Here is a 72,089-nt window from a genome sequence, read left to right as displayed (position 1 = left end):
CTCGAGCAAAGTCAAAAAGTTAATTCAAAGTGCCAGCCAGTCAAAGATTAGAAAAGTTATTAATAATCGTGGGTTATACCATATTGGGTAAGAAAATAAATCGGCTGTCGTCCCCAAAATTAGGCAATGCTGACCTTAGTCAATTTTATTTAGGTACCCAGGTGCAAAAGCACACCTTTATTCTCCCAGCCATTGGTTTTTCCATCAATACGCTCCAAAACCCAGACGTTCCAGGCAAAGCTCAGCTTTCCCGAAAGAGATCGGCCCAAGCAGCGGCCAGAGAGGAGAGGGGCTTCAGTTTTTATTACCAGCGCAAACGCAACGGTCGCAGACCCGACGCTGCTCCGCGCCGAGGCCGCGGAAAGTCGGAAAACGGCGGAAAACCGCCCGGGAAATACTGCTCATCGTCGTACGAAAAGTTCGGCGGAATCTACGTTTTTTTTTTGAGTGTGAAAATCTAATAATTGCCTGAATAAGAACCACCCAAAAGAAAAAGTCACGCACACACACATGTAACCTGCAAGACCACGCTGCAATTATGTAATCGCTTTGTAACTGACCTACGTTAAAGTACAGTGGCCTCTCGTATGAGCATCTCCGGTTGCTGGTTTTCTATGTAATTTTACCTTTAAATGGTATTATTCTAAAAGTACGCCACTGTACTCTTCCCCCTTATGATTATTTCAAGTTCTTTTTTTCTAAATTTTATAGTTAAATTATATTTTTTCTTAATACTTAAATTTACTTCCTTAAAATGCGCACACGCAAATATAAAGAAATAAAAGCCCATTTGTGAGTGTGTATGCGAGCGGTATAGCAACGCCAGAAAATCAGTGAAGAAAATTCTAATATAAACGTAAATTAATATTTGGTAAAAGAAAATGAAACCAATCAAGTAAAGTTATAGCTTTAGTCATGTTTAAGAAAGAAAAGAAGATCAATTTGGCGAGGTTCTTGTGTCGTGCGGTGAAATATATGTATTATTAACATTTCAGCGAATTTCAGTGACAACGTTCTACGAAGAAAGCGCTTTCCTCGCCGGATGTTCAATGAGTGAGTCACCCTACTTATTTTATATATTTTTATAAATTGCATAAAGAAAATCCCCGACCAGAATTTCCGACCAAATAACAAAAGCCGAAAGGTCAAAATTGAATTAAAATAATGAAAACTTAAAACGAAATTGAAATGAACGAAAATTAAAATAGAAAAGAAAACATGAAGTGAATGAAGTAGAATTTAAAAGAAAAGAACCGCACAGAAAAGAATGAAGTAAGAACTATAGAAATAAACCAGAATGATTTGTGCCGTAATACGAATTCGCCGCAAGTTTCGCGAATTCGCCGCTTAAGCATTGCCAAATGTAACGTCAATGGAATCCACTTAGGTTCCACAACCCTGACCACTGGTTGTATTTACTTTTCTCATACACACGGGTTAATTTCCTTCCTTTTTAATTACATATATTAAATTTATTTTTGCCCCTTTATTTTGTTACTATTTAAATACTATATTGCCATTATGATTATATTATTATATTTTAGATAACTATTATATTTCTATATCTATAAATTTATATTCTGTTAATTCCTTGCGTAAAATAGCGATTGTGGGTGGGAATACGCCCTGTAGAATTATGTCAGCAGTACATTTAAATATTCTATGTTAATAAATGAATTTTATAATGAATTTTGAGTAGACCGCCAATTAGCTAAAGGGGACATGCCGATAACAGGAGATGTGGGGGTAACATAGAGGGTTAATACCCTCATTTAGGGATCACACCCTAGCTATGGGACGGTGTGATCATGGAAGGGTGGGCACTTGTGGTTGCAACAACATCTTGCCACATTCTTGAGATTTTTATTTTTTCCTTTGTAACCATTTTTCATTTCCTAACTTCAATTCTAAGCAAATCTCCCAAAATATTCGTCAGTCCGAATTGCGTTACCGTCGACTTATTCTTGCACGTGATCGATTTAATGATAATATATTTATGTGATTTCTTTTGTGGAGATAATGGGCTGTATATCAACGGACTCGACGACTAGCCGGAACCATCACGTGGTCCGCACGATATACGAATTGTCATCTGCTCCTCCTTTTGGAAAATATAAAGTTTTCTGGGATCTCCCTCTGTACGTTACATGCTACATGGATGGAAGATTAAATACTCCGGAGTAGGGGTATCGGTAGACAATTTTATATACAGAGTAGAGACGCTCACGAAGGAAACGTTAGAAGGAAACTTTGCTGTACTTTGTAAGAATGCAAGCGTGCTTTTTGACGGGAAAGCCAATGAATTCTATTGGCGTTATCACAAAGCACATGGCGAAGTTGTCTGGGATTCATTTTGTTCAGCCTTACGTCTACAGTTTAGACAGAGTAGGGATGACGGAGATATCGAGGAGTTGATTAGGAACACTAAGCAAAAGCAAAATGAAACTTTTGATTGCTTTTATGAGACTATATCAGCATTAGTTGATCAGCTAGATGTTCCATGGACGCCGCATAAACTTGTTCGGGTCCTGAAGAACAACTTACGTCCCGAAATCAGACACGAACTTTTAAATATCGAAATTAAATCTGTTTCGGAGTTAAGAGAGATTTGTCGTCGACGTGAAGACTTTTTGGCCGATATAAAGCGGTATTCGGGATACGCTCGAAGTTCTACTTTTAAGCGAGAAGTCTCTGAGCTGAATCAAGACCAAGAAGGTATGGAAGGAATAGAATCCGAAAATGAGGTAGAAATCGAAGCTTTTTCTTTGTTATGTTGGAATTGCCGCAAGGAAGGGCATAGATATCAGGATTGTGTATCTGAAAGACGAGTCTTTTGTTACGGCTGTGGAGCAGCCAACACATACAAGCCAAATTGTAGTAAGTGTTCAAAAAACTACAAACCCGGCATGTCGAAGTCGCCATTCAGACAGAAGTCTTCGATTGCCGTTCGGAGTCAAGCCACAATGACCGACGAATAGTTGACGCAGCTATAGTTGTGTCACCCACTCTCCCTGACGAACAAAAACTATCTGCTAGTCCTTTGCTTCATAGCAAAATCCAAGAATTAAAAAACTTGGTTATCCCGGACATGGACCATATACCGGAAATGAAACAGCATAAATCCCGTAGTTCAAAGCGTTTACAAGAATTTTGGCAGAATGTTAGGGAATGCAAACTCGGTCTAGAGTATATTAGCTCTCTTCCTGCAGGACCCAAGGATCCTCGACCGTTCTTACCAATTCGACTTCTAAATCGTACAATTTATGGTTTACTAGATTCTGGCGCTGCAATTAGTTGTATTGGAGGAAATTTAGCTTGTGAAGTATTAGATAACCACGATTATAAAGCAATCAAAGCTAATGCCTCCACTGCAGATGGAAAATCTCAACAAATAGTAGGCCGAGTAAAAGTTGATGTAGAATACGGTAACGTTAAAAAGCCATTGATGATTTACATAATACCCTCACTGAAGCAAAATTTGTATTTGGGAATAGATTTCTGGAGACTGTACGATCTGCTTCCAAAGAGCTTAAATATTTCCGAGTTAGAGGCTTCTAATACTAACGGAAAGGTCGAAACCGATCAACATGATTTGTCCGAGGCTGAGAGAGCCAAATTAATGAACGTAATTAATTGTTTTCCCTCTTTTTCTCAAGAAGGTCTCGGCAAGACCAACTTAATTTCGCATTCGATCGATGTGGGTACGGCTAAACCAATAAAACAACGCCATTTCCCCGTCTCACCCGCTGTAGAGAAGGCTATGTATGCCGAGATCGATAGGATGTTGAAATTATATGTGATAGAGGAGTCTGAAAGCGCTTGGTCTTCTCCCATCGTAATGGTAACCAAACCTGGAAAGGTTAGGATTTGTCTGGATTGTCGTAAGGTAAACAGTTTCACAGAAAAGGATGCTTATCCACTTCCCCAAATTAGTGGCATTTTGAGTCGTTTACCAAAAGCCGAGTACATATCTAGTCTTGATCTCAAGGACGCTTACTGGCAGGTGCCTTTAGACGTAGCATCTCGTGACAAAACAGCGTTCACAGTTCCTGGTAGACCGCTTTACCAATTTAAAGTCATGCCGTTCGGGCTGTGTAATGCCACGAGCACAATGTCGCGCTTAATGGACAAGGTCGTCCCAGCACATCTCAGAAATGAGGTGTTCATTTATCTAGACGATTTGTTGGTAATTTCTGCTAGTTTTGAAAGGCATCTCGAAGTGTTAAGGGAGGTAGCTCTTCACATAAGGCGTGCAGGTTTGACGATCAACATTGGCAAAAGTCACTTCTGCATGCTGCGTGTGCGCTATTTAGGTCATATAATAGGAGACGGTGGAATACGCACCGACCCTGAAAAGGTGGCTGCTATCACAAATTTTCCGCTACCCCGAAGTTTGCGCAGCTTGAGAAGTTTTATGGGCTTGTGTGGGTGGTATCGCAAGTTTGTTCCAAACTTTGCTGCACGATCCGCTCCTCTGACTGATCTGATGACCACGAAACGGAAGTTTAGTTTGACGGATGAGGCAATAAAAGCTTTTGAACAGTTAAAGCGTTGTCTTAGTGAGGCTCCGGTCTTGTGTAGCCCCGATTTTTCAAAACCATTTGCAATACACTGTGATGCAAGTAAAACCGGTGTAGGTGCAGTCTTAGTGCAAGTCTCTGAAGAAGGAGACGAGCGTCCTATTGCGTTCATTTCGAAGAAACTGAACAAGGCTCAGCGTAACTATACAGTTACCGAGCAAGAATGTTTAGCAGCGATTGTTGCTCTTAAGAATTTTAGGGCGTATGTAGAAGGGCATAAGTTTAAAATCATAACCGATCATGCGTCATTGAAATGGTTAATGTCCAATCATGACCTAAATTCACGCTTAGCTCGATGGGCTTTAGCGTTGCAAAGGTATAATTTCGACATTGAGCATCGGAAGGGTTCCCTTAACATAGTTCCCGACTCATTGTCTCGCGTCAACGAGGATACAGTAGCCGCTTTAGACCTGCGAGAAGGGTTGCTCGTTGATCTTAACTCTGAACATTTCAAGTCCTCGGATTACGTTGATCTTGTAGAGAAAGTAGAAGCAAATCAAGCCAATTTTCCTGATCTCAAGACCGACAGCGGTTATGTGTATCGAAAAGCCGAGCACTTGACAGGAGAGCAAGTTCACGATGAGTATGCGTGGAAGCTCTGGATACCCAGAGAATTAGTACCCGAAATCCTTTCGCGAGCGCATGATAGTCCTTTGTCGTCCCACGGTGGCATACACAAAACGATCGAGAGAGTGAGACGGTACTATTTCTGGCCTGGCCTTGTATCAGATATAAAGTCTTATATCAATGCCTGTGAGGTGTGTAAAACCACAAAAGCTCCAAATCAGGTATCCTGAAAGTCAGCGGTTTTTCCAACGTCTTTTTATCGACTTCCTTGGACCTTATCCTAGGTCGAGAAGTGGCAACATCGGAATTTTTATAGTTTTAGATCACTTTTCTAAGTATGTGTTTCTAAAGGCAGTTCGAAAGATTGATTCTGGAGTCGTGATAAAATACCTTGAAGGAGAATTGTTCATGGCGTATGGAGCCCCAGAAACGGTGGTATCCGACAATGGCTCGCATTTTCGCTCTCATGCTTTTCAGAAGCTCATGCAGCAGTACGGCGTTACTCACACACTGACTGCAGTGCATTCGCCCCAGGCTAACGCGTCTGAGCGCGTTAATCGGTCTGTAATCTCCGCAATTAGGGCTTACTTGCGCCCTGACCAAAAGGACTGGGACGAGTATCTAAGCAGGATATGTTGCGCTCTAAGATCCTCGGTGCATGCTAGTATAGGGACTTCTCCATACTACATGGTTTTTGGACAACATATGATTACTTCCGGTTCCGCTTACTCGCTGTTAAGGAAATTAAACTTGTTGGATGATCGATCCTTGAAGTTCAATCGGGAAGATTCGTTTGACATTGTTCGTGATAAAGCTAGTAAGCGAATGCAGGAAAAGCACGATGAAAACGAAAAGCGTTATAATCTTCGTTCTCGAATCGTGTCCTTTGCCGAAGGGCAAGAAGTATTCCGTCGTAACTTTAAACAGAGTTGTTTTCAGACTGGCTACAATGCCAAATTCGGTCCTTCTTTTGTAAAAGCTAGAGTTCGGAAAAAGCTAGGAAGCGCTTATTACGAACTAGAAGATTTACAAGGACGGTTGTTAGGCACATATCATGCGAAAGATATCCGACAGTAACGCGTCTTCAGTCGTTAATCAGTCTAGGGTATCAGCAAGGACATACCCTAGCCTGATTCTATCGGGGGGGCTTTGTAGCGGCGACTGAAGCGACGTTTTTTTTTAGTTCAGCCTGAAAGTAGTCTATGGATTTTTCCAGTTTAATCTAAGCTCGGTTTAAACCCTAATTGGCAGCTTCGCTTAATCAGTATTTTGGGTTTTGGAGATGCCAACTGATAGGGACTATCGTAATATCGTAGCATCAGCCGGTCCAGGGTAGCTCTGGAAAGTTTTTGACCTGATAATCAGCTGCGATGCATTTCCGCCGGCAGCCTAGGCCAACATATTCCGGATCCGTTCTATTTCTTTTCAATCGAACCGTCGTGGCGTGCACATGCACAAGAAAATAAAGTTCCGAGTCCCATCCAGAAAATTCTAAACCTAAACTCGGGTACGCGTGCATATCGCTAGTATTGCGATTCGAGAGTGAAAAGTTAAATAAAGAGAGCAGCCAAGCTAAAACGTTTCCCGTAAGTTCCCCGCCGAATTGCTAGTTTTCCGAATCTAATCCCATTCGTGTCTTAGGGATTTAAAGTGGAAAAATACAGGCGGCCCGGCTCCTAACGTGCGTGCCGGCCAGCAGCGAGTTTTCCTTTGGGTAGGATTGGCAAGATTACGGCCGTCAAGACCCGGGAAAAGTTCATCATAACCCCAAAACGTTATCGGGGCCCAATCGAAAGGTTGTGCCCAGTTAACGGGATGTAAAGTCGAGGTCGACAGGCGTATCTAACCAACAAAAGTATACGGATGTCCACTGGAGCACCTCCGTGAAACCAGGCGTCTCTAACTGTCGAAATCACATGTGATGTCTCCGGGAGCACCCCCATAAAACCTGGTGTACCCAACCATCGAATCTACGGATGTCCCCAGGAGCACCCCTCTAAATCCAGGTGTACCTAACCAACTTAATCACATGAGATGTCCACTGGAGCACCCCCATAAAACCCACGTGTATGTAACCTACAAACACACCTGCACTTTATCCCCATGAGGCCAAATATATACATGGGGACGCGTATGTGATCACCAGCAGTGTCGCACACATCAACAGCAGCAGCAGCTTCCACGCATGCGCAGCGAACTTACGGCGGTTTTTCGCGCACCTGGCGGTTTATGCGTTTACACACCTACACAGCCGCAAATCCAACACACGTGCGCGTGATCTTTTGGCAGTCTACACACACATGAGCAGCAGCAGTAGACATGTGTGAATAAATTTTTGCGACGTCTTCGAAGCAGATCTTCATATATTTTTTTTAGTGATATTTATATTTCTCTGATCAACATGTACATAAGCACCCCCATGCAGCCACGGTCTGCTCATACATACGTGGGCGTAGTCCAACACAACCTATAATTTGAACTGAATTTAACCCTCTATTGTTTTTGTGGAGAAAATTACTAAAATTTGCGAACGTTTCTAACCTGCAACTAAAGTCGAAACCATATGGAAACAAAATCATTGGAAAATCTATAAAATATAATGAAGTGTTTAAAATTAATTAGTTTATCATAAATACAACCTAAATTTAATTACCTATTTTCGCGTGTAAGATATCGGGACACATAATGGCTAAAAAGTTTATTTAAAATCGTTTTGCAAAATATCGAGTGGTTTTGAGTATATCTTAACCCTATGGTGCATGACGCCATAATCTTTTACAGCACACCGGAGTCGGGAGATCGATCTTTCGCCGAAGGATAAGTTGCCGTGAGTCATTTAATTGTTTCTTTACTTTATGCATCCTTATATTTTGAAAACAAAACATAAACTTTCCATTAAATGGCCACATAAATAATGCTTGAGTCCCGAATCTAATGATGAAGTTTGCCTTTTGATGAATTTTATAAACTAAACTGTTAATTAATGAATACAATAATGTAAAATGTTAGTGACTATTAAGTACTTGAGCAAACATGAAAAGAATTTATTTGAATTTATATTTGGTTTAAACACTGAAAGAAATTTGAAGTCAAAACATTTGATCGATCTTGAGTAAATTAAAACGAACGAAAGGAATTGGCCTTGTACACTGAAACAAATTGAAATCTAAACTAAAATTTAAAATTTACATACCTTATTTTTAGATTATTATTATTTACAATTATTATTACATACCCATGCCATTGTTTAGACTATATACCTATTACTATATTGCGAACGAAATTATACGCTATTTCTCTTGAATATTAATTATGTTCTATTTCCGTAAATTGGTTATTAAAATGGAGGCCTAAAACCCCAATTAACTGAACTCAGCTGATGTTTTCACGGTCGTAGGGTAGATCAGGGGTCACCAGAGCCATGCTCTTGCGGCAGGTGATCACAGGCAGGGAGGGCAACAAGCGAGCTCAACAACATCCGAGGCTTCGCATTCATTAAGATTTCTCACTTTCCTTTCTTTCTTTTCTTTCATTTATCCTTTTTCTCGATTCCTGGAGTTCTCGTTTTTCCGAATTTATTTATATTTTCTTCCGGTTTAGTTAACTAACTTATGATTTTGTCGCAAGCACGCTCAATTCTTGGTCTGTTAATAATAATGTGTAGATAGTGTCAGGATCTGTATAAAGCAAGAACAACACCCCCAAAGCCGACGAGTTAGTGCCGGACCCTATAGCGTGCCCCGCAAGTACAGATTCCTCGATTCAAACACTTTAGTCGAACGTTACACGCTACAAAACAGGCCCCAACCAGCAAAATTGTCAATTCTACTAAGTAAATAGTCATTTCACAACAGTAAAATACACACAATTAGCGAAGACACAAACCCAAAGCAAAAACAAAATACACGTAACTATTTTAAAAGTTACGTAACTATCTTTGTTGGTCAATTTTACCAAGCAATTTTTTTTGTGTGTAGCTGCGCCAGGGAAGCATCACGTAACGCACTGTACAAAGTACATTCACATTTTGTTCTATTGGATTCCAGGTTTATATTCTTGTTTAGCCATTTATGTGTGTGTTATATTACCTAAATCTCGCGACGAGACCACCTTGTATAGTTTCTCCATGGTCTCGTCGGCTGCCTAATCCATGGTGGAACTATACATTTATATACATTTAACACGAAAGAAAAAGATGCTATTTTCGATTTCTGCCGAGAATTGATGAGAAAACATAAGTCAATAAATATCCCAAAAAACACGGAAGCAGTTTTCCAACCCGAGAAGACTTCAATTTTTTCAAGCTTTATTCAAAATAACACAGATGACCCGGCAGAAAACGATATAGAAACAGAGTTGCAATGATACAAATCGGTTAAAATCTCCCTAGGACATAATTTCAATGTGCTTAAATGGTGGGAATCAAACAAAGAACATTACCCAATATTATACAAAGTCAGCTGCGAGGTATTATGCATTCCTGACAGTAGTGCATCTTCTGAAAGAGCATTTTCTCAGGCTCGTTTGCTGATTTCAGAAAAGAGAAGCCAAATTTCAAAATCCAGCGAAAAAGTAAAATAAATCATGTTTTTAAACTCAAATTTAAAGCAAAACTCATAAACATAAACAAATAAATTTATCGACGAGAATAAAAAAAGTTATTAAACGGTGTTCTTAAGATTTTATGCCATTTTTCGGTAAATTTCCTCTAGGATCGTAGTGCTACGATTTGCGAAGAAAAAAACTTCTTCGATGGACCGGGATTTCTTAAGATCCGCGATAAATTTTTTTATTTATGTATTGCAGGATTACTGTCGAGAATGTTAAGTCATATGATCAAGATATGAGGGTAGTGTGATTTTGAAGAGCTCGCGGTCCATGGAAGACAGTTTTTGGAATTGAATAATAGGGGGATTCCCTAAACTGTTGAATTGCTGAATTTTTGAATTTTGGTCAGCTGTTAATCAGCTGTTCCATACAAAGTCAACTTTCAGAAATTTCAGCAATTCAGCAGCCTCGGGGCTGTTGAAAATTTTGTTGAATTGCTGAAAAGCCAGAGTTGTCACCTATTTTAAAAAGTCTTGGCAACTCTGTAACATTTTAGAATCACCAGTACGCATTATTTATTTTAAAAACAACTTATAAAGCATATTTGTGGTTCTTTTTACCTTGGTAACACTTTTAGACAATAACTAGCAAATAAATCAAATTTTACATGCTTTAAGTTCCGGGAAACTTTTCAACAAATAACAGGAACCATTTTGGGTCGTTCCCTTAATTGCTGAAATTGTTTGTTGAATTTTCAACAGTTTAGGGAATCCCTGTTATTAATATAGCCAAATGTCCGAAACACTAAAAAGAAAATTAGTCCCCGATGAATCGCGGATTCTGAAGAAGTTTTATCAGGGCCAACGATGTTTCCGTAAATTTTTTCTAAATTGATACACTCAGAAAAAAAATCGCCCTTAATTTTAGAAAATCGCCATACTTTGAAAATCGCCTTGAAATTCCGAAAATATTTCTATTTTTCAGAAATATTTTTCTAAATAATAAGAAAAACTTACTCTGATTAGATCAACTCCTCTTGTTATCAACTTTTAGAAAAATTTTCTGTTATTCAGAAATTTTTTTTTTAAACTAAGAAAAAATCGCCTTACATTTTAGGAAATTTGCCCAATCGGTAGCCTAGGGGTCTAATGCGAGCGGATTATTTGTTTTCTACGCTTATATTCGGAAGCGTGTGTTCGATCCCACGTCGAGGCGGACATTTATTGCAATTCTTTTTTTTTTGAGTATTAATATGTATACTTAAATACAAATATGGATTTAGGTAAACTAACACACACATAAGGATAAATAAGAGTATAAACCTTGGACCCAAGAGAACAGAATGAGAATGTACTTTGTACCATAGAGTACGAAACTAACATAATTACTCTATGGTAGAGTATAAACCTTGGACCCAAGAGAACAGAATGAGAATGTACTTTGTACCATAGAGTACGAAACTAACATAATTACTCTATGGTAGAGTGTTTGACTGCGAACTGTGAGGTAAGGGGTTCGATTTTGATTTTTAGAATAATTTTTTCTAAAAGACAAGGCGAGCTGCCTTTGGCTTAAAAAGTATGGCGATTTTTTTTCTGAGTGTATTTCTTAAGATCCGAAAAAATTTCCTCGATGGACCCTACGTTTTTGAATGCCATTTCGTTGCGGTACCGGTGTAAAATATACTACGCAGATTCTTTCGGCCATGTTTTCCTAATTTTTAAAAAAGTTACTGAATGCACTTAAAACAAGAGAGAACGCTATAGTCGGGTTGGTGTCCCGACTATCTAATATTCGAACCTCAGCTAAAGGGAGTGCGAGTGAGATAGATATATAAACAATTTTGATTGATAACTTTTTAATGAATGGTCCGATTTGAAAAATCGGAACAACAAAATTGAATTTATACTTCTCGGAAATCTTTAAAGGTGTGGGCGCCAGACACATTTTAAAATCGTTAGTGGGCGACTGTGGGCGTTAGAAATAAAATAAACTTGCGCTGCGTAGGAAGCCCAAAAATATGTGTGGGAAATCTCAACCTTCTAGCTTTTTTAGTTTCCGATATCTCAGCGTTCATACGGACAGACAGACGGACAGACGTACACATGGTGGAACCAAAGAGAATATAAACACTCAGAGTGGACTCGAACCTCAATCGCATCATTCGCGGGCCACCAACTAACGCGATGCGCCACAGCCCTTTTTTAAATGTTGTGCGCAATGTGCCTTTTAGGACGATTCCTTTTCAAGAATCAACAAATGAGACAAAAATTGAATTTCGACTCTTCTGCAGCGCGGAGTTTTGAGAGCAAGAGAGCAAGTGAAAGAGAGAGAGAGAGAGAAGTCAAGAAACGGCATTCTAAAAATAGACTGAATACGTGTGAGTCGCATTTGACAAAAATGACGCTGCCTCCGTACATTTTCTTGCTCCTCGTTACACATCTTAGTGTTTATAATATCTTTGGTGGAACTATACAAGGTGGTCTCGTCAGCTCAGCTGAGGACGTTAAATATGTTTACCTCTCTGTCTCTCTTAGGCGATAGAATGAGATAGCTAGTTAGAGACTGACACAAATAACGTCCTCAAAAGAGGGCAGCTCTCGCGATGAGACCACCTGTATAGTTCCACCATGATGCCACCTAGGCGAAAAACAAAAATTTCCTTAATTTTTCATATGTTCGATTCAAACATGCATTTTGGGCCCATGGTGAGTTTTATGGGATTTTATATATCTGCACCGCTCTCACTCACTGTTTTGTTTTTGGATGTGTACTCTCACCACTATAGCTGTTGCTTCGCACATGTTGGATGCGGTGAGAAATCAATGTTTGCTTGGAACTTGGCCTTGAATTGGCTCTCAGCAGAGCTTGGGCAGAGGTTCGGGCAGAGCAGTTCCAGAAATCAGTTTTCACTCGTGAATCACCGGGTGAATCACTCGTGACAGGTCATTTGGCACTCGTGACGCACTCGTGATTTTCCATAGAGACTTTTGTTCGAGAGTTCCTACCCCGTACCATAGTGATAGCTTCAATGACATTCTTTCGAAGTCACTCGTGATATCACCAGTGCCTTATACGAATTGGTCATATGAGACGTCACCACCCTGTGACGTCACGAATGATTTCACGAGTGACTTTTTCCAAAATGTCATCAGCAATTTTATTACAAAAAAAAAAATACAAATTATTGTATTTTCTATTCATTGATTTAATTTTATTTATTTCATTGTATTCAGTTCATTTATCGGGTCTTCGGATTGGTGGGTCAACGCTCCTGAAAAAATTTAAAAAACAAGTATTACCATTTGTATTCAATATTCAAATAATTGCTTACTGACCGTTAAGCACCGCATATAGCCCTTTGCGTGCTTTTAAAGATTTTTTGCCGCTGCTTCCGTCCAGATTGTAGTCGATAACCAGACTATCTGAAATAATCAGCTTCAGGCATTTCGATAAATTATTATTTTGGTCACTTTCTGGATCTGTAAATATACATATATATATATTTATTTTTGTTTTGTTTCTAATTGTTACAAAGCATTTCAGCTTGCCACTTTCGGCTAATGCACACAAAACGTTCTAAGTTTTTTTTTGCAAAACACAAATCACTTTCAAAATTGGTGCAAGTTAAAGTTAAGTCTATCACAATATCTTACATTTAAGGTAGCACTTACCTGACTTTAATTTATGTATATATCACTTGCCACAAAATATTTTATTAAACACTCCTTCTCTCAGAAAACCTTGAAAATAATGCGATGCACCAAGTCTTCTTCTTACCCCTTTACCCGATTTCTTTTGTTTCATCTTCGCTGTTGGCGCGTGCCAATGCTCCTACACCCTTTCTTAAGCGGTATATGTATATCCGACTAAATAATTTGTATTTGTTTAGTAAAAACGCAATTTCTTAAAACTGTTAGTGTTATAATATTAAAATAAATATTAATGGACCATTTTTTTTTAACTAAAAAATGAACTTTTAACATCAAGTTAAATAAAAAATTGAATTAGGTAAATGTATTGTTTAAGTAAATTCAAATTTTATGAATAAACAATTTAAATTTATAACAGGAAATTAATTTGTTTGAGTCAAAATCTGCCACGTGGGCCACCCCTGTTCCGAAGGTCCGATTTTCATCGAACTTTTTTACTTTTCCGGTTCACAACGAAAATATAAGAACTTCATTTGAACGGTTTTGCGAAATTTTGCGTTTTACCGGAGTTATAGGGGTCAAAACATGGCATTTTTGACACTTTTTCGAAAAAGTTGCACTCAGTCATTAATTCATAACTTCGGAACGGTAAGAGATATCTTTATAATGTTTTCACTAATCGCTTAAGAATTATTATGGCTTTCCATAAAAAAATGTAAAAAAAACTTAAAATTTATTTTTCTTAAAAATAAATCAACATTTTTTTTTAGTTTTTATTTTTTTTAGTGTTCTTTACCAGCTATAGAGTTTAAAACCATTTGAAAATGAAGTTTGATTCATTACGAAAAAGATCCAAAAAAAAAAAGAGTGGCCCGGACAAAGGTTTTTCGCAATATCGATTTAAAGAAGGGCGCACAGCGGTTTTCCATACAAAACGACCAGAAGTGCCTCATTGACAGCTGTAGTCGGCTGACGCTACGCGCGCAACGGCATGTGTTGACCAGCCAATTTTCACGAGCAAGCAAATAAATATTTTGAAATATAATAATGCTCACAAAATGTAAGGACATACACATGTCGCTGCATCACGAAAATTATTCCAGCCAAATTTTGGTCGCGAGCTGAACATGACGGTAAAGCGCAAAAGAGAATGACGGACCGACCGAAATTGGCCGAGTGCAGGCAGATTATAAGACAGAAAAAGAGAGGGCAATATATGAATACACAGGTCGACAAAATCAAGACCTTTTCTTGGCCCAAGAATAAACGCTACAAAACCTGAAAGAATTTTAGCTGTAGATTACTACCTCATACTTGGAAACTTTCCATCACGTCGAAGTTTTTAGAAATCCGTGGTCAAAGATCCAAATTTTCGATTTTTCGGCACTTTTTACGGCTTAATAGTAAGAAAACCTTTCGTAGCCCAGAGCCACAATTTAGCGGAAGTGGTACCTTGAACCTTTAACTTCAAGAGTGTCCAATCACAAAGCTGGGCGACCTCTATATCTTTAGCTACAATGGATTTTACAGAAGTACTTTTTGTCACTTTTTTTCATCTATAGTAGCCTGATATTTTCCTTGTTGAACTGAGACCCGTACACATACAATACATTAAAACAAGAAAGGAAGCTACCTTCGGCCAGCCGAAGCTTATATACCCTTGCAGATAAAGTAATGCTCACTCGGTGCAGTTCCAGGGATTCCAGATTCAGCGTTTCTATTTAAATTTTTTTTTTAAGTAGTCAAGAATCCAAAACGCCTACTTCCTACAAAGTTACAATGAATTTTCTAATATTTGTTTGAATATTCCTATGGAAGCCTTAAGAAATAGTGGTCCGATCCGGCTCGCTCCGACATATGTACTACCTGCAATAGAAAGAAGACTTTCGGGAAAGTTTCATCGCGATAGCTTTAAAACTGAGAGACTAGTTCGCATAGAAACGGACAGACGGACAGACGGACAGACGGACGGACAGACAGACGGACAGACGGACATGGCTAGATAGACTCGGCTATTGGTGCTGATCAAGAATATATATACTTTATGTGGTCGGAAACGACTCCTTCACTGCGTTGCAAACATCTGACTGAAATTATAATACCCTCTACAAGGGTATAAATATCAGGCTACTATAGATGAAAAAAAGTGACAAAAAGTACTTCAGTAAAATCCATTGTAGCTACAAAAGTAGAGGTCGCCCAACTGTGTGATTGGACAATCTTGAAGTTAAAGGTTCAAAGTACCTTTTCCGCTAAATTTTGGCTCTGGGCTACGAAGGGTTTTCTTACTATTAAGTAGCAAAAAGTGCCTAAAAATCGAAAATTTGGAACTTTGACCACGGATTTCTCAAAACTTCGACGTGATGGAAAGTTTCCAAGTATGAGGTAGTAATCTACAGCTAAAATCCTTTCAGGTTTGGTAGCTTTTATTCTTGGGCTTTTTTTTTGTCGACCAGTGATATCGGCTTCCCTTTCTTGCACGATAGATTTCGTCCGCAGTCTTCTACGCTGCGCCGACTTCTCTGCTGACGTCGGCAGCGGCCGTTCGTTTGGCCTAATGAATTTGTCATGTGTCACCACTCCAGAACTGAAGTTTGTGTTGAGCCTATTTAAGAAAGTTAAAGTGAGATCCTCAAAAATGCAATTTATAGGTAAGCAATTGAAATAATTTGAAATATAAATTTGGTAAGGGTGTGAAAATGTATGGTAAGCAAAGGGCATACTATTTTAATAGATTTAGCTATGAATAATATTGCAGGCCGCAAATACCAGCCTTCTCTAATATTCATTTTTATTTTCGATTGCAGAAATAATTTCAATTTCAGGTATTGTTGATAATTTTGCAGTAAGTAAGTACATTTTAATAATAATATATTAAATACTTAATATAAATATTAATAATTTTATTTTTATCTTTTTTGTTTAGGTAATATTTATAATGTTATTTTATTTTTATTTCTTTTCTTTGTTTAAAAAATATTTATAATGTTAATTTTGTACCCTTGCAGAGGGTATTATAATTTCAGTCAGATGTTTGCAACGCAGTGAAGGAGACATTTCCAACCACATAAAGTATATATACTTTATGTATACTTTATGTATACTTTATAGATATATGATATAGATCAGCATCAATAGCCGAGACCATCTAGCCATGTCCGTCTGTCCGTCTGTCCGTTTCTATGCGAACTAGTCCCTCAGTTTTAAATCTATCGCGATGAAAATTTCCCAAAAGTCTTTTTTCTATTGCAGTACATATGTCGGAACGAGCCGGATCGGACCACTATATCTTATGGCTCCCATAGGAATAATCAAAAAAATAATAGAAAAACTATTGTAACTTTGTAGAAAGTAGGCGTTTTGATTTTTGACAATGTAAAAACAACATTTTTCTCTTTTTTGTTTAGGAAATATAAATAATTTTCTTTTCATCTTTTTTAATTTATTTTCTCTTTCTTTTTAGAAAATAAAATAATAAAATAAATGTGTATGCATTTTATTTAAATAAAGAACATTTTCTGAAAACAAAAAAAGTATTTTCTTATTTTAAGAAAAAAATTCTATGCTCAAGAAAAGTACTCAATTTCTCAATTTGATGGCAATTTTTCTTGATTCTTAAAATTTTTTCTGCTTTTTAGAAATTGTTTTCTAAATTTAAGAAAATTCCTTTCTTATTTACGGTAAATAACCATCGACTGAAATTCATGGCGAATTTCTTGATTTAATGCTGACATCGGCCTGTTAATACCCTTGCTGAGGGTATTATACATAATATATATATGTAAGAATATATATATATTCTTGATCAGCATCACTAGACGAGTCGATCTAGCCATGTCCGTCTGTCTGTCCGTTTCTACGCAAACTAGTCTCTCAGTTTTGAAGCTATCGGCTTAAAACTTTCCCAAAAGTCTTCTTTCTATTGCAGGTAGTATATAAGTCGGAACCGGCCGGATCGGACAACTATATTTTATAGCTCCCAAAAGAAAGATCGGAAAAAAAAACTTTTAAAAATTCTAGCTTTGATGTTTTTTTGAAATATTAACTTTTACTCTTGGAAATGTTATTTTTTAAATATTTATGAATTTCGAATAAAATTTAGAAAAAATCGGGACACTATATCATATATCTGCCATAAATAAGAAATAAGAAAAAAAATATTGCTTCGTTGGTTTATATTGTATTCTCTTCTACTCTAGGATATGACTCTTTTTAAATATTTCCGAATTTCGGTCTTAGTTTTATCAAAATTGAACTACTATATCATATAGCTGCCATAGGAACGATCGGAAAATTAATGAGAAATAATAGAAAATTGAACATTTTGGCGATTTGTTAATTAATAGGAAAGCTAGCTTCCTTTCTTGTTTTTTATACCCTTGCAGAGGGTATTATGATTTCAGTCAGAAGTTTGCAACGCAGTGAAGGAGACGTTTCCGACCCCATAAAGTATATATATTCTTGATCAGCATCACAAGACGAGTCGATCTAGCCATGTCCGTCTGTCCGTCTGTCCGTCTGTCCGCCTGTCCGTCCGTCTGTCCGTCTGTCTGTTTCTACGCAAACTAGTCTCTCAGTTTTTGAGCTATCGGGATGAAACTTTCCCAAAAGTCTTCTTTCTATTGCAGGTAGTATATATGTCGGAACCGACCGGATCGGACAACTATATCTTATAGCTCCCATAGTAAGGATCGGAAAAAAAAAAACTTAAAAAAATTCTAGCTTCGGTGTTTTTTGAAATATTACCTTCTACTTTTGGGGATGTTGTTTTTTAAATATTTCTGAATTTCGAATTAATTATTTAAAAAATCGGACTACTATATCATATAGCTGCCATAGGAACGATCGGAAAATTAATGGAAAAGTAATAGGAAATAAATTCTAGCTTCTTTGGTTTTTATTGTATTATCTTCTACTCTAGGATATGACTCTTTTTAAATATTTCCGAATTTCAATTTTAATTTAATCAAAATCGGACGACTATATCATATAGCTGCCATAGGAACGATCGGAAAATTAATGAGAAATATTAGAAAATTGAACATTTTTGCGATTTGTTAATTAATAGGAATGATCTGCAAGGGTATATAAGCTTCGGCTGGCCGAAGCTAGCTTCCTTTCTTGTTATACCCTTGCAGAGGGTATTATGATTTCAGTCAGAAGTTTGCAACGCAGTGAAGGAGACGTTTCCGACCCCATAAAGTATATATATTCTTGATCAGCATCACTAGACGAATCGATCTAGCCATGTCCGTCTGTCCGTCCGTCTGTCCGTCTGTCCGTCCGTTTCTACGCAAACTAGTCTCTCAGTTTTGAAGCTATCGCGATGAAACTTTCCCAAAAGTCTTCTTTCTATTGCAGGTAGTATATAAGTCGGAACCAACCGGATCGGATAACTATATCTTATAGCTCCCATAGGAAGGAAACGTTAAAAAAATTCTAGCTTCGGTGTTTTTTGAAAAAAAAAACCTTCTACTCTTGGAAATATTATTTTTTAAATATTTCAGAATTTCGAATAAAATATTTTAAAAATCGGACGACTATATCATATAGCTGCCATAGGAACGATCGGAAAATGAATGGGAAAGTTACACAGAAATAAATTTTTGCTTTTTTGGTTTTTATTGTATTTTCTTCTACTTTAGAACATGACTCTTTTTAAATATTTCCGAATTTCAATTTTCATTTTATCAAAATCGGACGACTATATCATATAGCTGCCATAGGAACGATCGAAAAATTAATGGGAAAATAATTGGAAACAAATTATAGCTCCGTTGGTTTTTATTGTATTCTCTTATACTTTTGAATTAAATTTAACAAAAATCGGACGACTATATTATATAGCTGCAATAGCTGCAAAGTCATATTAAAATAATACGAAATTTAAAATTTTTGCGATTTGTAAGTTAATAGGAACGATCTGCAAGGGTATATAAGCTTCGGCTGGCCGAAGCTAGCTTTCTTTCTTGTTTTTAGTGTGGGTTTGTTTGAGATATTGTTATATTCGAGCTTTGATGAAACATTTTTATAATAGCGGCTTCTTGGTGTACCTGGTTGCTTGCTGTTTTTATACCCGTTACTCGTAGAGTAAAAGGGATTGGGATTGATTGGAAAGCTTTTTAAAGCCGCTGAATCAAAAATTAGGGATATTTAATGGTAATAGTCTAGAAGAGGGGCCTGTGCCCCAAAAAAAAAAGCGAAAAAATTACCCTCGATGGCCCGCGATTTCTTAGGAATTTACGTGCAGAAGAAATGCGGCGGAAATGCATGGTTCTCTTGTAATTTCATTTCAAAGTTGCGTGTTTTGCTATAAAAACAAAGTAGCATTTTCTAGGACTTTCAGGTGTTTTGTGACATTTTGCTATAAACAATTAATGGGCTTTTCGTTTGCTGTCAAAATAATAGGCGTTCGAAAAAACTCGACAAAAATGTGAAATTTTTTTTTATAGCAAGCCAGACCCCACAACCGTGAATTAAATATCCTCAATGGACCGTGATTCCTTAAGAGCTTGAGCGAACATGGATGACCAACATATACAATTTTAAAATGAATCTTAAGACTTAACTATCCTCGGTGGACAGTGATTCCTTAAGAACTCGAATGACTATAGATGAACAACATATGCGTGTCTTATAAAATTATTATGAAAGTAAGGTTCAAGAAATCGCGGTTCAAGGAATGCAATTAATGCGCAGCAGCATTAAAATTAAAAAAAGAATTTCTTGCGGCGCATTGCACATTTTTTTAAGTACTTGTATTGCGATTAGAAATGCAATAAATGCGCCGCATGCAAAAATATTAAAAAAACAAGAAAGAAAGCTAGCTTCGGCCAGCCGAAGCTTATATACCCTTGCAGATCGTTCCTATTAACTTACAAATCGCAAAAATTTTAAATTTCGTATTATTTTAATATGACTTTGCAGCTATTGCAGCTATATAATATAGTCGTCCGATTTTTGTTAAATTTAATTCAAAAGTATAAGAGAATACAATAAAAACCAACGGAGCTATAATTTGTTTCCAATTATTTTCCCATTAATTTTTCGATCGTTCCTATGGCAGCTATATGATATAGTCGTCCGATTTTGATAAAATGAAAATTGAAATTCGGAAATATTTAAAAAGAGTCATGTTCTAAAGTAGAAGAAAATACAATAAAAACCAAAAAAGCAAAAATTTATTTCTGTGTAACTTTCCCATTCATTTTCCGATCGTTCCTATGGCAGCTATATGATATAGTCGTCCGATTTTTAAAATATTTTATTCGAAATTCTGAAATATTTAAAAAATAATATTTCCAAGAGTAGAAGGTTTTTTTTTCAAAAAACACCGAAGCTAGAATTTTTTTAACGTTTCCTTCCTATGGGAGCTATAAGATATAGTTATCCGATCCGGTTGGTTCCGACTTATATACTACCTGCAATAGAAAGAAGACTTTTGGGAAAGTTTCATCGCGATAGCTTCAAAACTGAGAGACTAGTTTGCGTAGAAACGGACGGACAGACGGACAGACGAACGGACAGACGGACATGGCTAGATCGATTCGTCTAGTGATGCTGATCAAGAATATATATACTTTATGGGGTCGGAAACGTCTCCTTCACTGCGTTGCAAACTTCTGACTGAAATCATAATACCCTCTGCAAGGGTATAACAAGAAAGGAAGCTAGCTTCGGCCAGCCGAAGCTTATATACCCTTTTTTAAAAATCGCGCGATTTTTATATTCTTGCAGAGGGTATTATGATTTCAGTCAGTATATTCTTGATCAGCATCACAAGACGAGTCGATCTAGCCATGTCCGTCTGTCCGTCCGTCTGTCCGTCTGTCTGTTTCTACGCAAACTAGTCTCTCAGTTTTTGAGCTATCGGGACGAAACTTTCGCAAAAGTCTTCTTTTTATTGCAGGTAGTATATATGTCGGAGCCGACCGGATCGGACAACTATATCTTATAGCTCTCATAGGAAGGATCGGAAAAAAAAACTTTAAAAAATTCTAGCTTCGGTGTTTTTTGAAATATTACCTTCTACTTTTGGGGATGTTATTTTACGTGTTAAATACGTGTTTTTTTTAAAGAAAATTACCTATATAGGTTTAAATTCCTTTTCATAATACATTAAACTAATTTATGCCAAAGTTTTAAAGAATTCAGGCAAGTAGTTTTCTTTTACCGTATTTTCAAAGTGGGAAATTCATCAAATATTGATGTTTTTTTTTCAGGGAACGTAACTGTTATAAGTTTTATTTTAAAAATCACACTTTAACAGTTATTTGCTGATTAGTAAAGTAAAGCTCAAAGAATAACTGTTATTTTTTGAGTTTTATAATAAAAGTTGACAAATAACAGTTATTCGTCGTGATCAAAAATAAAACTCAAACTTGATTTATGGCGATTTTGAGGGTAAAAAAAATTTTAAAAAAATATAGGTATAAAATATGCGCGGTTGCCCTTTTTAACAAATTTTTAGTAAGTTATATAAAGCACGGGTATCATGTTTTTTTTAATTATTTCATTTTTTCAAAAATGTCAAAGGAATAACTGTTATTCATAAAAATCAAAAAATAACAGTTATTTTTTGAGTTTTATTATAAAAATCAAAAAATAAAAATCATTACGGATTTGTAAACTACAATGGCTAATAAAAATTGTGGTGTATTTAAAAAATTTTTAGGACCCTTCTAAGTGCGTGATTTTTTTGTATGAAAAATTTACAATAACAGTTATTTTCGTTCCCTGTTTTTTTTTTATTATTACGTATGCATTTTATTTATTGGATCTTCTCTAAATTGAGACTAACAATAAGTATATAAAATCTTAAATTAAAAAACTATCTAACAGTCATGATGACTGACGCGAGATTAAAGGGCTCTAATAACTATTGCTGAGCTGGAAGGTCATTTCGTTGCAATCGGGTCCGGTATGAGACCCTGGCTAGCCCCCTGGCGAGTTGGTTTGGATGAGAAGTTAGCTTGGTGAGGTAGGACGCTTTTTGTTTTGATATTTCGTCTTTTACGGGCAGAATGCCAAGATCTCTGTGGATGTTGTCGTTCCGAACATACCAAGGTGCCCCAGTGATAGTTCTCAAGATTTTTGATTGTGCTCGCTGGATAATGTCGATGTTGCTGCTGCTCGCGTTCCCCCACAACTGGGAGCCGTATGTCCAGACTGGCTCAAGCGTTGAATTGTAGAGCAGGAGCTTGAAGTCCAGGCAGAGGGGGAGCGAGCATTTAAGAGCCAATGGAGGCCAATGGATTTTAGTTTTAGATGAATTTTCTTAGCTTCGATATGTTTCCTCCATGTAAGTCTCCTGTGTAGGTGAACGCCAAGGTACGTTACATCGTCAGCTTGTGGAAGTGGCGTGTTATTCAGAGTTAGCGGGGGACACGTTTGTCTGTTAAGAGTAAACGTTATGTGTTTACACTTTTGCGCATTTATTTTTATACGCCAGTCTGATAACCACCTCTCCACTACCACGAGGTGATCAGCTAGTAGTGCTGTTGCCTGAATTGGACATTTGGACCGACTTATAATCGCGGTATCGTCTGCGAATGTGGAAGTAGTTAGCCGGACGTTCGTGGGAATATCTGCGGTGTAAAGGAGAAATAGAGTTGGACCAAGGGCGCTACCTTGGGGATCTCCACCCTCTATAGTGTAATCGTCGGATGTTGTAGTGTTGCATGTCACGGCGAATTCTCTGTTGTAAAGGTACGATTCAAGTATCATGTGAGTGCTTTCCGGCAGAATAGTTCTGATTTTGTGCATAAGGCCATTAAGCCAGACTCGATCGAAAGCCTGTGCAACATCAAGGAATACCGCACTGCAGTATTCTCGATATTCGAATGCAGACCGTATTTCCGTTGTTAATCTGTTGACTTGCTCTATTGTTCCATGGCTTTCACGAAAGCCAAATTGATGTGCCGGAATAACGTTGTGCTCTTTCAGATATGGGATTATGCGCGTCAAAAGGCATTTTTCGAGCAGTTTTGACAGACACGAGAGTAAAGTTATCGGTCTGTATGAAGCTGGTATTGTGTGATCTTTTCCTGGCTTTGTGATCATCACTATGGACGGCAGTCCATGAAGTGACGAAGCGCACCAGGAGAGTGTGCGAAGGCGACTACTATATATACACGAAGAAATGAAAATCTACTGTGATGGTCCGATCATAATGAATGATACACCTATCGAAAGGTATTACGAAAACTAACAGGATTGCATACCAAGTAAAAAAGTGAAAATTTCGAAATTTGGAGCTGTTGGGGGCGGTGGGGATAAATGCCCCCTCGCAATGTTTTAGTTGTATTCCTTTTGAAAATACCCGTCGAATGAGGGGTCATTTGTCAAAATCCGACGTTCAAAAGTTATAGCCAAAATAAGATTTTCTTCGTCTTCCCAAAATGAATATTTAATTCTGTTTGTCAGTTTGTCAGTTTGTCCAAAACATGTTTTTTAAGTTTTAAAAATTTGATATGCGTTCATCACATCGATATAAAAAACTTTTGTTCTACCACTTTTGGAAAAACTCGCTAGTTTAGCGAGTTTAGCTATAAATAGCTAAAATTTGGAAAGCCGTAACTTCTATACTACTAAAGCTACAAACTTGTGCTGCATCTCGTTTGAAAGGTATTTTTTAATGCTATAAACGCCTTCTATATGCAATTTGTGTATATGTAATAGTTAAAAAAATATGAACAAAAGACAATTTTTTAAAACTTTTTTTTTGTTTTTTTTTTTAATTTTTTACAAAAACGGCTCTAACGATTTTCTTTAAAACCTTAAACTGTATAGCCCTTGAGATTCCTTAAATTTTGGTATATAACACATTACTGTAAAAAGTCACGTTTAAAAGTTATTTTTATACGAAAATAGCCACTGTTGCCAGCTCGAACAATTAACGCTCCCTGAGTATTGAATTTTGTGGGAGGGTATCCGAACTGTATTTTAGGGTCATAGAATCAGGAAATTTGCACTTAAGAGTTCCATATAGGAATCTTTTGTTCTACGACTTTTGGAAAAAGCCGCTACTTCAGCGGGAAAAAGCTAAAAATAGATAAATTTCGTTAGTTTGTAAGTTCTACACTACTAAAGGTACCGACATGTGCTATACCTCGTTTAAAAGGTATTTTGAAATGCTTAAACGCCTTTTTAACTTAATTTGTTTAAATACAATGGCTTGCAAATTATGATTGACCAATTTTAATTTAAATGTATATATTAGCTCCTATGAGAGCAAATGTAAACAAACAAAAACTTCTGATATCAAATAAAAACACCTCTTAACGAGGTAAAAAACTAGTGACGATCGCACCTTCAACAGACAAAAGTTCTGATATCAACATTTGTGACGAAAAATTATTACACTCGTCATTAAATAGACTTTCTAATATTTTCTCATTCGGCACGCTGCAATAGAAAATGCCTGTGAAGGGAAAAAGGCTGGAATAGTTTGCTAGGGCGGGCCGAATGAGAAAATATTAGAAAGTCTATTTAATGACGAGTGTAATAATTTTTTGTCACAAATGTTGATATCAGAACTTTTGTATGTTGAAGGTGCGATCGTCACTAGTTTTTTACCTCGTTAAGAGGTGTTTTTATTTGATTATGATTACCGATTTTTTCCATTTTTTTGGAAAGTAGCCGTGTTAAGAAATGCTCTTTATTATTATAGTTTTCATTTAAATTAAGTCAAGATGAATTCAAATACTTGTACCCTTTATCATTTAATGTTTAATTTGAAACGATTACTTTGAAACGATTGCTGTGTAATCGATCACATACGATTATAAGCTCACGATAGGCTCGATAGAGTTGCCACTTTTGTACTTTCAGGCGAAACGGTTGGTACGTAGTCTCAGCATAAAAACTAATTTGTGTTCTAATTTAAGCCTTTAAAAACTAGATAATAAAACGCTTCACGCTTCGCCTTAAACGAATAAAGCCATCGTTTCGTACGACGCACGCCGCTCGTCGCACGCACGTACTGCAATTGTCAAGCAGAAAATAATTTGCGTTTTTATTATGTCTTGATCGGCCGCCACAGAAGTCAACATTTTTTATTATTAATCAAGTGCAAGCCCGCCGCACAAAAAACAATATACAAGCCTGCCGCCGGAATGTATATGTTTGGAAAATAATTTGACGCCGTCCTTCTTAAGAAATCTCAGTGCAAGCCCGCCGCACAAAAAAACTTGTACAAGCCTGCCGCTTGTATGTATGTATATGTGTAAGAGAAAAAATTTGACGCCATTTTTCTTAATAAGTACACACGACGCCGTTCTAAGAACTTGAAAAAGCCACGCCGAAATATACAGTTGAGAACCGTCAACAATTTTAATAAGGTGCATTATCATTGATTGCTCCAACGCCGCCTACACCCCACATGTGTATAATTATACTGTGAATGCCTTCACACATAAAGTCCAAACTGGAATGCCAAGAGAAAGCCAGCGTCGCAATAAAGGAAAGCCACCAGCCCGTCTAGGATTTGAAGACAAGATGTCAGGATCAGAGGATGAAACAGATGAAACCATAATCGAGCTCAACAAGATGGACGAACTTCAAGAGAAGCTGCGAGAGCTGGAGCTCAAATTTCAAGAATCGCAAAATCAAAATAGCGATCTTCGTTCATCACTGCGCCGCCTAACTAGCCAACATGAACATGAGGAACAGAAGAAAGCACAAGCACTGATTAGTAGTGAGCCACTTCAGACAAATATGGGTAAGTTAATGCCAAACTTCACTGCGACATATACTTTTCAGACGTGCACTTGCCATGCCAGCGGCAATTGCCAGTTTACAGCTCTCAATCCAGTCGTCCATATGTACCAATATCATTTCCGCCAGCCTCCTATAACAGTACCTATCAGGTCACCGCACCGCCGCCCACATCTGCTCACTCGCTCCCGATCTTCTCAACGCCTTCAACCTCATCGCAGGCCCAGCAGCCAGGCCAGCCGCATCTATATCAGCCGTATTCACGCAAGCTACAGGATCTTCCGACGTTCGATGGAACGCCAGAGCAGTGGCCAATGTTTCATGTAGCCTATAGGGAAACTACAAACGCCCACAGTTATACCAATTTGGAGAATTTGTCTCGCCTTCAAAAGTCACTGCATGGTCCAGCTAAGAATTTGGTAGCATCATTACTTATATATTCAAACAATGTCGAAACAATTATGCAAACATTAAATAACCACTACGGACGACCCGAAGTGCTAATACGAAGTCAGCTCGATAAAGTTAGAGCATTTCCGCCAGTTAAATATAACAAAATTACTGATATTATCGACCTCAGTGTCATGAGGAAGAGTGGGCCAAGTATATCATGGAAAGAGGAATTGTATATCCGTCAGTCAAACAATTTGCAGGATGGCTTCAAAACATTGCAAGCTATGTATCAATAGCAATGGGCAGTACATCGACGATGACGACCGAAAAAACACAGGAAAAGAAAAGTCAACCTAAACACATTTTCACAGTTGACAATAAACAGGAGCGTTCCCGCAAATGCCCAATTTGTAATCACGACCACAAGGTCTATCAATGCGACAATTTCAAGAAGAAGACCTTACCTGAAAAATGGGAAATCGTTAAGAAACAACGACTTTGCTTTGTGTGTCTTTGCCCGGGGCTCTCTATGCAAACTTGCTCATTCCGTAGAGAATGCAAAATCGATTCATGTCAAAGATATCACAATCGTCTTCTTCACGATTCAAAGAACCAATCCGCTAAGATTGAGAATATTCCAGACGAAACAAAGACCGACATAGTTTCTACAACAATAATGGATAATGAACCACCGAACACGACCCTTTTTAAGTTCGTGCCTATAACCGTTACAGGTCCTAAATCACAATGCACAATAATTGCTTTTATCGACGAGGGTTCAACTATATCTCTTATCGAAGAGGAAACAGCCGAATTGCTGGGTCTTAAAGGATCGAAAAGCCATATGACATTAAAGTGGATAGGTAACAAATCCACAACAGAAATGTCTCAACAAATAAACCTGGAATTACAAGGAAACCCTACAGGATCTCTATCTTTTTGCCATATGAAAAATGTAAGAACAGTTAAAAGGTTAATGTTACCATGCCAAGATCTAAATTTGCCAAAATTTTGTAAATATTTTCCATGCCTAAAAGATTTGCCTATTGAAAATTATACTAATGCTACGCCGAAACTATTAATAGGAATGCCCCATATCAATCTAGTCAGACCTTTGGAAATAATTAATCTAAATGAAAACTTCTCAGCTCATAGAACCAAATTAGGATGGATATTGTTCGGGTCGAACGAAAACAGACACAGCGGTGTAGTATGCCATGTAGAAGAATGTAAAAATTCAATGGACGACATTCAAAACATAATACATAACTTCATAAACATTGACCAGTTTGGGGTTAGACTAACATTACCGCTTAAATCAGATATTGACCAAAGAAGTGAAAAGATCTTGAAGGAGACGACAAACAAAACCGAAATGGAGACTGGGCTTTTATGGAAAACCGATATTATTAAAATGCCAGACAGTTACGACACGGCGCTACGTCGACTGAAAATAGCGGAAAGTAAAATGTCCAAGGATGAATGAAAAGGATATGCGCGTAAATTAAGTAAGGTAGAAAAAATGGTATTTGCCGCATTTCGCCGTCAATAATTTAAATAAAAATAAACTCAGACTAGTATTCGACGCCGCCGCCCAAATTAATGGAGTGTCACTGAACTCATGCCTATCAGCCAATCCCGTTGCCGTCTATACTGTTCAAGTTTCGTCAACGTAAAATAGGAATTTGTGCGGATATTAAAGAAATGTTTTACCGTGTATTCATCAGAAAGGAAGACCAAGATTATCAACGGTTTCTATGGAGAGATTGCGATACGACACGTTACGAGAGAACCAGACGTCTATGTGATGAATGTGATGATATTCGGTTCAGCCAGTTCACCCTGTTCAGCTCAATATGTAAAAAATCTTAATGCCGAGTTCTTTAAAAACGAGAGTCCCAGAGCAGTAAAAGCCATTGTTGATCATCATTACGTCGATGATTATGTAGACAGATTTGACACAATCGATGAAGCACATAACGTAATTAACAAGGTCGTACAAATTCATCTGAACGGAAATTTTGAACTTCGTGGATTCGTGTCAAACTCAAAGAAGCTTCTGGCAAGGATGAACAACTCACCAGAGATCATGACGTCGCCAACAACATTAAATCACTCTGAGCCGAACACTGAAAAAATACTTGGACTTCATTGGGATCATGGATCAGACCAGTTCTGTTTCATAGTAAAGTTTAAAGGAGTGCCGAACAACGTAGCTGAAGCAAAAATCACCTCCAACAAAGAGACAAGTTCTGTCCATGATAATGTCCATATGTGACCCCTTTGGATTTATAGCACCTTTTGTAATGAAAGCCAAAATCATAATTCAAGAATTATGGCGCCTAAATACAATGTGGGATGAGGTTATTCCCGAGAGCCTTCACAACGTATGGATTACTTGGTACGACCAACTGCAAAAGGTAAAAGACGTAAGGATTCACAGATGCTATCATAATAATATCACCAAACCTGATCTCGACTTGCAACTTCATATTTTCGTAGACGCAAGCGAGGAAGCCTTTGCCGCCGTCGCTTACTGGAGAGTAGGGGAGAGTGGGGGAATTTCGTCAGCATTTTTTCAAAGCTATTTTTTGTCCATCTTGAGACACGTTATCATATTTCTATTTTTATTGTTGAATGCGGTTAGCACCAAGCTTTAAAATGTGACATTCCCCTATTTTTTTAATTAGCTTGGTGATTTATAAAAAAATAAAATGTAAAACCAATATACTGGGGCAATCTCACCACATAGGGGGGTAAAATCACCACACAACTGGGGAAATTTCGTCACCTGAAAAATGTAGGGAGTTTAACGCCTGAAAATATGCTACACTGATCAAGCGTACCATTTTTGTTGACGTCCTATATTTGTTGCTGCTGTTGGTAGTCTGTTCGTTAGCCAGCTCGTCAAATATAAAAATATGTATTTAAAATAGGTGCGAATTTACCCTTAGCGTAGGGTGGCGAAATTTCCCCAGACCGTACTTTTTTAGAAATAATTATTTTTCTTGCGAAATTAGGCGCGAAGTTAAAAATCACTGACGCAGAAATGCACATTATAGCACTGTGTATTATATAAAAAATCGTGTATCTTATTCCTTTTGAATTGTGGCATACAGAAAAAATTTCGTCGAGAACTAAATGTAGCTTTTGAACTGTTAAAACACATTTAATATTATAGCTTAATTATCTTGGCCTTCTGTGCAAAACAAATGCATTGGTTGTGTCTGGCCGTCTTGAAGGACTAAAACAAAAAAATTATATATTTTTACGACTTATGGATTCCGAGATATTGCAGGTGACGAAATTGCCCCTGTGACGAAATTCCCCCACTCTCCCCTACTGTATCAGGAACAAGTGGCAATAGTGTTTGTGATGGGTAAGGCTAACTGTAGTCCTATAAAAACATTATCAATACCACGCCTCGAACTACAAGCTGCAGTCCTGGGAGTTCGACTTAAAAACGCCATAATAAATAACCATGAAGTCAGCCCAAAACATGTTTATCTGTGGTCGGATTCAAAAACTGTAATAAGCTGGATACAATCAGATAGCCGTCGCTATAAGCAATATGTCGCCCACAGAGTAACAGAAATTTTGGAAAGCTCAAAGATCGACCAATGGAAATGGATTCCCGGAACGAAAAATCCCGCAGACGCCGCCACACGCTTGTCCTCAAAGGCAGATCCAAGCGTCTGGATTGATGGACCTCCATTTTTATATCTCGACAGCTCCGAGTGGCCGTCACCACCTGATGATATAAAATCTCACAACCATGACAACGAATTACGTCCAAAATTTGTATTTACTATTGCGAGTCTATTCTTGGGTTCGCCGTGCCATCGAGCTGTTCAAAAATAAATCCTTTAAAAGGTATACAGTACTAACAGCTGAAGAAATTTGTAGTTATGAAAAACTATTATGTAAATCAGTCCAACTCGCTTGTTTCCACCAAGAAGTAACTCAGTTAAAGAATGGTCAACCCATAACCAATTCCAGTCCCATATGGAACCTTTCGCCCAAACTGGGTGACGACGGTGTACTGCGTTGGTCCTATGACAAAACGTCCAATTATATTACCCAAAACCCATAAACTGACTTTACTGATCGCCCAGCATCATCATGAACTGTGTAAACACCAAAATGTGGATACCATGATCTGTTCCATTAGACAAACATTTTGGATACCATCTATTTGCCGTTTAGCTAAAACTATTAAGACCAACTGTCAGTTATGCAAAAACTTATCCGCAATGCCAAAGCCACCCTTATTGGGACAGTTGCCTATGGACAGAGTTGCAGCCTTTGTCAGACCCTTTACGTATACAGGGCTCGATTATCTTGGGCCCCTATTGGTAGCTATTGGCAGGCGACGTGAAAAAAGGTGGGTAGCGTTATTCACCTGTATGACTACAAGAGCTATACACCTCGAATTGTCTAAGGATTTGTCATCGGATGTTGCCATTATGTGTCTCAAGAACTTTTGTTGCCGAAGAGGAGTACCAAAGAGAATTAGAAGTGATCAAGGAACGAACTTCGTCGGTGTCGGAAAAGAGCAATGGATTGAGGTGGTGGATGCGGTTGCAATGGAGAGTGGTCGCTGTGGTATTGAGTGGGTATTTAACACGCCAGGCAATCCTGCTGCTGGTGGGGCATGGGAGCGTTTGGTGCGTAGTGTGAAACGAATTTTGGCATTAACCCTCAAAGAAAAGGTACCTCAGGTTGAAACTCTTCAAGGTCTGTTAAATGAAGCTGAAAACCTTATTAATTCTCGTCCTTTAACACACCTACCGATCGATTCATACGAAGACGATCCGCTTACTCCAAATCATTTTTTACTTGGCTGCCCAAACCAAGTACAAACACCGGTAGTTGACGAAAACGTCTGCCTGAAGAAGCAATGGCATATCCGGCAGCAGTTAATGCACACCTTCTGGAAACGATGGATCCAGGAGTACTTGCCGACCCTAACCCGACGCACTAAGTGGTTCAACCGTGTGGAGCCAATACAAATTGGAGATGTGGTCCTGATTTGCGACGAGACCGATAGCCGTGGTGTATGGAGGAAGGGAAGAATCATTGAAATTCAATCAGCAAAGGACGGACAAGTGCGATCAGCAACGGTAAAAACTGCAACTGCAGTACTTCGAAGACCAGCGTCCAAATTGGCCGTCCTCGACGTCATTGGTGAATCTCAGCAGGCTCCTATTCACGGGGGCCGGAATGTTAAGAAATGCTCTTTATTATTATAATTTTCATTTAAATTAAGTCAAGATAAATTCAAATACTTGTACCCTTTATCATTTAATGTTTAATTTGAAACGATTACTTTGAAACGATTACTGTGTAATCGATCACATACGATTATAAGCTCACGATAGGCTCGATAGAGTTGCCACTTTTGTACTTTCAGCCGAAACGATTGGTACGTAGTCTCAGCATAAAAACTAATTTGTGTTCTAATTTAAGCCTTTAAAAACCAGATAATAAAACGCTTCACGCTTCGCCTTAAACGAATAAAGCCATCGTTTCGTACGACGCACGCCGCTCGTCGCACGCACGTACTGCAATTGTCAAGCAGAAAATAATTTGCGTTTTTATTATGTCTTGATCGGCCGCCACAGAAGTCAACAAGCCAAGTCGTGTAATCCCGTTAAAGAGTTTACAAATGACCTCAACTGCACAGTATGGGAGTTCAATTAGCATTTTCGCAGTTATTAGATCACCGCCTGGGGCCTTTTTTGATTTCAATTGCTCGCTGATGACTTTTGCAACTTCGTTTGGTTGAAACTGAATTGGGTCCGTCTCAGTTTCGATTCGAATTGGCGGCGGCGGTAGTGCGAATGAATTTGTTGCAGGGTTTGGCTGAAAGACATTTAAGGTGTAAAGCAAGCTCTGAGAGTCTCTTATGGGGATTACTGTTTCGGACGGCGCACTTAGATTTGGGTGGGCCTTCCACAAGGGATGCTTGGTGCTGGTGGGTGAATGTTTCTCAATGTACTGGCGTTGTGCTTCTACTTCTTCGCGCCTTAGGGCCCTGGTAAGTCTGCGACCAGCTTCCTTAAGACTTTGTTTCGAGGATGGCGATCTGCTGGTTTGCCAAGCACGCCTCAAACGTCTTTTCTCCAAAACAAGCTGTTCGATTTCCAAGTTAGTTTTGTGTTGGTGTGTGCGCCCATCCCTCCCTTGCGGTGTAGAGACTTTGGCTGCTGCGACGAGTACAGACTCCAGTGCATCGGCATAGCAGTCGATGTCCTCCTTGATGTTGAGCTGTGGAGTCAGTTCAATGTGGGAACTTACGTACTTTTTGAACTTCAGCCAGTTGGTTCGATGCGACGTCAGCCTCCAAGGGTGCTCGATTAATTCCGGGCTTTCAAGAAGAGTTATTAGCACTGGTGAGTGGTCCGATGATAGATCCAAAAGCGATTTTGCAGATATTAGATTGCGAGAAATATTTTTTGTCACAGCAAAATCAATTAAGTCAGGTAGTTTTCTAGGATCTGTAGGCAAGTATGTAGGGCTGCCTGGCGAAACGTAGTCCAGTTTGTTGCATGTCTTGATGAGTGCGTTATATAGTTGCCTTCCTTTGGGGGTCACAAGGCGGGATCCCCAGTGTGTGTGCTTGGGGTTGTAATCTCCTGCTGCTATGAATCGCTCTCCAAGTGAATTGTAGAAGTCCATGAATTGGTCTTCGGAGACTGTAAAACGGGTCGATGTAACTTGCAAATAACTTTTTGCAAACCTTTGGTGAAAGTGCTGTTTGATGCGGTCTCTTATTAAGATGCCGGTTCCGCCATGTGCTTTACCATCTGGATGATCTGTGCTGTAGAACGTGTATCCCCGTATTTGAAAATATATTTGCTGGTGAGATGCGTTTCTGCCAGCAACATAACGTCGATGTGGTTTTCGTTCAGAAACTGACTTATTTCAGGTATATGCCGTGAAACACCGTTGGCGTTCCACAAAGTTATTCGAAGACTAGGCATAGTTTATTTGGACTGCTGAGCTGCGAGTATTTTTAACAAAATGTTTTGGGTTTGCACAAGGGTTTGCATGGTGGTTTTCATGAAGGACATAAATTCCATCATATTATGTTGCAAAGTGATCATCATAGTTTCCATGTCACTTTGGGGATGTCCCATGGCCTGCGGGATGTTATCCATTTTCGGTTCTATGTGAGCTGTGCCTGATTTTAGAGCACTGGCGTAAGAAATGCCGTTGGTGGTAATTGAAGGGCCAAATGAAGACCTGGCTGCTTTTGCAAAGAAAACTTCCGGTGTCGTTTGTGATCTCATGTAATTGTTCTGTGTGTTCTGGTAGCGTGCCGTTGTCGTTCGTTGCATCCGTTTTTTCATCTCCTTGTAGACTGGACAGCCTCCGTAGTTTGCTGTGTGGTTTCCTTGGCAGTTTACACCCTTTTTAGTAAGAGTCTTCCTTGTTGGCAGGGCAGGGCTCGGAGTCGTGGATGGATTACTTTCAATAAATAAAAAATATAATATAGGTCGTTTGTTTTGTTGTTTCCTAAAAAAAAATGTATTTGTTGATTTTTACGGTTTTCTTTTAGCAAATTAGTGCGTTGCTTTTCAAGCGCCTTTGAGTGCCATCCCCAAATCAGTTCATTCCTTCAAAATTTGTTGATCAATTTACTAAAAGAGTATACCGCCGACTGAATGCGGTTTTATCCAAAAAAAAATCAATAACTATTAAAAAAAATTTAGACTCGTCCTGCGTGAGGTCGAACCGCGGTTTCCGCGGCTTCTAACAGCTAGGCCACCATACTAGAATACTAAAAAATTACACAACATTCCTGAAAAATAGGTATTTATTTTCTAGAATCAAAGGCGATTTTACTATTAAATCAAGAAAAAAGGTCGGAAAATATCGCCATTAATCCAAGAAAATATCGCCATTTATCCAAAAAAAATTCTACGACTCTTCTTCTTATTCATTTAAAAAAAAAAGAGAGAACGCTATAGTCGAGTTGGTGTCCCGACTATCTAATAACCGTCACTCAGCTAAAGGGAGTGCGAACGCTGTACTCGGTTTGGTGTCTTGGCTATCTAGTAATCGTAACTCAGCTAAAGGGAGTGCGAGGGAGATAGATATATAAATAATTTTGATTACGTATAACTTTTCAATGAATGTTCCGATTTGAAAAATGTCTTCTACATTTCGATAGGTATAAATAAATAAATGCAACAAAATTGCATTTATACTTCTCGGAAATCTTTAAAAGTGTGGGCGCCAGACAAGTTTTAAAATCGTTAGTGGGCGATTGTGGGCATAAGAGGGGGCGTGGCGCTCGGCTGAAATAAACTTGCGCTGCCTAGGAAGCCTAAGAATATGTGTGAAAAATCTCAACCTTCTAGCTTTTGTAGTTTCCGAGATCTCAGCGTTCATACGGACAGACAGACGTAAAGACAGACAGACGTAAAGACAGACAGACGGACATGGCTATATCGACTCGGCTAGTGACCCTGATCAAGAATATATATACTTTACAGGGTCGGAAACGCTTCCTTCTCCCTGTTACATACTTTTGCACGAATTCAATATATCCTTTTACTCTACGAGTAACGGGTATAAATATAAGGTTTAGTTGCCTTTAGTCAAATTATAACGTAGACCTCAAGAAAATAAGATGTGTGCAAGGTTTGTACGTCGCCTTGCGCAATGGGTCTGTCGTGCAGCGGTAGGACGTTAGACTCTAAACCGAGAGGTCGTGGGTTTGATTCTCGCAGTGACCAAAAGTAAGTTGTTTTTTCTCCTCATACTTATTTCTCTAATTTTTTTACAAACATGATTTTTCAGTTTTAACGCCTTGCTGTATAGGTTGGACCACCTTAACGCAGCTCCCATACAACGGTGTCCTCCGCCGGTGTTGTTTAATTAAAGCAGCCCCAGTTCCCAAATTCAGTTAAGCATGCACAACCACGTTTTTTTTTAAATTTGTCTAATCTAAAAAAAAAGAAAATTCGTCCTTACTTATAGAAAAATACACCTTAAATTTAGGACAAATCACCCTAAAAACAGGAAAATATTTCTCAATTCAAGAAAAATCACCCTAAAAACAGGAAAATATTTCTCAATTCAAGAAAAATCACCCTAAATTAAACCAAATTTCAATGGGGATTTTTATACCCTTGCAGAGGGTATTATGATTTTAGTCAGAAGTTTGCAACGCAGTGAAGGAGACGTTTCCGACCCCATAAGGTATATATATTCTTTATTAGCATCACTAGACGAGTCGATCTTGCCATGTCCGTCTGTCCGTCTGTTTCTACGCAAACTAGTCTCTCAGTTTTGAAGCTATCGGCTCGAAACTTTCCCAAAAGTCTTCTTTCTATTGCAGGTAGTATATTAGTCGGATCCGGCCGGATCGGACATCGATATCTTATAGCTCCCATAGGAAAGATAAAAAAAAAAGTTAAAAAAATGCTAGCTTCGGTATTTTTTGAAATATTAACTTCTACTCTTGTGAATGTTATTTTTTAAATATTTATGAATTTCGAATAAAATTTAGAACAAATCGGGACACTATATCATATAGCTGCCATAGGAACGGTCGGAAAATTAAATGCAAATTAATAGGAAAAAGATTATTGCTTCGTTGGTTTTTATTGTATTATCTTCTACTCTGGGATATGACTCTTTTTAAATATTTCCGAATTTCGATTTTAATTTTATCAAAATTGAACTACTATATCATATGGATGCCTCACGAACGAACGGAAAGTTAATGAGAAATAATAGAAAATGTAACAATTGTAATTAATGGGAATGATCTGCATGGGTATATAAGCTTCGGGTGTCCGAAGCTATCTTCCTTTCTTGTTTAGAACAATGTTTCTAAATCCACTGGTGAAAAGTCAGTTTTTTAGGGCGATTTAGGGTAAAAATTTCTATGAGTGCATCTGTAAGCCATCACTGCTTTAAATCTAGAGTTTATCCCAATAAGTCATAGTATTTTCCCATAGTGTACAGCATATTAAATCGGTTTTTTATGTAACCTGATGTGATAAGCATAACATTCTTTATTGTATTTCTTTTGGTGTTCCTATTTGATAATGTTATATATTTAAATATTGATGAAACAAAGAACTCGATCGCTTATACACACGTCATATGGTTTTCCGTTTGGAACCCACATGAATATATGTCGAAGAAGTCCTTATTCTGCTTAAGACCCAGATAAAAGACGTGCTCGGCCAGATCCTTGCCAAACTCGCAAAAGTTTTGGGCATAGAGTGTAAAGAAGATGCGTTTATTGTCAAGATGGTATTTCTGAAGGATACCGTTCTCCTGATCGTAGACCCCATTGTTTTGTGGTGGTGTGTTGGTCCAAGCGCTGTAGTCTATCCAAGCGGCTCGGAAGCTCTTAAGGTATATTACGGCCAGCATTCTGGCTTCATCCAGCACGTTGACGAATTGCGGCAGCCTTAGACACTCTACTTCTTCGCGGAATCGCGTAAAATCGCGCTGACGTTCCCGGCTGTTGAAAAGCATCATATACAAGTGCACGGCAAACGTAGAGTAGTAGTAGGACATGGGCTTGTTCCGGCTCTGAAAGAGGTACATGCTCCAATCCAGCATTGTGCGCTGGACACCTAGCTCGTAAGTCGAATTCTGCTTTCGATACAGCTCAAGGTTTCGAATGTTGTGCTCGTAGCTCTCCCGGTAGATACGCAAGTCTCGGTACTCCCGACTTAGATCTCTTGCGTGGAAGTATACGCGTGGCGTTTTGAACTTCTGCTTGTAAGTTGCCAGTTTGTCGAGAATAGGATTGGACTCTCTATCTTTTTGCAGCCTGGCCACGAAGCGGTCTAAAATGCCAAGAAAGTCGTCCAGCTCGTGGGATCCCCCATTGACGATGTTTTTTGTAACAATGTACCCAAATAGTGGCTTGAAGTATTCAAAGGTTTCGCGATAGCAGTCATCCAGCGCGTGCTGCGAGTTGCAGGAAATGAAGAAGTCCATCATTTTCTGCTTTGCCTCAAACTGTTCTGGGTCATTTTGAAGCTCGGTCAATAACTGCATAAGGTCACTCATCTGAGGCATGTGACCTAAGATTTGGAATTTATATTAGACACCCTCTTGGCACTCCATATCAACATACCCATGATGGAGAAGAGCGGCCGATTGCGACTACAGACGTAGTCAAAGTAACTGTCGCATGCATATTTGTCGGTGTTAATTGAGTTCTGCATGCGAGCCGCCAAGTCCTCAAGCTCCTTAATCCGCAGCTCCGATAGGTGCCGCACATATCCAACCTGGCAATGCCCTACGCCAGCCGACAACCACAAAATTAGGGCTACTGACGCGCCGAACTTTAGATTTGAGGCTGTCATCGAACAGATCTGGTTGTGCTTTGCCAGAATCGCTTTTTCAAAACCACTGGAAGCCAAGCTTCTGACCGAGGCTTGTCAGCCCCTGGACGGATGTCGAGTTTAGTTGCACAGTGGTTGTTGACATATTAGGATATCGGGTCAAGTCCGGTAAAAAAAAATCAGATTTGTCTCTTATGCAAATTTGAATTCCTCCCACTTTTATAATATACGTACTTTACTAATTTCCAATGGGACTACTATTTTACACTTACTGTAAAGTTACAAAAGTTTTTAAATACAGAAGCTAGCATCAAGACTAGTTTCGTTAAAATATTCTTATTCTTAAAAATAAAAATGTATAATAAAGGCGTTTAAGACGTTAAGGGTAATTAGTACACAGAGAGAATTTTTCGTGAACGTTGCACACAAATTAAGAATTTTTACTCAAAATAAAACTTGACTCACTTTAAGTGCGAAATACTCACTTTCAGTAGAATTTTTTTTAAGTAATATACCTTGTAATTGAGTCTTTTTAGAGTTTTTTTCTCAAAAAACGGGGACAAATAAGGGGGAAACATTAAGGATAAAGTATTAGGCTTTTTTATCAAAACTTGACCACAAAATCAGTACTTCCTCAAATTGAGAATAAAATACTTAATTTGAGAACGTCAGTCTTCTTGAAAAATGCTCTCTGTGTAGACATCGTATTTTAGGTGAAATCGTTTTTTTTTAATACGATTTAAAGCCACATTTGATTGGTTACAAATTTTATTTATTAAGTTATAATTAGATTTTGGCCAAACTTAATTGAGGTTTTTGTACAAAAATCAAATGTGGCTTTAAATCATATTTAAAAAAAACGATTTCACCTAAAATCCGATGTCTAGTAATTACATAAACCTTTGGAAGTTAAATATAAGATTCTTTTCGATTTGTACTTCAAGAATTTCGAAATTTTTTAATTTTTAAGCAGTGATGGCACCAATGTGCTTTACTTAATTCAAGCTCGTTTTATACCCTTGCAGAGGGTATTATATGCCTTTTAAAAGTGCAATAATGCCTAGCAGAATTCATTATGAATTTTTGTTTAATGTAAAAGTTCTGAATAGTATTAAAAGTATTAATGGTTTCAAGTCATAATGAGTTTACTTGATACATTTCTTTAATTAGAAAAAAAATAGTCGTCAGTTGGTCAGCTAAGTAAGGAGTCTCTATTAGCCGAGTCACTTGACTATAGCGTTCTCTCTTTTTTCTATATGTAATATGTAACGGAAGCCTTTTTTGTCGGATTTCTATTTTAAGTGGTTGATTGTCATTTTTAAATAATATTATTAAATACTCTCTTAAGTTAAGACTGAACCTTGTTACACAAAGAAAATAGGATTTATTTAAAAGGTCGATTTAGTTACAGAACAGGGCTGAAGCATTTTATATGTAAAATGCTTCATACAAATTTTTTTACATAATAATAATACAGTGTGAAATTTAAAATGCGTACACAAATCTTATTTTACTTATGACTTTTAAAATGTTGTATTTCACCATTGAAAATGTTTTCACCATGTTCCTACACTTAAAAAAAAAGTCCCAACTATACCATATAGCTGTTATAGCAAAAGTAAGGCGGTATATAATTGAATCATATAGCTACCATTGGCACTATTTGTTTATAAACAATCTTGAGGTTTATAAATCGATTGCAAGGTATATACGCTTCGGCTTGCCGAAGCTAGCTTCATTGCTTGCTGTAACTATGTGAGTGCCCGTTGTGAAGTATATTTCCGAAGCGATAAGCATGTCAAGCCCTATCAGAAAAGTTCTCTCCCGCTGTTTTCCTGATTGCTTTATTCGCTTAATATGGTGGTTTAAATTGTTGACAAACATTACAAATCAACTCTGGCCTTTGCGTAGACCTCAGTGCGCCGCTGCTTGAAGATGGGGATTTGCCGGCGCACTTGCTCGACAATGTCAAAATCTACAGATGAGGAAGTGAGTGGTAAGCCTTGCAATGTTCGCTGCTAATGGCAGAGCACTCACCGATTTCCTCGACAATGAACTCGCATCCCTCGCCAGCCTCGCGCTGCACCTGGGCCCAGGGATTCACGACCATCGAGTGTCCGTAGGCCACGTAGCCCGACATGTTGTCGCGAGCAGGAGAGCACGTGACCACAAAAAGCTGGTTGTCGGTAGCCCGGGCCCGTTGTAGAAGCTCCCAATGCATCGGTCCCTGGCAGATGCAGAACGCGGACGGGTAGACCAGCATGGTGCAACCTAAGAGGCGTATTTATTGAATCCAACGGACAGCGGCCGATAAATGGGCTCACCCATGTTCCGGTAGATCCTCGCCAGCTCCTCAAAGCGCTTGTCGTGGCAGATACCAATGCCGACCTTCTGCTGCCCAATCTGTACAACCGTCAGCTCTGATCCCGCCGTCAGGACAGCCGCTTCATCGAACGCCACGCCTCCAGCATTGGCGGGCTCAATGTTCATGGTGAAAAGGTGAATCTGCCAGTACCAGGTCAATATGCCACTGTTCATTCATTTTTCTTAGCTTACCTTGCGATGCTTGCCTATAAGGGTTCCATCGGGCGCCCACACGGTGCACGTGTTGTACAGTTGGTCGCCCTCGCGCTCCACGATGCTGCCGCCGATTATATAGATGCCTAGATCGCTGGCCAGCTGCGACAACGCCTGGCAGGTCGGACCTTCTGGCACCTTCTCGGCGAATTTCGGAAAGTGGTCTTGCCCGTAGGGTGCATTGAAACTCTCCGGCAGAATGGCCAGCTGCAGCTGCGAGTTGTCCACCTTTAGCTGCCTTATACTATCGGCCGCCCGACGCACATTTATGGCGACATCATTGCCCACAGGAAGCTGCAGTAGTGCGAGTGTAAGCTCTGCGAAAAAGCAAAAAATGTTATTTAAACATACAGATCCCCTTGCTCCTGGCAAGACTCACTGTTAGACATTTTTATTGGATGCAGCTTCGCTTATTGACTGAGAATTTCTTACTCTGGACTAGCGGGCTGTGTATTTATAGGAACCCTAAAAAGCTTCGAAAGGTTTCAGCTATGTAGTCACTGATCGTTTAATAATATAATATAATGTTGTCAGAGATTAAAAGTTTGCTTTAATTGTCGAGGAATATAAACGTTTTCTTTTTTGCATTCTAAGATAAGAAAGGAGTTCAAGTATTGGGAATAAGGTCAATCACACGGGACTATGATCACTAGGGCGGTCCACAAAATGAAATTCTATTCTCACTCCTTAACATGGTATATATGGTATAAAGTAAGCAAAAAATGTATGTAAAAACAAAAAATTTGTATTCGAGATTTAGACCTTGCGAAACGTCTGCAAAGTTTGCTTTAAGATTACTCATACGACATGTATAACAGTTCGAAATTGGGCAAAAAAAATCGATCTCCCATTTCTTGTCTTGTCTAATTATGAATTTCGTTGGAATAATTGGTAAAAAAACGGGTGCGTCTCATAACGCCCGGTGTCAAAATGTTAAAAACTTAAAAAATTAAACTCGAGCATTTGGACCATAGAATAACCATTTACCGAAAAATCATCTCGATCGGAGCAGCGGTTTAGATTTTTTAAATCGAAAAGTTAATTTTAAATGTAGCCCCCAAATTATGGGGGATATCGAAATTGCTTTTAGATTTCTAATTGGGTCCTTTCAAGACCTAAAATTCTGCAAAATTAAAATTTCGAAATTCCAACCACTTCAGAAGTTAAGCTTAAGTAAATATAATGATTTTTTGCTCTAAATATGGATATTGGAGCTGTTTGGGGCCACTGGGGGGACATGTCGGACCTTAGTGGGCGCCTACGCCCCCAATGGAATACTGTGAAAAAATTTGGCTGCTGTAGCTCTTATGGTTTAGGCTGTGGTCGTATCCCCCTAAAAATCGGTCTTTCATTTTATAATCTTTAGAGATTATAACACCGGGCGTTATGACATGCACTCAGCTAAGGGGAGTGCGATGGAGATGAATATATAACACTTTTTTGATTGCGCATAACTTTTTAATAAATGGTCCGATTCGAAAAATGTCTTCTACATTTCGATAGGTATAAATATACACAACAAAATTGCATTTATACTTCTCGGAAATCTTTAAAGGTGTGACCGCCAGGCACATTTTAAAATCGTTAGTGGGCGATTGTGGGCGTTGGAGGGGGCGTGGCGCTCGGCTGAAATAAACTTGCGCTGCTTAGGAAGCCCAAGAATATGTGTGGGAAATCTCAACCTTCTTGCTTTTGTGGTTTCTGAGATCTAAGCGCTCATACAGACAGACAGACGGACATGGCTAGATCGACTGGGCTAGTGATCCTGATGAAGAATATACATACTTTATGCCGAAAAATGTTGTTAGCACATTGCAGGGCCTTTAAAAAGTCCGTTGGTTTAATAAAAGGTAATATGAACATATTTATATATTTAATAAAAACCGCAATTGATGAAAATCAAAGTGAAAAATATTTGGATTGAATATGAAATCTATTTCAATATAATTGTAGACCAAAAATACGGTCAGTACCAAATTCCACCCAGAACGGATTGACATAAAAATCTAGAAAAATCACATTAATTACTAAAATAATTAGGAGCCGCTTAAGAGTTACTTTTTAAGCCTTGTACTCAGTTCGGCTAAGAGTTTTACCAGTCGAAAAATATTAATCTTTTAGTGTGACCGAAGTTTTCGGATTTCATCCGCAATGCATGTAGCATGGGCTTACTCTCAGCAAACAAATCAACTGGCGCCAATTTTAAAATATTACAGAACGTTGAGCCTACCTGGGTCGCAAGCTTTAAATTTGCTGTTAGAATGGCGATATGTATCGCAGCAACTCCTACAGGCGGTTTTCCATTGGTTTTTGGGGTTTTCATTCTATTTATAATATGTTATTGGCACACCGGTTTTGCACAAACACAGCCAAAGATCAAATTTTTTATTCTTTGGGCCGCGGCTAAAGGCGTTCATCGGAATTCATCCGCTAAATCTAGTATTTTAGTGGTATTTTCTTACTATTTCCTTAGCTCAACTGAGTACCGAGGTGGGAAAAGTCCCCGGCTAAGGGCTTTAGCGACCTATTTGCCTCTCGCTTACTCCTATGCTTAGCTAGCAGTTTTCGTCGTACTGAGTACTAGGCTTTAATGTAAAATTTCGTTTTTGATATGTTTTTTGAGGGACCATATATTAGAATATGTTTGGGAACAAAACATAAAACCGCAAGGAAGATTGCAAAAAAGTGTAAGCGTATGATATTCACACATATGAGCAATGAATTTAGTTTTGTCAGCAAAATTTAGAAAGCTAATTTTACACTTCAGTTCCATTTTTATAAGGATTTGGAATAAGTATATGAAAAACTAAATTTAAAAGTAAAAAAAAGTTTCAAAATTAAATTTTTTTTTTATGTATTTGATTGTTTTACGTACGTGGATAGACTGCGTCTACTTAACCTGCCCTCCCTCAAGGATCGTCGAACCTGCCATGGTGTTATGTTCCTGCACAAATTAATTACTGGACTTGTAAATTCAAGCTACCTTCTTGGTCAAATTCGTTTCTCCATTCCTGTAAGGTCTACTCGGCACTTTCGACCAATTGCCCTCGATATTTGTAAAACTAACTTTCAGTTACATGATCCATTTCGCGTTTTATGTTCGCAATATAATGAACTGTATTTTTTGATATTCTCGGAATGCTCTGTTAATTAAATTGTAACAAACATCCTAACTTACCTGTCCTTGCCCCCTTCCACTTGATGTGAGTAGGGTACTATGTTTATGTTGGCAGATATTTGCTAACTTTAAATAAATAAATAAATAAAATACAAAAAAAAAACAAGAAAGGAAGCTAACTTCGGCCAGCCGAAGCTTATATACCCTTGCAGATAAAGTATTGCTCACTCGGTGCAGTTCCAGGGATTCCAGATTCAGCGTATATATTTTAATTTTGTTTATGTTTATGTTTGTTATAGTATATAGTCGAATATAGTATATATAGTCGAAAACGCTTCCTTAAGCCTAGTACTCAGTACGACGAAAACTGCTAGCTAAGCATAGGAGTAAGCGAGAGGCAAATAGGTAGATAAGGCCTTTAGCTGGGTCTTTTTTCCACGGCGGTACTCAGTTGAGCTAAGGAAACAATAAGGAAATACCAAAAAAAATACTAGATTTAGCGGATGAATTCCGATGAACGCCTTTAGCCGCGGCCCAAAGAATAACAAATTTGATCTTTGGCTGTGTTTGTGCAAAAGCGGTGTGCCAATAACAATTTATAAATGGAAATAAAACCACAAAAATCAATGGAAAACTGCCTGTAGGAGTTGCTGCAATACATATCGCCTCTTCAACAGGGAATTTAAAGCTTGCGACCCAGGTAGGCTCAACGTTCTGTAATATTTTAAAATTGGCGCCAGTTGATTTGTTTGCTGAGAGTAAGACCATGCTACATGCATTGCGGATGAAATCCGAAAACTTCGGTCACACTAAAAGATTAATATTTTTCGACTAGTAAAACTCTTAGCCGAACTGAGTACTAGGCTTTAGCCGAACTGAGTACTGGGCTTTAGCTGGGACTTTTTTCCACCGCGGTACTCAGTTGAGCTAAGGAAATAGTGAGAAAATACCACAAAAATACTAGATTTAGCGGATGAACGCCTTTAGCCGCCGACCAAAGAATAAAAAATTTGATCTTTGCCTGTGTATGTGCAGAAGCGGAGTGCCAATAACAATTTATAAATGGAGCTGCTGCAATACATATCGCCATTCCAACAGAGAATTGAGAGCTTGCGACCCAGGTCGGCTCAACGTATTGTAATATTTAAAACTTCGGTCACCGAAGTTTTCGGAGTTCATCCGCAATGCATGTAGCATGGTCTTACTCTCAGCAAACAAATCAACTGGCGCCAATTTTAAAATATTACAGAACGTTGAGCCTACCTGGGTCGCAAGCTTTAAATTTGCTGTTAGAATGGCGATATGTATCGCAGCAACTCCTACAGGCGGTTTTCCATTGGTTTTTGGGGTTTTCATTCTATTTATAATATGTTATTGGCACACCGGTTTTGCACAAACACAGCCAAAGATCAAATTTTTTATTCTTTGGGCCGCGGCTAAAGGCGTTCATCGGAATTCATCCGCTAAATCTAGTATTTTAGTGGTATTTTCTTACTATTTCCTTAGCTCAACTGAGTACCGAGGTGGGAAAAAGACCCAGCTAAAGGCCTTATCTACCTATTTGCCTCTCGCTTACTCCTATGCTTAGCTAGCAGTTTTCGTCGTACTGAGTACTAGGCTTTAAGACAAAATTAGCGATCAAAACATTATAAGTTCCTCAAATTATGACGAGGGCTGCATAGTAATCACTGCGAATTTCGGCAATTAAGAGTAAAATAGACAATATCTCGGGAACGGCTAAACCGATTTTGATAAAACATTCACCAAAATGATTAGCTTCGAACGAGCGTTAGTGGTCGAAATATTACAAAGATTATAGCTTAGTAGAAAATAAAAGTTTTAAATGGCCAGTGCTAACTAGCGCCAAATTCTAGAATATCGAATGACTATCGATGTATTAGTATGGTTAGTGTCTACACTACGTGCAGAAATAGAAACATGGGGCACCCGATGGCCGTGGGCGGCAATTGCCCAAACAGATTAAATGTTTGGCAATTATCTCGAAAACTGACGATAATAATTAAATGAAACTTTTATTATAGTTAGTTAATTTAATTTCTGATTTTCTGGGATACCGTACTATGTGGAGCACGCCCTGTGAAAGGAGAAATAATTCATTTTAAGTTAGCGTCGAAAACAGGAAGCACCCGATGGCCATTGAGGGCATTTCCCCATGCCGCTAAACTGTTGGACAAATATCTCGAAAATTGACGATAATAATTGTTTGAAACTTTTACTATAATTAGTTCACTTAATTTCTGATTTTTTGGGATACCGTGCAACATGGAGCACGCTCTGTGAGAGGCAAAAATAATTAAGGGGGATTCCCTAAACTGTTGAATTGCTGAATTGTTGAATTTTGGTCAGCTGTTAATCAGCTGTTCCATACAAAGTCAACTTTCAGAAATTTTAGCAATTCATCAGCTTCGGGGCTGCTGAAAATTTTGTTGAATTGCTGAAAAGCCAGAGTTGTCACCTTTTTTTAAAAGTCGTGGCAACTCTGTAACATTTTAGTATCACCAGTACGAATTATTTATTTTAAAATCAACTTAGAAAGCATATTTGAGGTACTTTTTACCTTGGTAACACTTTTAGACAGTAACTAGCAATAATAATTCAAATTTTACATGCTTTAAGTTCCGTGAAATTTTTCAACAAATAACAGCTGTTTGAAAATTCAACAGGAACCATTTTGGGTCGTTCCCTTAATTGCTGAAATTTTTTGTTGAATTTTCAACAATTCAGCAATTCAACAGTTTAGGGAATCCCCCTTTAATTTAAGTTAGCGTCGATATTGAATTTGTAAGTCGGTTGTTGTATCGGATACTGCGGTTCATGTCATAGCTGGCCATGGTTCTTGTACTGGGGTTGGCGGTATTCTAACATTCGTTTAAAATTGAAACACTGTTAGGCGATTTTCTCGAAAACTGACGATAATTTTTTAATAAAATTTTCAGGGAGCATAGCTTAATTAACTCCCCGTCAAACTATAAGATCGAAATTGTGGAGCACGGTCTGTGAAAAAAGTTATGGATAATTTCATTTTTAAGGACTTTTTTTGTATGGGCGGATTCAGAGGTTGGTCCACTGTTAACTGATTTTCTCAAAAACTGACGACATTTTTTGATGCAATTTTCCTCAAATATCCTTCAAAGGACGACCTTTAAGCTAAGCTAGCGCGCATTGTGGAGCACGCTCTGTGAGGGGAGATATTCCCCAAAACGTGGGGACCTGATTTTTTGAATGCATTTTTTTTTCACACTTCCGAACATCGGCCAGACTCGCGAATTACCTAGATCTAAAGAGAATTTCTTTCTAAACAAGTTTGCAGTTAAAATTGTTCGATTTGGCCCCCAGAAGCCCCAGAAATCAAAAAATAAAAATTGGCCCCGTGTTCCAGATTCCACCGTTCCGCTATCGCCGCTAAAGTCACCGACGCTAACTTGACGCACATTTGAAAACGATGCATTTCTGTGTGGAATATTCTAAGATCCCAGATTCAATATTACCCTAAGCAAAAATCAAAAAAAGACTTGTATTGATCTTGTATCTAATAATTACTTCCAAATTCTATAATTTCCAATAAATCGTTATCAATTCTTGAGAAAAGTTTAGAAACAAATCTTCCAGAAAGCTTCGACGAAGTTGATAAATACCTAAAATTGGAAGAAGCCAAATCTTTAGGCTCACCTTCATGTATGCCTACATGCAACCTTTTAGAATCAATACCAATTTTTCTAAAACAAAAGCGCCTTTCCAAGTCAACAGACATTATTAAATGGTGGTCTGAATCTTCCGATAAGTTATCAGAGTTGTTTACAATTTCTCAAGTGGCCCTATGTGTCCCTGCCACGGAAGTGAGCGTAGAGAGGTTATTTTTCGGCGTTAAGTTTATCATGAATCCGCTCAGAAACCGTTTGGACTCGAAAACTTTAAACGCAATCATGCGTTTGAGAACCAATCACATGTTTTCGAAATAATTAACTTTTTCTCGTAAATTTATTTTCATTATAAGTATAATCATCTCTATGATTTGGATCCAAAATCACTTGAATTAAAGTTAATGTTAATGTGCCTTCAAATAAAGTTTTTGTTTTCTTAATAAATGTATTCATTGCCATAATTAATTGAAATTTCTTTAACTGTACCGGTACGTACCGGTACCAGAACCGGAACCAAAACTTCAATACCAAAATTGATCGTTTACCGAATGAGTCGATTCGGTATGGGACCAGTACCGGAACCGGAACCGAAATAAGATTCGGTTTGATTCCCTGATTTTAATACAAATAAAGATTTGGGTAATCTAACACACACATAAATGGCTAAACAAGAGTATAATCCTTGAACCCAAGAGAACAAAATGTGAATGTACACTCAAAAGAAAAAACAGCCCGAAATCGCCATTAAATCAAGAAATTTGCCATGCTTTTCAGTCGATGGCGATTTATCGTATTTTTTACCCGTTACTCGTAGAGTAAAAGGGTATATTGTATTCGTGCAAAGGTATGTAACAGCTAGAAGGAAACAATAAGTGTAGACCAGGAGACGAAGAAAAAATAACAAAAGCATCTACAAAATGGTCAATTAAAAACTGTAGGTCGTTTAACACCATTCAAGACATTGGTTTAAAGAAACTGTTTTCGACTTTCGTGGACATTGGAGCTCGATATGGACCAAACATTGACGTTGAAAAAATTATACCGGACCCGACGACATTGTCGCGAAATATCACCCAGATGTACGAAAAGCAAAGCCTTGACGTGACTGATGAAATAGCCAAGGCTAAACCTACCGGATATGCAATAACCTCTGACTTACGGACCGATAACTTTTTAAAAAGATCGTACATCTCAATTACGAACCAATCACTATGGACGGCAGTCCATGTAGTGACGAAGCGCACCAGGAGAGTGTGCGAAGGCGACTACTATTATATAGCCGCAAAATTGAAAATCTGCTGTGATAGTCCGATCGTAATGAGTAATACACCAATCGAAAGGTATTGCAAAAACTTAAAGGATTGCATACCAAGACTTTAAGAAAATCAATTGGCTTGGGAGAAAGAGCGGTGAAAGTGAAAGTGTGCAAATTTCGAAATTTTGAGCTGTTGGGGCCGGTGGGGATTAAAGCCCCCTCGAAATATTTTAGTTGTCTTTCTATTGAAAATACCCGTCGAATGAGGGGTCATATGATAAAATCCGACGCTCCGTTCAATTATAGTTATAGCCAAAATAAGATTTTCTTCGTCTTCCCAAAATGAAATTTTAATTCTGTTTGTCAGTTTGCCCAAAGCATGTTTTTTAAGTTTTGAAAATTTGATATGACGTTCAACAGCTCGATATAAGAAACTTTAGTTCTACCACATTTGGAAAAGTCCGCTAGTTTAGCGGGAAATCAGCTATAAATAGCTAAAATACGGAAATCCGTAACTTCTATACTACTAAAGCTACAGACTTGTGCTGCATCTCGTTTGAAAGGTATTTTTAAATGCTATAAATGCCTTCTACATGCAATTTGTGTAAATGTAATAGTTAAAAAGATAAAAGCAAACGAACCAGTAAATTTTAGGTAGCGTACTTATTTAGTCGCATCTGAAATTATTTTTCGTCACAAAAGTTGATATCAGAACTTTTGTACGTTGAAGGTGCGATCGTCACTAGTTTTTTACCTCGTTAAGAGGTGTTTTTATTTAATATATTTTAAGCGGAAAACTGACTTGTCGATTACTTGTCATAAAATCGATGAACATATCAGTGACTGGTATGTAAGCTTTTTGCCGTAACCTAAAATAAAATTAAAACATTTCCTTTATATTACAGGCTCGAATATAAAGCAAAAAGTTTTGGAGCAATAAGGGACATTTGGCTGCAATATAGACCATGACATCACAGTAATTCTAACAGACCGGGGATCTAATATGATCAGCGCATTAAAAAACAATCGACATATTCACTGCGCAAACCATTTGCTGAATAATATTGTGGAGAAAAGTATATCAAGTTGCCCAGAAATTAACAAAATTTTGGACCGTGGAAACAAATTGGTTAAAACTGGCCAAACCTTAAAAAGTTTTTGCAAAACAAGATGGAATACGGTGTACTACACGTTATCTTCGATATCTAAAAATTGGGAACAAATTACTGAAAAGCTTAAGGAAACAAAACAAGAACATAGACTTAACGGAATAAGTCTAAGAGGCCTTCAATCAATTTCGGACGTTTTGAAAAAAATTAAAACGGCTTCAAATGAGTTAAAGGGGGAAAAATATCCCACTATTCATTTGGTTATTCCACACTTAGAACACATAAAATCTAACTTCGAAATTGACTACAACGACACTGCTCTAACCACGGAACTAATAGTCGAGCTTCGACAACTTCTTGAAACCGTTTTCAACAAACACATAACTAAATTTCATAAACTAGCCATTTTTTTTCCGCCAACAAACCAACTTCTTACATTTAACACGGAAGAAAAAGATGCTATTTTCGATTTCTGCCGAGAATTGATGAGAAAACATAAGTCAATAAATATCCCAAAAAACACGGAAGCAGTTTTCCAACCCGAGAAGACTTCAATTTTTTCAAGCTTTATTCAAAATAACACAGATGACCCGGCAGAAAACGATATAGAAACAGAGTTGCAATGATACAAATCGGTTAAAATCTCCCTAGGACATAATTTCAATGTGCTTAAATGGTGGGAATCAAACAAAGAACATTACCCAATATTATACAAAGTCAGCTGCGAGGTATTATGCATTCCTGACAGTAGTGCATCTTCTGAAAGAGCATTTTCTCAGGCTCGTTTGCTGATTTCAGAAAAGAGAAGCCAAATTTCAAAATCCAGCGAAAAAGTAAACCAAATCATGTTTTTAAACTCAAATTTAAAGCAAAACTCATAAACATAAACAAATAAATTTATCGACGAGAATAAAAAAAGTTATTAAACGGTGTTCTTAAGATTTTATGCCATTTTTCGGTAAATTTCCTCTAGGATTAGCACTACGATTTGCGAAGAAAAAAACTTCTTCGATGGACCGGGATTTCTTAAGATCCGCGAAAAATTTTTTTATTTATGTATTGCAGGATTACTGTCGAGAATGTTAAGTCATATGATCAAGATATGAGGGTAGTGTGATTTTGAAGAGCTCGCGGTCCATGGAAGACAGTTTTTGGAATTGAATAATAGGGGGATTCCCTAAACTGTTGAATTGCTGAATTTTTGAATTTTGGTCAGCTGTTAATCAGCTGTTCCATACAAAGTCAACTTTCAGAAATTTCAGCAATTCAACAGCCTCGGGGCTGTTGAAAATTTTGTTGAATTGCTGAAAAGCCAGAGTTGTCACCTATTTTAAAAAGTCTTGGCAACTCTGTAACATTTTAGTATCACCAGTACGCATTATTTATTTTAAAATCAACTTATAAAGCATATTTGTGGTTCTTTTTACCTTGGTAACACTTTTAGACAGTAACTAGCAAATAAATCAAATTTTACATGCTTTAAGTTCCGTGAAACTTTTCAACAAATAACAGGAACCATTTTGGGTCGTTCCCTTAATTGCTAAAATTTTTTGTTGAATTTCACAGTGCAACATGAAAAATGTAACCGCAATTCTGTTTCATGGGCGGAAAGAACTCATCGAAATAAGCTAAAACCCATTTGGGTTTCTCTGGCTTAGCTCGCGTTAACCTTTTATAGCGAGTTAAAGTTTTACATACAAAATTTATTTGTAACGGCCATATCTTGTGAACCGATTAAAATTTCACTATCCAGTCTTCAGTGACTATGTAGCTATGAACCCAAGGAACTAAATTGACAAATGACTCTTTGGCTTAAAAAGTATGGCGATTTTATTTCTGAGTGTATTTCTTAAGATCCGAAAAAATTTCCTCGATGGACCCTACGTTTTTGAATGCCATTTCGTTGCGGTACCGGTGTAAAATATACAACGCAGATTCTTTCGGCCAGGTTTTCCTAATTTTTAAAAAAGTTACTGAATGCACTTAAAACAAGAGAGAACGCTATAGTCGGGTTGGTGTCCCGACTATCTAATATTCGAACCTCAGCTAAAGGGAGTGCGAGTGAGATAGATATATAAACAATTTTGATTGATAACTTTTTAATGAATAGTCCGATTTGAAAAATGTCTTCTACGTTTCGATAGGTATAAATATACACAACAAAATTGAATTTATACTTCTCGGAAATCTTTAAAGGTGTGGGCGATTTTAAAATCGTTAGTGGGCGATTGTGGGCGTTAGAGGGGGCGTGGCGCTCGGCTAAAATAAACACCTTCTAGCTTTTGTAGTTTCTGAGATCTCAGCGTTAATACAGACGGACAGACGGACATGGCTAGATCGACTCGGCTAATGCCCCTGATCAAGAATATATATACTTTATGGGGTCGGAAACGCTTCCTTCTAGCTGTTACATACTTTTGCACGAATCTAATATACCCTTTTACTCTACGAGTAACGGGTATAACTATAGTTTTTATTATTGCTGCGGCTCCATATAGTATTCTGACTGTAGCATTTCAAAAATGCTTTGCTCCAGGCTTCATAGAAATAACTCTCGTAGCAATAGCAAATAGTAAAAACTACAAATATAGCATAGCATTTTGAACCCTGGACTTGTGTACTCGCTTGACCATAACACAACCAAAAATCTTCGAGTTTTTTTTTAAAGAAAGTTTATACAGTTAATATAAAAAGTCTTAAATCATTTCCGAATAAATTTAAAAATATATCATGACTTTTGGGCTTCAATTCCTTTATAGGTAGGGTCCTGACTTGTTTAATCGATAGTAAGTCATTATATCCAAAAATCACAAAAGATATTTACACTTTAAACTTAGATTTAATTGTTAGCTACCGCCAACTGAAGATTAAGTTACCCATTTGTAATTTTTCTATCTTTTATTTTATTTTTAGAGAAGTGGTGCTATTATTTTTTTCGTAGGTTTTTCCAGTTTTGCATAGATTTTCTTAAATAAGTCCAGAAACCTTTTATAAAGCTAACTTTTTTTTATATTCAAATTATGTTTAGTCTTACTATTTAAAACCCGTTTTGAAAAGTTAAAAAAGTTAAAAAATGTGAGTAGGGTGACTAGTTAAAATTGGTTTGTGTTAGTGGTGCTATTATTTTTTTCGCAGCTGTACAGACATAGATTGCACGCATGTAAGAATTCAATCTCCCGGAAGCGATTCCGAAGACACCAGTTCACAAGAATTGTCTCCTGTTAATCGGTATAATTTTTACTTTTTTTCTGCCGACATTGTTTTTTTTATTAGTTTGAAATTGTGTTTATATTATCAGCTGTTAGTATGACTGTTTTATGGTAATTTTCGATAGTTTTCCCTTCAAGCAAATAGGCGACATTTCTCCAGAAGTCACTTCTTGGTAACTTCTGGAAGATAGAAACACGACAGAACACATTTTACAAGAACATCTACATATACAAGAACATGTACATCTATCGCGAAGAAGTCACTTTTAAGTCAGTTCTGGACGATAGAAATACGATGGAACACATTTTACAAAACAAAAAGGGTCACGATTGTGGAGAAGTAACTTCTGAGGCACTTCTGGAGGATAGAATGGCGATAGAACATATTTGACTACCTAAAAAGGGTTGCGGTCGCGAAGAAGTAACTTCTGAGAAACTTTTGGGCGATAGAACACATTTTACAATAACAAAACCAATGGGAAAAAAACATCTTCCAATTCACTTCTGGAAGTTAAATTAAAGATAGAAAGGAATTTGTTTTTATTTTTTTTAAGTTTTTGGGGTACAGTCCGCTCTTGGCTCACTCTTTATACCTGAAAATTACCCTTTTTTCTCTTTGACCTACGCACTTTGTATTTTGAATGTGCGATTTATTCTAAATTTCTTTGCATTCTTTTGAATTTTTTTGTTGCTTAAAACATTTTTATAGACGGAACACGGAACTGGAATTAAATAAAATAATACAACACCATTTCCTACAGCTTATGGACAGTGGTTACATGCCGCAATGCTTTTGTAACTATATATTTCAATAAATGTGATGAAAGAATAAACATGAAAAATGAACACAAAAAACATATTTTCTTTTAACCATTTTGCAATTGGGAAAGGGTCTTCTAGGTATCTTCTACAAGTGTCTTCTGAGTAACTTCCAGAAGTGACTTCGGCGACACTTCTACAAGTGACTTGCACGATATCGCATTCGGATCGCCAAAGTCACGGAAGTCATTTTCAGAAGTGACTTCGGGAAGTGTCGCCGTAGTGAAACATTTCTTCCCCACGGGGCACAGTGGTCGGTGTTGTATGGAGATGGTGGCCAAAAATACTTCCAAGATATCGACTTGAAATTTTTTTTGTAACTTAATAATAATATAATTAGATTATACTAAAAAAATTGGCCAAATTGACTAAGTATGCCTGAAATTTTTGTGTGAAATCGAAACATGTTACATTTTACCCCTTGAAGCATGCAACACTTTTTAATGCGTTATTAACAACAACGCAATTAATAAATTTTTTTTAATAAAAATGAAGTTTAGTTATTTAATACAAATACAATTTATTGATTAAAACAGTAAAACATAACATGGCTATGCTTTGCTATACGTTAGACTCTCCCCGTTATCCAAAGCATCCATTGACAAAAGGAAAAAATGAGTATTACTCAAATTATGTTTATTTATTAGATATATCAAAATAGTTAAGAAAGTTAAGGTTGAATATTTAAAATAAAATGACTAATAAAATTAAGTTAATGTTAACAGTTCTTAGAAAAGAAATCAACAAAACTTTTTGAAAATTATTCTAATAAATCAAAAACTTGTTTGGAAAGGATGAAACTGTTTTTATTTTGTAATTATCGTTGCCCTGATATGAAAGGATCGGGGCTCAACAATAATCGATTTAATAAATCTGTATTTGTTGCAATACGTGAGATCTTCCTTCTGTGTTGACGTCGATACATTTTTATGTCCTTATTCCTCGATTCAGCTGCTTCTTCGGAGAGTTCTCCAATGGGTACTATTGCGTGTTCAATAATATCAGGAGCGTGAAATAATATTTGTGGACTGACGGGGGGAGGTAATACCAGTACTACTTCTCTGTCTTGTTTTTACTTAGAAACTTTGTGAACAACAAAGTTGGTGCTATTTTTTTTCCATGCTACGAAAACATTTTAAAGGAAAAAAAGAAAAGTTACCCGGAAAACATCCCAACAAGTGAAACTCACGGAGAGGCTGAGCTCCAAAACTTGTTAGACCACACAGCTAATAGAATACTGGAGTTTCAAAGCGATGTGATTCGAGACCTTAATCAGTCCCTTAAGGCATTTTTCCACTATGCGGTTTTTTCGGTATTTTTGTGTATTTTCGATTGGCAACGCGATAGGCGGACGTGAGGTGTTTCCATTGGCAAACGGGTCTGAAAACAGCTGTTCTGCTATTGTCATTTGCGAGCTGAAGTAATCAATGGATTTAAATAATTTGTTATTGATAATTGTAATCGCAGAACAGCATTTGAACAGCGTGGAAACATTGCTGCAATGATGAAAGCAATAACAACATCCCACGTTATGCTGCTTGAGCATTTATTACGGCAGAAAGCAAAAGGATCTGCTGCAGAAGGCGTTCATATGTATATATAGATCTGAACAGGCATTTAAATATTTCTTTGACACGACCCGCGACAGCAGTAGCTGCAGCTTCTGCAGCGGCACGTCACTGAACAGAATCTGAGACGGGGCAGAAACGCCTACAAGGACATTGTGCGCAAGAAAGAGGGAGATGTGCCCTTTTCCATCAGTCGCCTGTCAACGTGTGTCATTTGAATATGGAATGGCCGCTCAAATGCGACCAGGAGGTCGCCTTAATGGACGAATGGCGCACGGGAAGCAAACGTCAAGATCATGGAGACGGGGAAGCCCATGTGGCTGCCCTGGAACGACCAATATTTCGCTTCAGATCCTTTCTAGCCGAGCCATTCCATTGGATAAACGAACTGCTACTGCCCTTTATGCGCTTGGATCATTATCGGAATACTGAACTATTGCAAGATCATTTGGCATATATGATATATCAAATACCAATCTATACGAAATAAAGTTCATGTAAATATCAACAATAAATGGTTTTAAAATTTCCCGCTTCTTATCAGCCTCTTATCAGTTTCGGGTCCAGAAAAATGTGCATGCCTGGTTAATACTGCTTAAAAATACCACAAATTTCACTTTCCAGCCTGTAACGCGACAATTTTCCACCCTCCCCTCCTCGCCCTCGCCTACAAGTTTTGTATGGGATTTGGGCGCGTTAAACGGTAAATGGATGCAAACGCGACGCGTCCATAATGAGCAGAGGGCATTAGTTGCCTAACGTTAATTGGCAAATGGGGCTTTGATGGGAGCTCAGGACGAGGACTACTTATTTGTAGCATCATATGTCCCACTCCAAATAGGAAAATTCAAATTAATCACAGTCTGCAACTAACAATGGTGGAGGGCAAAATATGTAATGCATTAACTCAGACTTCATCGGCAAAATGCTACATATACAATGCAAAACCAACAGAAATAAAAAATATTAATAAATGCTTGGAAAAGGAAGTTAAACAAGAAAGGAAGCTTACCTTCGGCCAGCCGAAGCTTATATACCCTTGCAGATAAAGTAATGCTCACTCGGTGCAGTTCCAGGGATTCCAGATTCAGCGTTTCTACTTAAATTTTGTTTTTAAGTAGTCAAGAATCAAAACGCCTACTTCCTACAAAGTTACAATGAATTTTCTTATATTTGTTTGAATATTCCTATGGAAGCCTTAAGATATAGTGGTCCGATCCGGCTCGCTCCGACATATGTACTACCTGCAATAGAAAGAAGACTTTCGGGAAAGTTTCATCGCGATAGCTTTAAAACTGAGAGACTAGTTCGCATAAAAACGGACAGACGGACAGACGGACAGGCGGACAGACGGACAGACAGACAGACGGACAGACGGACATGGCTAAATAGACTCGGCTATTGGTGTCGATCAAGAATATAAGTTAACTTCCAGGATATTAAAACCCAAGGTTTAGTTTCACTTGTTTTTTATTTGATGTTCAAAACGGGACTGATTCTACTTTACTTAAGAATACCCTGATCTAAGCTGTGGGTTGGGGCAGCGCCGTCGCTGGCGGCGGTGTTGATATCGGCAGCGATGTTAATATCGATAGCGGCGATAATATCGGCAGCGGCGTTGATGTCGGCAGAGGCAACGTTCATATCGGCAGAGCCGAATTGCGGTGGCGGCAGAATTCTGGCTGAGCTGCAGAAACTGCAAGATCGGCAGAATTGGTATTTATGGATTTGCGTTGTGGCAACTGACCGGATGCTCGTGTTTATGTTATTGAACTCTGAGGTCTGACTCTGGATGAAATTGTCACAATGTTGCAATGTTGTTGGATTAACAATGTTGCAATATTTCTTGGAAAAATTATATAAAATATTGCTGTGCTTAACTCTCCCTCCTCAAAATCCTACTTGTCCTCAAGAGGAATTAGAAATAGGGAATATTATTAAATTCCGGTATTATTACTTTTGGAGTTGATATAATGTTGGTTTTGTTGTTTAAAACTTTTGGGATCGTTTCTTGAATTTGTAGAATTACTTTCTCTTTTCGGTGGAAAAAGGTTTTAAATATAATCAGAGTAATGACAATGGCGCAAATAAGTGCAAGTGTAGTTATTCGATTTATATTGGAATCGTTTTCTAGCGTTTGCAAGTGATTTCTATTTTTTATGTGCAGGGCTTTTAATGATTCCAAAGATAAAATTTGCAGACGTTCCGCTTCTAATGGGGTTATTTGGATTCTTGGTATTTCTGGTTTCATTATTGAATTTTCTCTGTTGGTGAAATTTTTGCCATTTATATTTAAAGTGTCGTTTGAGAAGTGTACCATAAATGTGCCCTTCAGATGATGAGAAATATTATTTGTTATTAGTTTTCCATTAAAGTTGTTTAGTAGTATTATGCCGTCATCCAGTTCTTCTATTGCGTCGATGTGGTCCGAGTTGCTATAGTCACACAGCGCTTCCTTTCCCTGAACTAACTTAGGAATACATTGTGATTCTGACAGGTCAACAATTCTGTCTTTTTTACAAATTTTGATGTGGTTTGAATTTTTACAATCTTTGGGTAAGGCTAAAATTACATTGTTTGATACAAAAATTTCGTTAATTTCTAGGTGAACTATTGAGTTGTTTTTAATAACAGGTTTTATACAAAGATGTTCATAATTGTCTGGCTCAAGTTCAGGTATTTTAACCATATAGATTATGGTGGTTTTATTATGTAAGACAGACACATCAACGAATTTTAACATTTCCTCTATTGAAAATGAGGTAATATTATTTTTTTGGAGAATTTTATTTATTTCAATTAATTCAAATTCGTTTAACAAGAGAGTATTGATTACGTTAATTTTGGCCCATTGGATTGCAAATTTTATATTACCTATTTCTTCTTTAATGAGTCTAACCTGATTTTGTAAGCTTAAAGCAATGTCGTTACTGAAATGATTGTCTTTCTGAATTGTGTTTGCTAGCATATTTGATATCGTTGTTAAATTATTAATTCTGTCCTGAAGTTGATTGTTTATGATTATTTGGTCGTTGTTATTCGTAATTAAATTGTTAAGATTCTTGCCTATCATAACTAGATCATCGTGATCTGGGCTGCCTGCGATATATTTCCATGCTGAACCAATCATGTTTATAGATCTAGTTTGTCGAGTTTTTGGTGTTAATATGAGTGTACTAAGAGCGGACAGTGATTGTGTTATTTCATGCGTTAGAGTATGGTAATGGTAACTATGTCTTAATTTGGTTATAGTGTGTTCCCTTATTTTCAGTAGTTCGCTTTCAATATGTTCTAAATTAATTAAATGTATTAATTTTATTGATGATATCTGTAGTTTTCCTATACCCTTATAAATTGTTATGGTGTGAGCGTCGGTATAGTTCGTTATTTCGGTGGTCGCGAATGCCATTGGTAATAAGATAATTAAGAACAACATCCTGTAATGATAAAGGTGCGACATTAAACAACGGTTTTTTAGGGTTATGGGCCGATCCCTCACGAACGGACTGAAAACCCCAAGCGGACAACATCTGTGAATGTTATGGGTATTTTGTTTTTAATTATTATTATATTTTTTTTTTTATTATTTCGGACCACTATGGACAAAATTTTTCCCTGAGAATTATCGGACTTAATCTCCTTTAATGTTACTTTTGTGAACTACCCTTCCTGCTTCTGTAATAATAGTTGTATTTTTGTTTTCTTTGACAACTTCCTTTTTGAAACGTGGGGATAATTTGGAGCCTAATCTTGTATTTTGCTTGACAAATATTTCTTGTCCTGGAAAATATGTTTTTATAGTTTTTCTTTGTTTGTTATGGTTTTCTAAATCAAGCATTTGTTTTTTCTTAAGATTTTCTATATTATTTTGCCTGCTTTTTTCATATTGTTCTGGGTCAGTGGTTATATTTCTACCAAAAAAAATTTCTAATGGTCGTTTCTTTGTCACGGAATGTATTGTATAATTATATTCGTAAATCGCCCTGTTTAATAGTTCCTCAAAAGTGTTGTATATTTGTTTTGTTTTAAGGCACCTCATTATTTCGGAAAGGGTGGAATGGAATCTTTCAATTTGGCCGTTAACAGAACTTTTGTATGGAGGAGCTTTGAATATTTGAATATTTAATTGATCTTTCATCATAAATGTAATGGTTGCTGAATTGAAGGATTTTTCATTATCCATAACTACGAATTTTGGAACCCCGTAGTAGAATAAGATGTCGTGTAATTGTTTCTTTATATCTTCTGTTGATTTAGATTTAATAATTTTGGCCTGTGCTAATTTTGAAAATTTGTCTATTGCAGTTAATACCAATTTCTTTTCTGTTGAAAAAATGTCAATATGGATTATATGTCCGGCACTCAGAAAAAAAATCGCCCTGAATTTTAGAAAATCGCCATACTTTTTAAGCCAAAGGCAGCTCGCCTTGCCTTTTAGAAAAAATATTTCTAAAAATTAGAAAAAAAATTTCTAAAATTTAGGGTTAGTTTTTGCAAAATTGAATAAGAAGAAGAAAAAAAAAATCGGGCAATCGGGAGTTATGCCGACTCCACCCCTCTGTCAGTGTGGGGTGTTGTTGTTGGGGTTCTCGTTTCTCAACTTATTTTTCTCTCCTCTATTTAAACATATGGATGACGTCACGATGCTTGTACACAAGCACACTTTTAATCTTAAATTGTAACTGAAATAATAACTGAAATTATTATATTATTTATTAATGATAAACATAAAAATCAAATAACTTACTATCTTGAGAAAAACATTTTGGTCGCTCGCGGGATTCGAACCCCTTACCTCACAGTTTGCAGTCAAACACTCTACTAGCTGCGCCAGGGAAGCATCACGAGAGGCGCTGTACAAAGTACATTCTCATTCTGTTCTCTTGGGTTCTACGTTTATACTCTTATTTATCCATTATGTGTGTGTTAGCTTACCTAAATCCTTATTTGTATTAAAGTATATATTTTAATGCGCCAAAAAAAAAAAAAAGACGCAAAAAATGTCCGCCTCGACGTGGGATCGAACACACGTTTCCGAATATAAGCGTAGAAAACAAATAATCCGTTCGCATTAGACCCCTAGGCTACCGATTGAGCCAATTTCCTAAAATGTAAGGCGATTTTTTCTTAGTTTGAAAGAAAAATTTCTGAATAACAGAAAATTTTTCTAAAAGTGGATAACAAGAGGAGTTGATCTAATCAGGGTAAGTTTTTCTTATTATTTAGAAAAATATTTCTGAAAAATGGAAATATTTTCTGAATTTCAAGGCGATTTTCAAAGTATGGCGATTTTCTAAAATTTAGGGCGATTTTTTTTCTGAGTGGGGGTACTCTGGGATTGGTGTTTCGGAAATTTCCGGGTTAGGCGGGTGTCTATCATATTTTCCTTCCTTACATACCCTGCATTGTTTTACTATTGTTTCTATTTTTTGTTTCATTTTAGGGAAGTAGTATTTTTCGGTTAATTGGTTTTTATTTTCTTCGGAGTTTCTATGTGCTCTATTATGAATTTGTAATATTATTTCCTCCTGATCTGAATCTTTTGTTAAATCTTCTACTTTGTTTTGGGTAAACCTGATTTTAATGGAACTAAAATGATCTGGATACATTTTTTGTATCTCTCCCATTATCTCTTCTGTCGTAAAAATGCCGTTTATAACAGAAGGGTTTAAGTATTTCTTTAATATTTCAATAAGGATGTCTTCATTAAAGTCTGGTCGAGTAATAGTGTGTCTATGGAAAGTGGGGAATGGAATAGTAAATTTGTAGTCCGGTGGATTTTCTTTATAAATAAAAATTTGGTTCTTAAAGGCATTTATTGGGGCTTCAACGCTAGGAATGAGGCTGTGTCCAGAGCTCTCAGCGCTGTGTTGTGTTGCTGTCAGTGTGTTAATGACATTACCTTTTGGGATTCTGGATAAGGCGTCTGCTACTACATTTTCCTTTCCAGGTTTGTAAAGTAATTCTTTATTATATTCGTCAAGGTATGATTTCCATCTCTTAATCGCTATTCCTCCCTTCCAATTACAATCATGTGTAAGAGGTTCATGATCGGTGTAAATTTTTACTTTAGTACCACCGTAAAGGTATCCCCTAAGCGATTTTACAGCCCAAGATATGGCCAGCATTTCTTTTTTCGCGGTTTCGTAGTTTTCTTCCGTTTGCGATAAGGTTCTAGAAATAAAAGCTATGGATCTGTCTTTTTGTGAAAGTACGGCTCCTATTGCGTGGTCGGACGCGTCCGTTGTCAATACAAATTCTTCGTTAAAATTGGGATATTGCAATATTACGTCTTTTGATATGAGGGTATTTTTCAGGCTGATGAAAGCCTGCATGGCTTCATCATTTAGGTGTATAGGTTTCCTTGATGAAGTTGCCTTTGAAATTCGTCCATCCTCTCCTCTAAGTAGAGTTGTGAGAGGTTTAGCTAAAGCGGCATAACCCATGATAAATCTTCTATAATACCCAGATAATCCAAGGAATGATCTTAATTCCTTAACCGTTTTGGGACATGGGTAGTTAGCAATCGCTTCTACCTTTGCGGGGTTAGTCTCAATTCCCTTGTCCGATATAACAAACCCCAAGAACTCAACTTTATTTTTGAAAAATTCGCACTTATCCAGTTGGCATTTAATATTGGCATTATTTAATGTTTCGAATATTTTTTCTAAATTTTTGGAATGTGATTCTTCATCTGGGCTAAAGACGATTATGTCGTCTATATAAATATAGCAAATTTTCCCTATATGTTCCCTAAGAATGTCGTCTAGGGCTCGCTGAAAAATAGATGGAGCATTTTTCAGTCCGAATGGAAGTCGTGTAAACTCAAATTTCCCGTTATTCACAGAAAAGGCCGTTTTTTCTATATCGCTTTCCTTCAAAGGAATTTGATGAAAGCCGCTCTTGAGATCTAACACGGAAAACATTCTATTATTTCCTAGTTGTGCAAGCACGCCATTAATGTCGGGTATGGGGTATCTGTCTGCAATAGTTGCGCTGTTTAGTTTTCTATAGTCTATTACCATTCTGTATTTTTGTATATTGGATCCGTCTAATTTTTTTGGTACTATCCAAACTGGTGAATTATAGGGTGATCGAGATGGTCGTATTATATTGTTTTCTAAGAGTTCTAATACTTGTCTGTCTATTTCATCTTTCAATGCCATTGGATACTGATAAAACTTTGAGTAGATTGGTGTGTCTGTACTGGTGCGGATTTCAGCTTTCACATTTGTCGTATAAGTCAGTTTTTCATTGGGTTCAGCAAAGAGATTTGGAAACTTACGAAGGAGTTGGTTTAGTTCAAATTTTTGTGTTTTTGTTAGATGGTCTGTCCGAGGAATTATTACGTTTACGGCGTCAAATTTTTGGTCCTTTATGGTTATGATTTTGCCATTTTTCAATGACATAGTTTTGGTGGTTGTGTTAATTATTGCCCCTAATTCTTTTAGGCTATCGTTTCCCAATAGGGCATCAAATGGATTAAGTGTGGGTAATAAAAAGAATTTAATTGTTGTGTTTGGGTCATCAAATAGGTTGGCTATTTTATGGTGAGTAATTCTAATATTTCCACCAACGGAGATGGCGTTAAAGGGGAAATTATTCTTTACTGGATTTTTCACAAATTTTGGTAAAATGTAGTTGCGATTTGAGCCGGTGTCTATTAGTACCTTCAAAATTTCTCCACTCCTCAGCTTACACTCAAAATAAGGTAATGAGGAGTCGGTTACTCTAAAAAATTAAGATAGGCATAGTCGTATTGATATTCTTGGTCGGCTTGATCTACAGCCTCGGAATATTCTGCTAGAGTGTCAGCGTACTCCAGTTGTGGTCCGCCTTGGTCTTTTAATGTTTGGTCATATTCTGGTAGGGTTGGTGGTTCTTCTTTTACTTCCGAAGAAGTGTCATTACTTGTTTGAATATTAAAGTTCCGAGATTTCTTCGCAGCCTCATTTAAGGGCATTGGTGGTCGTTTACCGGCTTCGAATCGAACTGGTTTATTCATGTAATTGATATGTTTAGATTGGAGGGTCTTATCGACGTCCATTGGTTCAGGCCGTGGTTGTGGCTTTGCAGCCGAAGGTCTAAATGGTTGATGAGTTACCGTGGGACGAGCCACTACGTATGGTGGGACAGCTAAGGCCTGGTTGTTATTATTAAATTGTTGACGTGGTTGGACAAAAGCGTTACCAGTCTGTTTAGGCAGCAAAAACGAATTTTGGAACTGGGCATTTGCAGTTGGGAACGACCACTGTGGGAAAGTTGGAATTGTTGGCTGCAATTGAGGCACAGTTCGAAGAGGTGTATTTCGGAAAGTCGATTGCTGGTTTTGGTGGCGTGGCTAGCACGGAATTCCTGGTTTTCTAACTTCAAGCAAAGGTGTAATGCTGATGGCAAATCTGTCGGTTCCTTCATGCCAAGAAGGCGGGATAAGTCTCCCCGAAGTCCGCGAACAAACGTATCTAAGGCTTTGTCCCTATACATTTTTGTCATAAGTTGCTCAGCTTCCCTTCCTAATTCCATACATCCTATCTTATTAAGTATTAGAGAAAGATGTTTGTAAACTGCTTGATGGAATTCCTCTACAGATTGGTGAGCCCCTTGGCATATTGTCGTCATTTGATATTCGAGGGTTCCCAAGTCGCGTTTGTCTGCGTAGTGTAAGGTAAGGCATTTAGAAATGGCACCCCAATTTAGTGGGATATTGTAGGATTCTAATGCAGTGTCGGCATTGCCTGTAATTTTGTTACGTATAGTGTGTAAAATACCGAAATATTTTGCAGTGCCCACTGTGTGTTCATATGTTTTTAAAACCCTGTCAACTCCTTTTTTCCAAGAACTAAATTCCGCTGGATTACCAGAAAATTCCCTTAAGCCTTTTACTATATCTGGTACCCTGTCAAGCCCTTCGAGATTAGCTCGATTTTCGGGGGCAATTTCCTGATTCGAGGCACGTGCAAAGTCAAAACCTGGGTTCTGTGCCTGTTGTAACAAAATCGGAAATTGTTCTGCAAGAATCTGCCTAATGGCATCTTGCAATTCATTTAATGCCATGTTTCTATTTCTTTGGAATAATTCTTGTCTTTGGGCCTGTCTTTGTTGTTGCTGATCTAAAAGCGCTTGATTTTGATTTATTTGAATTTCTTCCTGCTCTAATTGATTTTCCTGTACTAAGATTGCTTGATTTTGTTCTGCCTGGGCTATGATTTGTTGTTGTTCTAAGATTGCTTGATTTTGTTCTGACTGGGCTATGATTTGTTGTTGTTCAATATTAAGGATGGGGGGTCTCAATAGATTTCTCTGATTGGCCATTTGTTAAAATTTTTAGAAAAGGGGAATAAATTCATGGGTCTGTCTTACAGTTAAGTCCATCTTAAATTTATTTTAAATGTTAATAAAATTATGGAAATTACAAATATAAAAATTTTAAAATCGTTTAAAATTTAATTGGTAAAAAATTTAAAATTACTTTTAATTATTAAATTGATTTTTAATTTTAAACTTATTTTTAATTATTGGCAAATTTTAATATTTTGATATTTTAAATGTTGTAGAATTAAACTTTAAGTTTTATTTGATTTAATTTTAAATTTTCTTTAAATTTATTTTTTTAATTTAGATTTTTAATTTTAAAATATTAATTTTAACTTTGAAATTTTAATATTAATTCTGATAAGCTCAGTTAAAATTTTCTTACTTTAAACTTTTTAATTAATTGGATTGATTTGCATTTCCATTCGTTGTTCACTTATTCACTATCTCACTTAACTTAACTTGATGTGGCTACTCCTCCCGGTGGTCCGGATGTCTTCCTTTTTGTCGCCTACTAGGGATCCTGCGACTCACACAATATAGAGGTTGTCCTGCGGGCGTGCCTGACAGTACTTGTAGTCCACCGAGCGGTTGTCGTCTTCAGCTTCAGCAATTATTATTTTTGAAGGAGTCCCTCTGAATCGGAACTAAAGTTGGGCCAGCGGGAGTTGCACAGTATAATTCGCGCGGATCGAACTTAATCGGATTTCCTCAATATTAGAGTTGCGCGAATTAATTTTGCACTTTATCGAACTTAATGGATTTTCTCGCGCTGGTCCCTGTTCGGGCGCCAGTTAACTTCCAGGATATTAAAACCCAAGGTTTAGTTTCACTTGTTTTTTATTTGATGTTCAAAACGGGACTGATTCTACTTTACTTAAGAATACCCTGATCTAAGCTGTGGGTTGGGGCAGCGCCGTCGCTGGCGGCGGTGTTGATATCGGCAGCGATGTTAATATCGATAGCGGCGATAATATCGGCAGAGGCGTTGATGTCGGCAGAGGCAACGTTCATATCGGCAGAGCCGAATTGCGGTGGCGGCAGAATTCTGGCTGAGCTGCAGAAACTGCAAGATCGGCAGAATTGGTATTTATGGATTTGCGTTGTGGCAACTGACCGGATGCTCGTGTTTATGTTATTGAACTCTGAGGTCTGACTCTGGATGAAATTGTCACAATGTTGCAATGTTGTTGGATTAACAATGTTGCAATATTTCTTGGAAAAATTATATAAAATATTGCTGTGCTTAACTTATATATACTTTATGTGGTCGGAAACGTCTCCTTCACTGCGTTGCAAACATCTGACTGAAATTATAATACCCTCTACAAGGGTATAAAAAGAGTGCTTTGAGTTTGGTTTATCTCCACTTCACGCATATATAAGATTTTTCGAATATTTCCTTCATGTTTCGTATAAGCTTGAAATAAAACAGTGGCAAGTAAGATCATTAGAAAATAGAGATCGTTTTTCAAAAAGAAAAAACAAAATTCAGTCAGACTTTAGATAAAAAATGGGACTTATCGTTAATAAGCCAAAAACAGGAGGAAGTGGTTCATCAAATACAGCCAGAACATTTTTTAACAATTTTGAGATGTCTGCAAAAATTACTGGCATTGAAGAAGAACTAATTCAAAATTATGCAACAATTTTGCAAGCCTTGTCATCAGGGTATTTTTATACCCGAATAATTTCGGAAATATGCGCTAGATACAGCAATAAAACTGACAGAGAAGTAGTACTGGTATTACCTCCCCCCGCCAGTCCACAAATATTATTTCACGCTCCTGATATTATTGAACACGCAATAGTACCCATTGGAGAACTCTCCGAAGAAGCAGCTGAATCGAGGAATAAGGACATAAAAATGTATCGACGTCAACACAGAAGGAAGATCTCACGTATTGCAACAAATACAGATTTATTAAATCGATTATTGTTGAGCCCCGATCCTTTCATATCAGGGCAACGATAATTACAAAATAAAAACAGTTTCATCCTTTCCAAACAAGTTTTTGATTTATTAGAATAATTTTCAAAAAGTTTTGTTGATTTCTTTTCTAAGAACTGTTAACATTTACTTAATTTTATTAGTCATTTTATTTTAAATATTCAACCTTAACTTTCTTAACTATTTTGATATATCTAATAAATAAACATAATTTGAGTAATACTCATTTTTTCCTTTTGTCAATGGATGCTTTGGATAACGGGGAGAGTCTAACGTATAGCAAAGCATAGCCATGTTATGTTTTACTGTTTTAATCAATAAATTGTATTTGTATTAAATAACTAAACTTCATTTTTATTAAAAAAAATTTATTAATTGCGTTGTTGTTAATAACGCATTAAAAAGTGTTGCATGCTTCAAGGGGTAAAATGTAACATGTTTCGATTTCACACAAAAATTTCAGGCATACTTAGTCAATTTGGCCAATTTTTTTAGTATAATCTAATTATATTATTATTAAGTTACAAAAAAAATTTCAAGTCGATATCTTGGAAGTATTTTTGGCCACCATCTCCATACAACACCGACCACTGTGCCCCGTGGGGAAGAAATGTTTCACTACGGCGACACTTCCCGAAGTCACTTCTGAAAATGACTTCCGTGACTTCGGCGATCCGAATGCGATATCGTGCAAGTCACTTGTAGAAGTGTCGCCGAAGTCACTTCTGGAAGTTACTCAGAAGACACTTGTAGAAGATACCTAGAAGACCCTTTCCCAATTGCAAAATGGTTAAAAGAAAATATGTTTTTTGTGTTCATTTTTCATGTTTATTCTTTCATCACATTTATTGAAATATATAGTTACAAAAGCATTGCGGCATGTAACCACGGTCCATAAGCTGTAGGAAATGGTGTTGTATTATTTTATTTAATTCCAGTTCCGTGTTCCGTCTATAAAAATGTTTTAAGCAACAAAAAAATTCAAAAGAATGCAAAGAAATTTAGAATAAATCGCACATTCAAAATACAAAGTGCGTAGGTCAAAGAGAAAAAAGGGTAATTTTCAGGTATAAAGAGTGAGCCAAGAGCGGACTGTACCCCAAAAACTTAAAAAAAATAAAAACAAATTCCTTTCTATCTTTAATTTAACTTCCAGAAGTGAATTGGAAGATGTTTTTTTCCCATTGGTTTTGTTATTGTAAAATGTGTTCTATCGCCCAAAAGTTTCTCAGAAGTTACTTCTTCGCGACCGCAACCCTTTTTAGGTAGTCAAATATGTTCTATCGCCATTCTATCCTCCAGAAGTGCCTCAGAAGTTACTTCTCCACAATCGTGACCCTTTTTGTTTTGTAAAATGTGTTCCATCGTATTTCTATCGTCCAGAACTGACTTAAAAGTGACTTCTTCGCGATAGATGTACATGTTCTTGTATATGTAGATGTTCTTGTAAAATGTGTTCTGTCGTGTTTCTATCTTCCAGAAGTTACCAAGAAGTGACTTCTGGAGAAATGTCGCCTATTTGCTTGAAGGGAAAACTATCGAAAATTACCATAAAACAGTCATACTAACAGCTGATAATATAAACACAATTTCAAACTAATAAAAAAAACAATGTCGGCAGAAAAAAAGTAAAAATTATACCGATTAACAGGAGACAATTCTTGTGAACTGGTGTCTTCGGAATCGCTTCCGGGAGATTGAATTCTTACATGCGTGCAATCTATGTCTGTACAGCTGCGAAAAAAATAATAGCACCACTAACACAAACCAATTTTAACTAGTCACCCTACTCACATTTTTTAACTTTTTTAACTTTTCAAAACGGGTTTTAAATAGTAAGACTAAACATAATTTGAATATAAAAAAAAGTTAGCTTTAAAAAAGGTTTCTGGACTTATTTAAGAAAATCTATGCAAAACTGGAAAAACCTACGAAAAAAATAATAGCACCACTTCTCTAAAAATAAAATAAAAGATAGAAAAATTACAAATGGGTAACTTAATCTTCAGTTGGCGGTAGCTAACAATTAAATCTAAGTTTAAAGTGTAAATATCTTTTGTGATTTTTGGATATAATGACTTACTATCGATTAAACAAGTCAGGACCGTACCTATAAAGGAATTGAAGCCCAAAAGTCATGATATATTTTCAAATTTATTCGGAAATGATTTAAGACTTTTTATATTAACTGTATAAACTGTCTTTAAAAAAAAACTCGAAGATTTTTGGTTGTGTTATGGTCAAGCGAGTACACAAGTCCAGGGTTCAAAATGCTATGCTATATTTGTAGTTTTTACTATTTGCTATTGCTACGAGAGTTATTTCTATGAATAATGAAGCAGCGCAAGTTTATTTTAGCCGAGCGCCACGCCCCCTCTAACGCCCACAATCGCCCACTAACGATTTTAAAATGGGTCCTGCGCCCACATCTTTAAAGATTTCTGAGAAGTATTAATGCAATTTTGTTGTGTATATTTATACCAGGGATCGCAAGTATGAATTACTTTTTTAAAAAATTTGACAAATAAGTCTTATTTTTCAATTTTTATTATAAAAGTTGACAAATAACTCTTATGCTTCAATTTTTATTATAAGAATCAACAAATATTTGTCAACTTTTATAATAAAAATTGAATTGAAATAACTCTTGAACTGTGGGGTACATTGGTTTAAAATTTATATATGTATAATCTACGCTTTAATACCTTTCTGTTGATATGCCATATGTCCCCAAAATATTTTTGATGATGTAAAAAATATTATTATTATAAAAAATATGTTGGGGACATATGGCATATCAACAGAAAGGTATTAAAGCGTAGATTATACATATATAAATTTTAAACCAATGTACCCCACAGTTCAAGAGTTATTTCAATTCAATCTTTATTTTTGAAATATTATTGAAAAATAAGACTTATTTGTCAATTTTTTAAAAAAAGTAATTCTTACGTGCGATCCCTGATTTATACCTATGTAGAAGACATTTTTCAAATCGGACCATTCATTAAAAAGTTATACGCAATCAAAATATCTACATATATCTATCTCCCTCGCACTCCCTTTAGCTGAGTTACGATTATTAGTCGGGACACCAACCCGCGTTCGCACTTCCTTTAGCTGAGTGCCGGGTATTAGATAGTGGGGACACCAACCAGACTATAGCGTTCTCTTTTGTTTTTTTTTTGAGCAGAGCATTCTATATTACTACAGCTACTGCTCTCAGCAGTGCTATAGTAACTATAGTAAATATCTTATAGCATTTTTACTTGGAAAATTTTAGTAGAATAAAATGCTAGGCATTCGATTGATTTTGTGGAACAATAGAAACATATTTTAATATTTAAAACGGATTGTTTTTTATAAAAAAAAATGGATTTTGGAGTCTTAGAAAAAAGGTTAAAATTTAAGAAACCTCTATGTAGCCACTTAGCATTCAAGGCAAACAGGAATCTGACCACTTGTCGGTCACCAGCTCGAATTCAAAGGCCATCCATCACAGGCAGCCATCACGCTTCTCAATGAAATTGGCAATCAGACTACGATCCACTTTCAAACCAGTAGAGTTGGAGTAAGAAAAAAACTTCAGAATTTGGAAAAATTGGGAATCCTAATTAAATTATGCCTCTGCATCTGAGTCTCCTGAGTCGGAATCATTGTCTTCAAATAACGGAAGATTTTGAATAGCTTCATCTAAATGATTTGAATTAAGTTTGACCAGAAGTATGTTTTCCAATGTATTTTGACTCATCCTGTTTCTGTTGTCCGCCAATATTAATTTTAAGGATGAAAATGCTCTTTCTATGGTGACCTATGAAAGATACAGGTTGTACAGATTATTGTATAGAATAAATTACAATATGTATACCTGTGTTGGTGGCATAGCAAAGCATATTTGGCTGAGTTCATATAATTCTGGATCAATTGACTTTCTTTCGAGCCAAAAGTTTAATACATTGCTAATTTTCCTGTACGATAGATTTAAAGTCTCAATTTTTCTGTTAACATCTGTTGCTGCAGTAGGAATAGTCTCTGGTAAATGGGAGCTTAAATAATTGTGTAAAATTTCAAAAGAAGAGTTGGTTTCATTGTCGGTGATCAATGGACTTGCATTTCCTTGTTTACTGCTTAATTTTGGATCATGATGAATTATCTTCTTCCATAATGTTTTCAAAAATTCTGTACCATTCTGTTTTTGTTCAGCGTTTAATATATGGTGAAATCTAGGATCCAGGTAAAGGCATGCCAGCATTCCATCGTTTTCAAGCAATTTCTTATTTCTTGTGTTTATACTGTTTAGAAGGCTCCGCCCAATCAAAGTAATAATTGCATTCTGAGCGTTCGATGCCACAATTTGTTCAGTTTGCAGTTTGCAAGTAAGCCATAGTGCGTAAAAGTTTCCATAGTGTAGTTGTTCCGATTGAAATTGAATTATAGTCTTTTGTAAGGGGTTCATAGATGTAGTGTAGCCAGAAATAAAATCCAAAAGTGCGTCATTAAAATTAAAATTTTCTTCGTCTGTCTTGTTGTCAATTGATTGTATTGTTATTAAAATGTCCTTTGCTTGGTTAAGTCTTTCTATCATTTTATATGTTGAGCCCCATCTAGTTGGGCAATCTAATTGAGGCAACTTCAGTTTTTTTACTGTTCACTGTATCCATTTGAAGCCTTCCGTATATGCTTAGTAATGTTTCGGCATTGCAATAAAAATTTGTTTTTGTTTGTATTTTTTGTGACATCAATCCACTATGGGGCATTTGACCTGTTTTTTTGGCATAAATGTGATTTTTACAAGTATTCAAATTTTTGAAACATTATTGAAAACGAATTAAGAATAGATCAAAATGAAATGTTACATACCGCAAATGGTAAGTTAACAGTCCAATGTTAAAATAACAGCTGCTAAAGTCAGGCGCAGCAAGCGAGCACAACGTGTTCATACTTTGCTTGATTTAGCAGGGCATATATGTATATTAGGGCGGGTCGATTTGTATGGGGCCGAAAAAAGTGATGAATCGTATAGGGGGAACGTAATCTTTAAAGGATTCTAAGCCATATTGTCGAACATACTTATGGTCTAAAATGATGTTTGACCCCCCCCAAACGCGAATGAAAAATACTGTTTTTTTGAGGAAAATATCATAGTAGTCAGCTCAGATGTATTATTAAATTTAAAATAAAAATTTGAAATTGATATTCAGTACTATAAATGTGCTGACTACTATGATATTTTTCTCAAAAAAACAGTATTTTTCATTCGCGTTTGGGGGGGGGGTCAAACATCATTTTAGACCATAAGTATGTTCGCCAATATGGCTTAGAATCCTTTAATGATTACGTTCCCCCTATACGATTTTTGGGGTCCCAAATCGACCCACCCTAATGTATATGTTATATATATATATAAATTAATATCTCTTCAACGACAAGACGTAGAACAATAAAATTTGAAATGGATATTCATTAAAACTGTCTTTACTTCATGTTAATACTACTGTGATGCTTATTTCGTGAGTGTATTTGTAGCAATGGCTTCATATACCAAGTAGTCTCTCTTAAAGGTTTGGAAAAAGAAAGTTCAACTTTGAATAGAGATTAGAAGAAATGTTGAAATTTGTTGAGCCTGTGGGTTGAATCATTTTAAAGGGGGATCAATTCTCGATTCGGGACATCCAGTCTTAATGTGCACTTTTTGCGACTTTAAGAGAAATTCAGTTTTTACGG

At 37.1% G+C, this 72,089-nt stretch overlaps 3 protein-coding genes and 1 long non-coding RNA gene across 4 annotated transcripts; 2 read left to right on the top strand and 2 right to left on the bottom strand.

Annotated features, from left to right (window-relative positions):
- Positions 1-27,533: 27,533 nt before the first annotated feature.
- On the top strand, positions 27,534-29,004 carry LOC138913389 (uncharacterized). Its single transcript, XR_011419103.1, has 3 exons — positions 27,534-27,966; positions 28,032-28,878; positions 28,961-29,004. It is a non-coding gene; the product is annotated as an uncharacterized lncRNA (long non-coding RNA).
- Positions 29,005-29,804: 800 nt separating this feature from the next.
- LOC138913388 (uncharacterized) lies at positions 29,805-31,838 on the top strand. The gene is made up of 2 exons (XM_070216991.1): positions 29,805-31,195; positions 31,268-31,838. The coding sequence occupies exons 1-2, from the start codon at positions 30,514-30,516 to the stop codon at positions 31,708-31,710; spliced, it is 1,125 nt and encodes a 374-aa protein (XP_070073092.1). The 5' UTR covers positions 29,805-30,513; the 3' UTR covers positions 31,711-31,838.
- A 4,601-nt stretch (positions 31,839-36,439) lies between these two features.
- On the bottom strand, positions 36,440-37,839 carry LOC108054213 (uncharacterized). The gene is made up of 2 exons (XM_017137076.3): positions 37,575-37,839; positions 36,440-37,521 (listed from the first exon to the last, which is right to left on the bottom strand). The coding sequence occupies exons 1-2, from the start codon at positions 37,804-37,806 to the stop codon at positions 36,569-36,571; spliced, it is 1,185 nt and encodes a 394-aa protein (XP_016992565.1). The 5' UTR covers positions 37,807-37,839; the 3' UTR covers positions 36,440-36,568.
- A 1,774-nt stretch (positions 37,840-39,613) lies between these two features.
- On the bottom strand, positions 39,614-40,858 carry LOC108062165 (omega-amidase NIT2-like). Its single transcript, XM_017148723.2, has 5 exons — positions 40,742-40,858; positions 40,342-40,679; positions 40,110-40,290; positions 39,823-40,056; positions 39,614-39,760 (listed from the first exon to the last, which is right to left on the bottom strand). Exons 1-5 carry the CDS (start codon positions 40,749-40,751, stop codon positions 39,669-39,671), a joined length of 855 nt encoding a protein of 284 aa, XP_017004212.1. The 5' UTR covers positions 40,752-40,858; the 3' UTR covers positions 39,614-39,668.
- Between the last annotated feature and the right edge of the window lie 31,231 nt (positions 40,859-72,089).

This window comes from Drosophila takahashii, chromosome 3R, assembly GCF_030179915.1.
Source record: "Drosophila takahashii strain IR98-3 E-12201 chromosome 3R, DtakHiC1v2, whole genome shotgun sequence".
Taxonomy (NCBI): domain Eukaryota; kingdom Metazoa; phylum Arthropoda; class Insecta; order Diptera; family Drosophilidae; genus Drosophila; species Drosophila takahashii.
Note: the sequence above shows the minus strand (reverse complement) of the source record. Positions and strands in the feature narration are given on the sequence as shown.

Coding starts and splice junctions, on each gene's coding strand:
- LOC108062165 (XM_017148723.2), bottom strand. Junction 40,057..40,109: donor GAGGATCTACCGGAACATGG/GTGAGCCCATTT, acceptor TACGCCTCTTAG/GTTGCACCATGCTGGTCTAC. Junction 39,761..39,822: donor GTTCATTGTCGAGGAAATCG/GTGAGTGCTCTG, acceptor CCTCATCTGTAG/ATTTTGACATTGTCGAGCAA.
- LOC138913388 (XM_070216991.1), top strand. CDS start 30,514: ATGACAAAACGTCCAATTATATTACCCAAAACCCATAAACTGACTTTA. Junction 31,196..31,267: donor TCAGGTTGAAACTCTTCAAG/GTCTGTTAAATG, acceptor ATTCATACGAAG/ACGATCCGCTTACTCCAAAT.
- LOC108054213 (XM_017137076.3), bottom strand. CDS start 37,806: ATGACAGCCTCAAATCTAAAGTTCGGCGCGTCAGTAGCCCTAATTTTG. Junction 37,522..37,574: donor GCCGCTCTTCTCCATCATGG/GTATGTTGATAT, acceptor TCCAAATCTTAG/GTCACATGCCTCAGATGAGT.